We start from the raw sequence: 72,089 nt of genomic DNA on the forward strand, positions 1-72,089 counted from the left end.
TTGCCAAGTTTAGAAATGATCCATGTTCCTTTATGTGGGGATTTGGCACCAGGAAACTGTGAGAGCGCTGAAAAGATAGTTCACACAAAGGAAAGGAGCAGAAAAACCTGACACAACACAACCCTTCTATATACTGATATAGATCACCAAAAACTATACGTACTAAGGGAGAAAACACAGAGATGTGACTGTGTTTAGCACCGTTAATGACTCTTACGAGACTCAACTGTCATTAAAAAAAAAAAAAGTTTAGAATATAGCTGTAAAAGAGGCTGATTTAAAAGACACTTGAAGGTATGACGTTAAAATCCCTTGCAACATATTGTTTTTTGTTTTTTTTTCCATTTATAGAACAACTTACAAGTTAAATATTAAGGTTTATTGAATGGTGCTTGACTGATTCATTATATAATAAGAATAACCAACTATTACTGGGGTTGCGGTCACAGCTTCAGATAATTTTTAAGTCATTATTCATTCTCAAATTACTGATTTCCTTAGTAAGTTGTCATTGAAGAAGGATGATTATAACAAAATAAGCACTAACATGACAATGCAGGATCCTCAAAGGTGACCCCGAATGGGGGAGCTAACCCCCCTCTGTAGAACTGTGACACCCCCCCCCCCCCCTTCTAATTCCCTATTTTGTGGAGTTTAGCATTTTTGTTCCCCACCTTTTTTCACTTTTTCTGTATGTGTATATTTTACTGCAAGTAAATAAATAAATAAATAAATAAATAAATAAATAAATAAATAAAGGTGGCCTGTTATAATTGTAGTCCTTAAAAGGGTTTTTGTGGATCTTTTGTTGAATCCATTTTCATATTCTGCATACAGGGATTCCCACATACTGTCACCCCATACCATCCTGCAAAGACATAATTCTATTCTATTCTATTCTATTCTATTCTATTCTATTCTATTCTATTCTATCCTATTCTATTCCGTTCTGTTCTGTTCTGTTCTATTCTATTCTATTCTGTTCTGTGCTGTTCTATTCTGTTCTATTCTATTCTTTTCTACTGTTCTGTGCTGTTCTCTTCTCTTCTATTCTATCCTGTTCTGTTCTACTCTATTCTATTCTATTCCATTCTATTCTATTCTATTGGGGTTCCACATGTGGTAGTTTTTATGCTGTTGTGTATTGGTGCATGCTGTACCACATTTGTCCAGCAGTCACCGCTAAAGTGTCCTGGGTATAGTAATGTGATTGTAAGATTGTTGTATTCCAAAATTACTAATATCTCCCAAAATATTGGTCCTATCAACTTGCCGTTTTCATTAGTCGGTTCCTCAACCAAAAATACATAAATATGGCAAACTGCAGCCGTCAGCTCTGTCTGGATTTTGTGTGAATCCCCAGACACACACACACACACACACACACACACAGAGGCCACTTGTCTTTTCTAATATAGATTCTGTTTTATTCTACTCAAAATCACAGCTGCCATTTTCTCAAATATCATGTAACTTGTGTTAAACAAAGTAGATGATAGTGTCATTGATGTCACTGAACTCTGATATATTTATTTGCTTTGTGTGTTTCCTTTTTCTTCACTTTATCAGGAAAGTCTGACACACAAAGCCTCAGAGAATACCTTTACACACAAATAAAGCAAACGAGTTCTTGTTACATCTTTCCTGACCTTGAATGAAGAATGTAGCCCAACCAAAGTCATGTCACTTTACCCGCTTTGTTTTCTTTTTTTTACTTTTGAGTTGCCTGTGATCAGCCGCCTTCCTTCCTGCCTGAAGTTGACTGGTCTAAAGAAATTTATGCGCGGTATCAGAAACTATAGAGTACTGAAAAGGTTTTGGTGCAGAGTTGGGATTAACAGTCTCCTGCCCAGACGTAAAATTCATTTAAGTCTATGACACGGATGTCAGACGCCAGTCAGTACAGGAAAGACTCACAATGAGAAATGTAAAGTGTATGTCTGATTGTGTAAGAAAAGCGTCAGTTGAATGGGTAATAAAAGCATGCAGGCTCTAAAAACTTCACAGTTCCATTTGACTTGATCTGTTTGGTCATTTTTATGTAACATACTCCAGGGCATTTCATCTTTTACTTTAATAAAACAAGACAAACTACCACATACCACAGGAAATAGTATTTTCTGTTCCTCTGTGTCTGAATCTTTTATTAATTTATTAATTAGGACTACATAGAAAATAAACTCAACAAATAAATGCAGTGTTTCTACTTTTTTCCTTTTTAAGTCTGACCTACATCATATCATGTCATATCATGACATATCATATCATATCAATCATATCATATTATATCATATATCATATCATATTATATTGTTTCATATCACATCACATCGTATTGTTTCATATCATATCACATCATATCATATTGTTTCATATCAAATCATATCCTATCCTGTCATATCACATCATATTGTATCATATCATATCACATCATATCACATCATATCATATCACATCACATCATATTATTTCATATCACATCACATATCATATCATATCATATCATATACCATGTTACCCTGTCTCTGAAATTACACTCACATGTGACATACAAATCCCACAATAGTACAAAGTCTCAGACAAACTACTGTTTGTGCTGTTTATTATGACTTCTTCCTTGTGCCAGTATCCACATTTCCTGAAAATTTCATGAAAATCCGTCCATAACTTTTTGAGTTATCTTGCTAACAAACAAACAAACAAACACGCACGCACGAAAACACACAAAGCAAAGCGATCACAATACCTCAAGGTGGAAGTAATGATGCTCTGGTTTGTTTTAGTTCAAAGCAGTGTGGAAGAGGAGGTTCCAAAAAGTGCAATCAGAGTCTGGCTCCACCTGTGAGCCACATTATCTTTGAAACTGTATTGAACACCTCAACCCAAAAGCCACCGAGAGACAGGCAGCACAAAAACATGTGGGTGTGATTTGCTGGAGATTGGTTACATCGCACACAGCTAGAATTGACATCATTATAAATTAAGTCTGATAATAACACACTAAGGTTGACATTTTGAACTGTAGAGTATTTCTATGAGTACCCTATAAAGCAGGGGTGTCAAACCCATTTTAATTCAGGGGCCACATTCAGCTAAATTTGATCTGCAGTAGGCCGAACCAGTAAAATAATAACATAATAATATATAAATAAAGTCAACTCCGAACTTTTCTCTATATTTTACAGTGAAAAAAGTCAAATTAAACAATGAAAATGTTTACATCTACAAACCATCCTTTCAAACAATGCGAATAACTTGAACAAACTGAAAGAATAAGTGTAATTTTAACAATATTCTGCCTCAGTTTATCATTTCCACATGTTCATTATAACGTACAGATCACAGTGGATCTACAAATACACAAAACATTTAGTATCAGGCAGAATATTGTTAAAATTGCACTTATTTTTCTTAAGACATTTCAGGTTCTTCACATTTGTTCAAATTATTCACATTTTTTGTGAAATTGCACTTTGTTTTAGTGTGAATACATGAAAATATTTACATTTACAAACAGAAAAAATTGGAGTTGTGAGTATTTATAGATTATTATAATAGTATCTGACTGATCTGACCCACTGGAGATTGAATTGGTCTGCATGTGGAACCTGAACTAAAATAATTGTTAATTTCTTAATATCTATTTTTGCATTTCACAAATTCATCCCAAGGGCCGGACTGGACCCTTTGGTGGGCCGGATTTGGCCCCCGGGCCGCATGTTTGACACCTGTGCTATAAAGGGTTAACCATCAGTGATCTCAGCAGGTATAAAAACCCAACATAGCAATTTTATATACTGTCATATCCAAACTAGAGCTGAAGGAACTTTTCAGCACCAAATCTTTATGCCTTTACATTGAGTCCGGGAGGAGAACCAGCAGCACTCGAAACACTAATGGAGAAATACTGCATATTCTTCCATGAGCATTTCATTGTTCTGATGAAAGGAAACATAATGTAGGCTTTATAGAACTCTGACACAGTGTGACAAATTTGTCTCAAATTTTGTCTCATGTATAAACAATTGCTTTGAGCTCTGAACTGCTAAAAATGCTGTTCAAAATAAATAAATAAATAAATAAATAAACCCACCACCACTCTGTAATAAACGTCTGGTTGAAAGAAGAAGAAATATACAACTTCCCTCTGGTTGTTTCTGCCTCCTACGCATCACTCAACACATGCTTTCCTTCCTATTCAACCACGGGGTTTACCTTTAATTGAAAAAGAAATGAGCGAGTACATTACTGAAATGAGAATAATTGACATACTTGTGAAGAGCAGGCATAAGCCTTTAATTCAATAACATGGCAGATTATAGAGGCTTAGATTCCACCTTGTCTTGGAGTGTTCCCAGTGGGGAATGGATCCACTTGGCCTGGAAACATGTTGATGGGAGAAAAGAGCAGCGTCTAATGTTATCGCAGCAACCCCAGTGACTAGTTAGAGGATACACCAAATCATAAGTATCAGGCTATGATTGCTTTATTATTGGCCATGCATGGGCAGTTTCTTTTTAAAGATAAGAATAAGGCACTCTAAGGACGGCATTACTGTTTCTGTGAGACTTACAGGATTACTTCAGGCAATACTTTATATGAAACTGGAATCAAATAATTCACGACGTAAGCAGCTGTCCCATTCGCACACCGTATTTATTGATTAAAATGCTTCTTTCTAGTATTTATTATAAGTTGTCAATACATTACGGTAATGTGAGACGTACATGCATTGGATCATAAATCAGATTCAGTCATGTGTGATCGATCAATAGGTTATGATGGCAAAGACCTACTTTATACTGATTTTTTTATGTCTGTGAATAAAGCTGCAGTCTTGCTTTGTTGCCTTGTGTTGGTTTTGCTTAGTTTTATATGATATCGACACTAAACAGGTGTGTCGACAAACATTCATGGCTATAAGTGCGTGTGCTTGTATGATTATTGACATTATTGACGCTAACAGAACAATGTGTGGATGCCATGAAATCGGAATTTACCGCATCGTCATTTCATGCCATTTCAACATATATGTATACCAGGGGTGTCAAACTCATTTTAGTTCAGGGGCCACATTCAGCCTAATATGATATAAAGTGGGCCGGACCAGTAAAATAATTTATACAGAGGGATAAGAACTGTTGAGTGAAAAAAAGTTAAATTCCATAATGAAAATGTTTCCATCTACGAATTGTACTTGAACATAACATGAACAAATATGAACAACCTGAAAACTCTTTAGTAAAATAAGGACAATTTTAACAATATTAGCCTTAGTTCATCATTTATACATGTGAATCACAACTTACAGATCACAGTGGATCTACAAATACACAAAACATTTAATAACAGGCCAAATATTATTAAAATTCCACATACTTCTCTTAAAACATGTCAGTCACATTTTTGTTAAAGGTTAGTCTGTAAATGTAAACATATTTGTGTAATTTTACTTTTTTTACACTAAAACAAAGAGACAAATGTGCAGTTTTCATTATTTATAGGTTATTATGATAGTATTTTACTGGGCTGATCCACTTTAGACTGAATTGACTTAAAATGATTCTAATATCCTTGACTGTTAATATCTTCAGTGTAATTATTCCATTTCACAAATTCATCCCAGGGGCCAGATTGGACCCTTTGCCGGGCCGGATTTGGCCCCCGGGCCGCATGTTTGACACCTGTGATGTATACCAATGGAAAAAAGGCGATATATATAAGAGGTGGACAGAGGAACCATAACATCACCCATTAGTTTCTGCGCTGCTGTTTCAAAACCAGTTTGAGTTAAAGCTTACAGCATTTTCCTGCCGTTTAGAACGTCTGTCCCTACGTCGTAGTAGTAGTAGTAGTTTATTTCGAGCACATAGAATCATCAGACAGCAAAGAATCATACAACATGGTAAAATAAATAAATAAATACAATTTTTTTGCGCTCGAAAAGGAGTGGGAAGAAGTATAACTTATTGACTCCCACCCCCTTTTTATAAACTAATAATCAAACTAGATCTGCCTAGTTTGATTGATGAAACTCCAACAGCACTAATGGTAAAGGGCAGCACATACCAGCGATGGTAAGAACAATAGCAGATGGTAATGGATGACACAGGCCAACTAGATGAGGAACAACAAGCACACATTAACATTTAAGACAGAGTATTTATGGAACATCAGTATTAAGACCCTCCATCTTTTTACTGGGACCATACCATATGTTTATAAAACAGTTTAAATCGGTGGATATTTTGGCGTTGCTTGTGTTAGATGTCCAGACTGTTCCAAAGTTTCACTCCACATACAAACAAAAATGTTGACGAGTGGTTCGAAACTGGGGTAACGTGAAATCTCAAGTTGAAATATAATGCAGGATATAATACCTGAGAGGGCATATCTTGATTGACCCGATCATGTGACCGCGTACATTACATTACATTTATGTACAAGCTAGAACACTGAGGTCATCAAACACAGGGTTACTAGCGACTCCCAGAAATATTACAAAGAAAATGGGGGACACAGCCTTTACTAACTATGCACCAAAGTTATGGAATACAATTCCAAAAGACATTAGAGAAGCCAGTTCACTGAATATATTTAAAACCAAATTAAAAACATTTTTATTCTCATTAGCCTTTGAAAGGAAATAAAAATGGGGTCACAATTCAGGAACCAGGAATGTGTGCTGTTTTTATTTTTATTTCATTTTATTGTATTTCTGTTTTTATTTTTTATTTTATTGTATTTCAAATTTCATCTTATTTCTTGCACTTCAAAAATTCTATGCATAATCAAATATTTTAATGTGCACTGTTTTTATTTTTTATTTTATTGTATTTCTCTCAAATTTCATTTTATTTCTTGATGTATAATCAAATCTTAATGTATTTTAATATTGTATTTTTTCAATCAATGTGAAGCACTTTGGGCTACAATTTCTGTATGAAAGGTGCTATACAAATAAAGTTTATTATTATTATTATTATTATTATTATTATTATTATTATTATTATTATTATTATTACTACACTTCAACCTGCCCGGACACAGTGGCAGTCAGAAAACCAGACTGAACAGAGAAGAAAGATTTCTTTACTTGGCACCGCAAAGACATCTCCAAGAGAAAAATGTCTCTGTTTTGAATGTCTAGGGTCGCCAGAAATTTGTGATGTTGAAATGTGGGTCACAAGCCAAAAAAGGTCAGGAACCACTGGCATAATGTGCTAATGCTAATTGCTAATGCTAGGTACTATGTGTGCATATCCAGACAGGAAAATTGCAAAGCCTGAATTTCTCTAAGGAAACAATATACAGGGTTCCCACGGGGTCTTAAAAGTCGTGAATTTACAAATCTGCATTTAATACCTTAAAAAAGTCTATAAAGGGTATTAAATTGGATATGGTAGGTCTTAAGTTACGTTGCCACAAACATGTTCACTGTGTTGTGTTGAACCCTTTCATGCACGAATTATGAGAACCCTAATAAAAAAATTTTCCGGAGTGTTTTTATTCCTCTTTAGGCATGAAAAAAACAATGCGATTGAAAATTTTCTTCAATCGACTAAGTTCCACCCATTCCAACCTGACAATTTATACTGGGATTAGGAACCAATTATTGCTAACTTTGCAGCCCCCAGTGAGAAATGATTTTGAATCAAGGCATTGGAGTAAGTAAATACATTTTCCTAAATTCTAGGAGTCACTAATTTTTGCCAGTATGGCTGTGAAATGGGCATTAAACTCTGTTGTAAGTGTCTTAAAAAGGTCTTTAAAAGTCTTAAATTTGACTTGTTGAAACCTGTAGGAACCCTGAATAAAGCAAATTCACCTCTAACCTTTGTATTCTGCAAATGCACTGTCTCTCCATCCTGCACTTTGCAAACTAGCCTTCAAAGCAGAATAATAACAGACCTACCTCCAGCACTGACTCACCATCTATAAAGTGTGGACATGGGTCAGAGTTATGCAAGACCTTCACTTACAATTATTTTGCCTCTGCTCAGAGGCAGGAAGCGGTTATAAGTGCACAAAATCCAGCACTTGAAATTGGACTTCCAACTGCAGAGATTTTTTTTTTTAGATTTAAGCAATAAAAGCTCTTTGATTTTGGTTGAAAAAAGATGTGTTTTAGTTTAACCTTTGTATAATCCTTGGGTCCCCTTAACTCCATTCAATGTTTATCATTCAAAATAATAATAATAATAATAGTTGACTTTATTTTTATTTTTTTTTACTTCATATTTTGTGACCTTTCCTAATTTGATGGGGACAACTGATTAAGCATAAAATTGTCATGATGATATTTTTTCAATGTGCTGAACACATATTGTAGGCGTTGGTGTTCTTCTAGGATCCATTTGACCCCAAGCTGTTTTAGCTGTGCAAAACATGTCTGTCTGTAAGGCAGGTTTATTTATATAGCACATTTCATGTACAAGACAATTCAAAGTGCTTTACATAAAACATTAAAAGCATTACAGCAGAAGCAATAAAAAGTATAGGCATGAGGAACACAAACAAACAAAAACAAACAAAACAAAATCAGATAAATAGATAAAACAGATAAGCAGATAAAACCGATAAAAACTTTAAGCTTAAAAGAATAAACACTCTACTCAAATGCAGCTGAGAACAGGTGGGTCTTTAACCTGGATTTAAATAAACTGTAGCCACTTTTACACAGAAATCACGGAAAAAAGGTGAGATGGTGATCCCACCGTTGTGCCACCACTGACTGATTTCCACAGCCAAGCCAAAAGAGTAACAGAGGTGAGACAGGCTGGACTTTTACACAGCGGACCTGTGTTCAGGAATCAAAGGGGCGGTGACACAGTGCAGCGTGTAGTGTGACATGTAACTTGCGCGTCAGAAATACCCGGAGCATAGCGGTGTTGCTAACCTCTCCAGAGTCTTCCACCAGTTGTCTTTCGCCGTTCCACAAATGTTTGCGTGGACAGAACGTAACTGGTGGTGTCGGACTCTGCGTTGTGTTTTTTAAGGACGAGACCCGCATGTATAACTCTGGAGGCAGTCTCCGTTTATTGTTTTTCGGCTCCTGACAAAAGTGACATAAGACACAAAAACCTCCTAAAGCAAGCTCCCCTCCCATAGAGATCCGGAACGAAAGGGAAAATACAACCCCTTTAGCCCGATCGGCCCGCCCGCGGGCCTAAAAAATTATATTAATATTCATCTACTATAAAAATATAATAAATCAGGACAATGGATGTTTTTTTCAGCTTTTGCTCAAAGTTTAGACCCTAATGTTAATAAAAGTACATCAAAAGTGTATTTTAGTGCAAACTTTAATGTTCAAACATGATTTTTAATCTTTGTGGGGTGAAATATACGCTATTAAAAAATCTCCGACACGAACAATTAATTTATGCATATCATCGTCAATCCAGCCGAAAAAAAAAACAGGCGGGGATAAAAAATTCGAATTTCTCTTTTAGTTTGTTACAGTTTACTCAGGCATAGTAATAGATACAATATTATAGACAATAGGGATAGATTCTGTGAGGTCTCTAAATGTCCATAGACACCAAGAACATCCATATGAACCTTATTGTTGTGAAGTAATTCTTCATTTACTTTGGGTATGTCTTTTTAGGTGTTTTTTCCCCTGAAAATATGGACAGGGTTTAAAAGGTTAAAATATTAAAACAAAGAAAGATGGAAAAAGGAAGCCAATGTTGTGCTAAGAGAGGATTGGGAGCATATATGTGCAAACTCGTGGAAAACTACTGGAGGGAGTATGGATGGAAGAACATAATTAGGTTTTTCTTGACTCCTGCACAGAGAAAGTATGCAGATACCAAATGTTTGAGGTCTTGTGGTGCTCCAAAAGTGGATCACTTTCACATCTTTTGGGGGTGCCCCCTACTAAAGGAATATTGGAGGGAAATAAAAAAGGATACCCAGATAGCAAAGAGACACTGGGACGGATCTGGAACAGAAACGCTGACCGATTCGGCCCGAAACTGTTTGGCGGAACTGGCCCAGTGTCCAAACACACATCGGGCCAAAACAGGTACGGCTCCACGAAACGGATCTCCTACAGAAGCGGTCCAGCTCTGGCCCAGTTCCGTTCAATCACATCTAGAATATACACAAGAATCATGTTGGCCCAGATTTGTATTACGATTCTGGTCCAAATCAGTATTACTACTTTGAAAATCAGTCTTGGTTGTGTGATGGGAGACTGTTCTGGGCCGAATCCGTAAGCCAGCACAATTCTGGAACTCCTAGAGAGGTGAAAGACGGATCCAATGCAGATTTGGTCCAAAGTCAGAAAACGGATGTGAGCTATAAACGGATGTAAAGGCTTTAATGCGGATCCGGCCCAAAGGTAATTGCTATCTGGGTATAGACGAAGTAACAGGTATTGAAACCCCCTTAATATTTGAAATTTTGTACTTGGGAAACATTGATTCTGTAAATCTCTTGAGAAGGGATGACTACAAATTGATTAGAATAATGCTGCTGGCCAGTAAAAAGGCAATCACCAGGAGATGGGGAACAAGTCTGGCGCCAAACATACAGGAATGGGAGGATGTTATGCTCAATATTTATATAATGGAGAAAGTTACTGCATATGTTAGGTTGGAAGTCGATAATTTCAGAGACATATGGGAAGGATGTCTACATTATGTAAGACAACATAGATCAGATTTTATATAGGGGAAGAAATTTTACTGTTGTTTATGTAGGCTACTTTTCAGCAGGCATTAGTACCTACCAACATTTTACATGCACCTTGGTGAGAGACCAATTGAAGGAAATTGATTTTGTTTTTACACCCTGGTTTGATGCTACGAAGTTTGTGTTTTTTGTTGTTGTTTTATTTTTATTTATTTTATTTTGTTTATTATTTTTATTTCTAAATTTTATTTTACATGCTTGTTGGAATGATTAGGTCAGGTTACATGTATATGTGGAGGTATGTCCTTGATATGGAAACATCTGTATTGAAAAAGGTTATTTTCCAAATGTAAAGGAATTTCTTTTTTTGTAAAAGTGAAATAAAATACAAATTAAAAAAAAAAAATTATTAAAACAAAATACAGCATACCTGACAAAAGTGGCATGAGACACAAAAACCTCCGGTCAGTGACCCCCATAAAACAAGCTCCTACACAAACCAAATGATACAGAAATGTGTTTCAGCACATCATAAGCATCTCATACAATTTAAACTAGCCAGTTCATTTAAAAATTACATTAGCAGAGGCTAAACCAAAAATTTTCTCCAACTGCACGGCTGCTTACCTCTCCCATAGAGATCCGGAACAAAAGGGAAAGAGGTAAAGGCACGAAAACTCTAGTTATAATAATGGATTGGATTTATATAGCGCTTTTCTAGACACCCAAAGCGCTTTACATTATTGACACACTCACATTCACACTCTGGTGGTGGTAAACTACATCTGTATCCACAGCTGCCCTGGGGCAGACTGACAGAAGCGTGGCTGCCAATTTGCGCCTATGGCCCCTCCCACCACCACCAAACATTCATACACCAGTGTGGGTGGCACTGGAGGCCAGGAGGAAGTGTCTTGCCCAAGGACACAATGGACTGACAAGGACAGAGCTGGATTCGAACCGCCAACCCTTCGGTTATTGGACGACCCACTCTACCACCTGAGCCACAGCTGCCCCAGTATATTATAGCGATATATATATAGTCACACTGTAAATTACTCATTGGGGAACAGACTGAAATTAAAAATTTCACATACTGACTCAGAGGCCCATAATCTCAGGTATTAACCAAAAGAAATGAAAATAAAATGAACAGATTTTGTGTAATTATAACAAACAATACATAATATCATCTACATACCCACATTGCTGCAAAATAATTGACCCTGTTACAAGAATCCTCCACCCGAAGTGACAACAGCTCGTAGATCTCGGCGTCTCCCCAATTCAACATCATTCTGGTTGCACTGATACACTATATTGCCAAAAGTATTTGCTCACCTGCCTTGACTCGCATATGAATTTCAGTGACATCCCATTCCTAGTCTATGGGGTTCAATATGACGTCGGTCCACCCTTTGCAGCTATAACAGCTTCAACTCTTCTGGGAAGGCTGTCCACAAGGTTTAGGAGTGTGTTCATGGGAATTTTGGACCATTCTTCCAGAAGCGCATTTGTGAGGTCACACACTGATGTTGGACAGAAGGCCTGGCTCTCAGTCTGCGCTCTAATTCATCCCAAAGGTGTTCTATGGGGTTGAGGTCAGGACTGTGTGCAGGCCAGTCCAGTTCATCCACACCAGACTCTGTCATCCATGTCTTTATGGACCTTGTTTTGTGCACTGGTGCACAGTCATGTTGGAAGAGGAAGGGGCCAGCTCCAAACTGTTCCCACAAAGTTGGGAGCATGGAATTGTCCAAAATGTCTTGTTCTGCTGAAGCATTCCCAGTTCCTTTCACTGGAACTAAGGGGCCAAGCCCAGCTCCTGAAAAACAACCCCACACCATAATCCCCCCTCCACCAAACTTTACACTTGGCACAATGTCTGACAAGTATTGTTCTCCTGGCAACCACCAAACCCAGACCCGTCCATCAGATTGCCAGATGGAGAAGGGCGATTTGTCACTCCAGAGAAGGCGCCTCCACTGCTCTACAGTCCAGTGGCGTGCTTTACACCACTGCACCCGGCGCTTTGCATTGCACTTGGTGATGTATGGCTTGGATGCAGCTGTTCGGCCACGGAAACCCATTCCATGAAGCTCTCTGCACACTGTTCTGGAGCTAATCTGAAGGCCACATGAAGTTTGGAGGTCTGTAGCGATTGACTGCAGAAAGTTGGCGACCTCTTCGCACTATGTGCCTCAGTATCCGCTGACCCTGCTCCGTCAGTTTACGTGGCCTACCACTTCGTGGCTGAGTTGCTGTCGTTCCCAAACACTTCCACTTTCTTATAATACAGCTGACAGTTGACTGTGGAATATTTAGGAGCGAGGAAATTTCACGCCTGGATTTGTTGCACAGGTGGCATCCTATCACAGTTCCACGCTGGAATTCACTGAGCTCCTGAGAGCGACCCATTCTGTCACAAATGTTTGTAAAAGCAGTCTGCATGCCTAGGGGCTGGATTTTATACACCTGTGGACATGGAAGGGATTGGAACACCTGATTCTGATTATTTGGATGGGTGAGCCAATACTTTTGGCAATATAGTGTATATTTGTTTACTGTACATGGTCCCAGCTCATTTTTAAATCCCCCTGGCGGTCACACACGCAATACGTCATGAAAACAACACACCTTGGTTGCGGAACGAGAGGTGTTCCTTTTACATAGCATTCCAGAATCATGATTCCACCTTTATCACGGCTCTGTTACTACCTCCAGAGGTGTTACAGAGCTGCGATAAAGGTGGGACCAAATGATCCAAGCATTTCATTTACACAGATGTTGTTTTGGAATAAAGGCGAAATATTCCTGTAACAGAGGTGTCGTGTAAAAGGAGCTAATGTGTGACCTAACATTCCCACATCTGCAGGTACAGAGTTGATACTTTTGAGTTGATACATAACAGGGGGGTGGGGAAAACAACAATTTCCACCAGAGCTTTGATACTTCTCATGGTGTGGGCATGTGGGAAACAACTTGACTTGTAAACTCCTGCCAGAATGAGGAAGCCAGCGTAGGTCTGCAAGCTGATCACATTCAAGTCTTTCCAACCACACATTCCTCCCCTCTAAAATTATCATCTCAATAAATATGTTTATGAGAGGAAGGGGGGTGGGGGGCACCAACATCAATCAATATGGTTCATTCTGTGACAGTCACGAATGTCTACCCCAAATTACAAAAGATTTGGATAAAAGATTTTCCAGACACACTAACTCTAAAACTGAACATTTGACCTGATGGTGGCGCTACAGGAAAGGTCATATCATCACCACAATCAATAGGGTTCATACTCTTGTGGTCATTAATGTTGTCAGTAAATTTAAGAAGATTTGTATGAAAATGTTTCAAGGTATATTATTTCTAATTTAAAAGTTTGGCCTGATGGTGGCGCTAGAGGACAGTTCAACTCACTGATAGGTTTCATTATTAAAGGGTTATTTATGTACTCAATAAATAAAGTGCCTGAAACAAAAAGTTGGTCAAAAATTTAATGTTAATCATTTTCTGGAGGTAAATACCCCTGGGGTTAGACTGACCCAAGAGTAAAATGTGTTGGTAACATTTGAGGATAATAGGGGTAATTTTTGTAAAATCTTTGGAATGGAATGGAATTATGCATTTTCAAACATTTCCCTGTGGTCTACATAAACTGTAAATGCTCTGCTTGGGTCTGAATTCTTCATTAATTCAACTCCACAGGTCCATCTTCAACAATATTTCTGAGTAATGACACCAGAAAGGTCGTTTTGAGCACTGGCCCTTTAAATGCAAATGAGCCACTTCATGCTCCGCCCCCTCCAGGTTGTTGGCTGTGCTGCTCTGTCCCATTCAACCAACAACTGAACATTTTAGGTCATTGGTTCAAAGTTTGGACATATTTTCAGTATGGACTACAACCGCTGCTGCTGACAAACAATTATGTCGTACTCAGAGAAATGTTCGTCAGAAGTCTTGACCTTATATGTGCAAATGTCATGACGTAACTAGTTATAGACGTAACAAATTAAGCAAGAATTAAAACAGGTTGTAGAAATGTTTTGCCAAAATTAATATAAAGATAGCTTTGCTGCACCTAGAGGGTTCAAATTCAAGCTTCTTGAACTATTAGGGTCCAAATACACAAATAAATGAACCAAAGACGAATAAAAGTGGGTTTAGCAAAATATGACCCCTTTAAAATGAAACATCGGACTGTTTTTTAGTTATACAGTAGAAATACTGAAAAAACAGCTTTTAATGTTTTGTTTGGTGTTGTTTCTCCAGCATGTATTCCAATGGATGTCAAGTATCCTGTCATAAACTTCCGTCCATAGGCTGGACCTGTCTGTAACAGATATAGATTGGTTTTAGTGCGAAATTCCAAAACATTACTGCAAAAATCTAAATCTTACCAAGTGTATTTTTCTCATTTCAAAATATCACATCACACTTTTTTTTTTTGCTTAATTCAACATTTTTTGCTTAATTCAACTTTTTTTTTTTTGCTTAATTCAACATTTTTTCGCTTAATTCAACTTTTTTTTTTTTTTTTTTTTTTTTTTTTGTGCTTAATTCAACTTTTTTTGCTTAATTCAAGCACAAAAAAAAAGGCCAATTTTGAAATTTTGTGAATTTTTTTGCTTAATTTAACATTTTTTGCTTAATTCAACTATTTTTTTTTTTTTTTTGCTTAAGTCAACATTTTTTGCTTAATTCAACTTTTTTTTATTTGCTTAATTCAACTTTTTATTTTTTGCCTAATTCAACATTTTTTGCTTAATTCAACTATTTTTAACTTTTCAGTGAGATATAAGAAGTTATTTTTAGACAATAGATCTTGAAAATCTTATTTCAAGAAATCTTACCAAGATAATTTTCACTTGTTCCATTGGCAGATTTTTTTTTTTTTTTTTGCTTAATTCAATAGTACTATTAGGGTCCAAATACACAAATAAATTGAACCAAAGACGAATAAAAGTGGGATTAGCAAAATATGACCCCTTTAAACCAAGCTGCGGTGTCGTTCATCTAACCATAAAAACAACGTTGGTTCCTTTGAGACACAAGTATTCAGACAGTGATGCCAAGTTAGTAATTTTGCATCTGTTTTCCATCACATTGAATTAGAAAGGATGTGATTGAAGTGTGGATTTTCACTGTAATTCAAGGAGTTGAACAAAAATAGGAATTACTATTATTACAGACCACAGCAAAACACACAAACACAGAGATTATGTGTATCTGTGCTTTGTATAAAACACCGTTGGAAATTGGGTCGAACTACTTAAGTCTTGGTCTCTGCAGTAACACTGTTTAGGATAAAATACAGCTTCCTGACAAAGAACTGAAGGGTGTTTTAACGCATTAAAGCACAGGATAAAATAGAGGAGGTTTGTTATACCATGTGAGTCATCTTCACTGATCTGTTCCCGTTTTATTACTGTTCCCCACTGAATTATTTTCCTATCCAGATGGCTGAGTGAAATTACCGATGTACACAGGCGGAATCAAATGACGACCTTTCCAAATAAATCTAATAACATCCGGAGAGGACATATCACAAACCACTCACATGTCAACAAAAACACCCAACCTTTCCTATGGCAATTATCTCCGTGGTCCTCTAACACCCTTACTGTGCCGAGCACTTCAAAGCTGTCAGATATAAGGGAGACAGAAAATACCCATCTCCTCATTCAATTTCCATTTTTAGTTTTTAGTCGTCCCTCTTTTCTGCACATATACAGTAGAAACAGAGGTTTTTAACCCTTTCATGCACGAATTATGAGAACCTTAGTCAATATTTTTTTCTTGAGTGTTTTTGTTCCTCTTTAGACATGAAAAAAAACAATGCAATTGATTTTTTTTTTTTTTTTTTTTTTTTTTATGAACGTATTTTTCATAGAGTTACAAAAATGTCCACTCAGCTGGACACCATGCATTTAAGTTTTGAAGCAAAAAAACATTTATACAAAAATCATCAGAAAGCGATATACTGTGTGAAAACTATGAAATAAAAGCTTTTTTAATGCCACTAATTGCTAAATTGCTACTGTTTTCTCACATTTTGTCACACTCTAATATTAGTTATTACTCATTTCATGGAGATAATATCCTCCTGAGACCCAGGAAATGGACAGTTTTAACTTTTTTACATTAAAAAAATTATCTTGATTGGAAACTGCATAATGCAATAGTTTTTTTAGATACATTTTTAAAACTACATTTATTTTTGGATTGATTTTTTTTATGGCATGTCCTTTGTAATGGACAGCATTTTTAACCCTTTCATGCATGAATTATGAGAACCTTAATCAAGATTTTTTTCCCTGAGTGTTTTTATTCCTCTCTAGGCATGAAAAAAAAGTGATTGAATTTTTTTATGAACCTATTTTTCATGGAGTTACAAAAATGTCCACTCAGCTGGACACCATGCATTTAAGTTTTGAAGCAAAGAAACATTTATACAAAAATCATCAGAAAGCGATATACTGTGTGAAAACTATGAAATAAAAGCTTTTTTAATGCCACTAATTGCTAAATTGCTACTGTTTTCTCACATTTTGTCACACTCTAATATTAGTTATTACTCATTTCATGGAGATAATATCCTCCTGAGACCCAGGAAATGGACAGTTTTAACTTTTTTACATTAAAAAAATTATCTTGATTGGAAACTGCATAATGCAATAGTTTTTTTAGATACATTTTTAAAACTACATTTATTTATTGATTGATTTTTTTTTTTATGGAATGTCCTTTGTAATGGACAGCATTTTTAACCCTTTCATGCATGAATTATGAGAACCTTAATCAAGATTTTTTTCCCTGAGTGTTTTTATTCCTCTTTAGGCATGAAAAAAAAAGTGATTGAATTTTTTTATTAACCTATTTTTCATGGAGTTACAAAAATGTCCACTCAGCTGGATGGCATGCATTTAAGTTTTGAAGCAAAGAAACATTTATACAAAAATCATCATCAGAAAGTGATATACTGTGTGAAAACTGTGAAATAAAAGCTTTTTTAATGCCACTAATTGCTAAATTGCTACTGTTTTCTCACATTTTGTCACACTCTAATATTAGTTATTACTCATTTCATGGAGATAATATCCTCCTGAGACCCAGGAAATGGACAGTTTTAACTTTTTTACATTAAAAAAATTATCTTGATTGGAAACTGCATAATGCAATAGTTTTTTTAGATACATTTTTAAAACTACATTTATTTATTGATTGATTTTTTTTTTATGGAATGTCCTTTGTAATGGACAGCATTTTTAACCCTTTCATGCATGAATTATGAGAACCTTAATCAAGATTTTTTTCCCTGAGTGTTTTTATTCCTCTTTAGGCATGAAAAAAAAGTGATTGAATTTTTTTATTAACCTATTTTTCATGGAGTTACAAAAATGTCCACTCAGCTGGATGGCATGCATTTAAGTTTTGAAGCAAAGAAACATTTATACAAAAATCATCATCAGAAAGTGATATACTGTGTGAAAACTATGAAATAAAAGCATTTTTAATGCCACTAATTGCTAAATTGCTACTGTTTTCTCACATTTTGTCACACTCTAATATTAGTTATTACTCATTTCATGGAGATAATATCCTCCTGAGACCCAGGAAATGGACAGTTTTAACTTTTTTACATTAAAAAAATTATCTTGATTGGAAACTGCATAATGCAATAGTTTTTTTAGATACATTTTTAAAACTACTTTTATTTATAGATTGATTTTTTTTTTATGGCATGTCCTTTGTAATGGACAGCATTTTTAACCCTTTCATGCATGAATTATGAGAACCTTAATCAAGATTTTTTTTCCCTGAGTGTTTTTATTCCTCTTTAGGCATGAAAAAAAAGTGATTGAATTTTTTTATGAACCTATTTTTCATGGAGTTACAAAAATGTCCACTCAGCTGGACACCATGCATTTAAGTTTTGAAGCAAAGAAACATTTATACAAAAATCATCAGAAAGCGATATACTGTGTGAAAACTATGAAATAAAAGCTTTTTTAATGCCACTAATTGCTAAATTGCTACTGTTTTCTCACATTTTGTCACACTCTAATATTAGTTATTACTCATTTCATGGAGATAATATCCTCCTGAGACCCAGGAAATGGACAGTTTTAACTTTTTTACATTAAAAAAATTATCTTGATTGGAAACTGCATAATGCAACAGTTTTTTCAGATACATTTTTAAAACTACATTTATTTTTGGATTGATTTTTTTTTATGGAATGTCCTTTGTAATGGACAGCATTTTTAACCCTTTCATGCATGAATTATGAGAATCTTAATCAAGATTTTTTTTTCCCTGAGTGTTTTTATTCCTCTTTAGGCATGAAAAAAAAGTGATTGAATTTTTTTATGAACCTATTTTTCATGGAGTTACTAAAATGTCCACTCAGCTGGATGGCATGCATTTAAGTTTTGAAGCAAAGTAACATTTATACAAAAATCATCAGAAAGTGATATACTGTGTGAAAACTATGAAATAAAAGCATTTTTAATGCCACTAATTGCTAAATTGCTACTGTTTTCTCACATTTTGTCACACTCTAATATTAGTTATTACTCATTTCATGGAGATAATATCCTCCTGAGACCCAGGAAATGGACAGTTTTAACTTTTTTACATTAAAAAATTATCTTGATTGGAAACTGCATAATGCAACAGTTTTTTCAGATACATTTTTAAAACCACTTTTATTTATAGATTGATTTTTTTTTTTATGGCATGTCCTTTGTAATGGACAGCATTTTTAACCCTTTCATGCATGAATTATGAGAACCTTGATCAAGATTTTTTTCCCTGAGTGTTTTTATTCCTCTTTAGGCATGAAAAAAAAGTGATTGAATTTTTTTATGAACCTATTTTTCATGGAGTTACAAAAATGTCCACTCAGCTGGATGGCATGCATTTAAGTTTTGAAGCAAAGAAACATTTATACAAAAATCATCATCAGAAAGTGATATACTGTGTGAAAACTGTGAAATAAAAGCTTTTTTAATGCCACTAATTGCTAAATTGCTACTGTTTTCTCACATTTTGTCACACTCTAATATTAGTTATTACTCATTTCATGGAGATAATATCCTCCTGAGACCCAGGAAATGGACAGTTTTAACTTTTTTACATTAAAAAATTATCTTGATTGGAAACTGCATGATGCAACAGTTTTTTCAGATACATTTTTAAAACTACATTTATTTTTGGATTGATTTTTTTTATGGAATGTCCTTTGTAATGGACAGCATTTTTAACCCTTTCATGCATGAATTATGAGAACCTTAATCAAGATTTTTTTCCCTGAGTGTTTTTATTCCTCTCTAGGCATGAAAAAAAAGTGATTGAATTTTTTTATGAACCTATTTTTCATGGAGTTACAAAAATGTCCACTCAGCTGGACACCATGCATTTAAGTTTTGAAGCAAAGAAACATTTATACAAAAATCATCATCAGAAAGTGATATACTGTGTGAAAACTGTGAAATAAAAGCTTTTTTAATGCCACTAATTGCTAAATTGCTACTGTTTTCTCACATTTTGTCACACTCTAATATTAGTTATTACTCATTTCATGGAGATAATATCCTCCTGAGACCCAGGAAATGGACAGTTTTAACTTTTTTACATTAAAAAATTATCTTGATTGGAAACTGCATGATGCAACAGTTTTTTCAGATACATTTTTAAAACTACATTTATTTTTGGATTGATTTTTTTTTATGGAATGTCCTTTGTAATGGACAGCATTTTTAACCCTTTCATGCATGAATTATGAGAACCTTAATCAAGATTTTTTTTCCCTGAGTGTTTTTTATTCCTCTTTAGGCATGAAAAAAAAGTGATTGAATTTTTTTATTAACCTATTTTTCATGGAGTTACTAAAATGTCCACTCAGCTGGATGGCATGCATTTAAGTTTTGAAGCAAAGAAACATTTATACAAAAATCATCATCAGAAAGTGATATACTGTGTGAAAACTGTGAAATAAAAGCTTTTTTAATGCCACTAATTGCTAAATTGCTACTGTTTTCTCACATTTTGTCACACTCTAATATTAGTTATTACTCATTTCATGGAGATAATATCCTCCTGAGACCCAGGAAATGGACAGTTTTAACTTTTTTACATTAAAAAAATTATCTTGATTGGAAACTGCATAATGCAACAGTTTTTTCAGATACATTTTTAAAACTACTTTTATTTATTGATTGATTTTTTTTATGGAATGCCCTTTGTAATGGACAGCATTTTTAACCCTTTCATGCATGAATTATGAGAACCTTAATCAAGATTTTTTTCCCTGAGTGTTTTTATTCCTCTTTAGGCATGAAAAAAAAGTGATTGAATTTTTTTATGAACCTATTTTTCATGGAGTTACAAAAATGTCCACTCAGCTGGATGGCATGCATTTAAGTTTTGAAGCAAAGTAACATTTATACAAAAATCATCAGAAAGTGATATACTGTGTGAAAACTATGAAATAAAAGCATTTTTAATGCCACTAATTGCTAAATTGCTACTGTTTTCTCACATTTTGTCACACTCTAATATTAGTTATTACTCATTTCATGGAGACAATATCCTCCTGAGACCCAGGAAATGGACAGTTTTAACTTTTTTACATTAAAAAAATTATCTTGATTGGAAACTGCATAATGCAACAGTTTTTTCAGATACATTTTTAAAACTACATTTATTTTTGGATTGATTTTTTTTTATGGAATGTCCTTTGTAATGGACAGCATTTTTAACCCTTTCATGCATGAATTATGAGAACCTTAATCAAGATTTTTTTTTCCCTGAGTGTTTTTATTCCTCTTTAGGCATGAAAAAAAAGTGATTGAATTTTTTTATGAACCTATTTTTCATGGAGTTACAAAAATGTCCACTCAGCTGGACACCATGCATTTAAGTTTTGAAGCAAAGAAACATTTATACAAAAATCATCATCAGAAAGTGATATACTGTGTGAAAACTGTGAAATAAAAGCTTTTTTAATGCCACTAATTGCTAAATTGCTACTGTTTTCTCACATTTTGTCACACTCTAATATTAGTTATTACTCATTTCATGGAGATAATATCCTCCTGAGACCCAGGAAATGGACAGTTTTAACTTTTTTACATTAAAAAAATTATCTTGATTGGAAACTGCATAATGCAACAGTTTTTTCAGATACATTTTTAAAACTACATTTATTTTTGGATTGATTTTTTTTTTATGGAATGTCCTTTGTAATGGACAGCATTTTTAACCCTTTCATGCATGAATTATGAGAACCTTAATCAAGATTTTTTTCCCTGAGTGTTTTTATTCCTCTTTAGGCATGAAAAAAAAGTGATTGAATTTTTTTATGAACCTATTTTTCATGGAGTTACAAAAATGTCCACTCAGCTGGATGGCATGCATTTAAGTTTTGAAGCAAAGTAACATTTATACAAAAATCATCAGAAAGTGATATACTGTGTGAAAACTATGAAATAAAAGCATTTTTAATGCCACTAATTGCTAAATTGCTACTGTTTTCTCACATTTTGTCACACTCTAATATTAGTTATTACTCATTTCATGGAGATAATATCCTCCTGAGACCCAGGAAATGGACAGTTTTAACTTTTTTACATTAAAAAATTATCTTGATTGGAAACTGCATAATGCAACAGTTTTTTCAGATACATTTTTAAAACCACTTTTATTTATAGATTGATTTTTTTTTTATGGCATGTCCTTTGTAATGGACAGCATTTTTAACCCTTTCATGCATGAATTATGAGAACCTTGATCAAGATTTTTTTCCCTGAGTGTTTTTATTCCTCTTTAGGCATGAAAAAAAAGTGATTGAATTTTTTTATGAACCTATTTTTCATGGAGTTACTAAAATGTCCACTCAGCTGGATGGCATGCGTTAAATTTTTGAAGCGAAGACACATATATTTAAAACCCATCATCATAAAGTGATATACTGTGTGAAAACTATGAAATAAAAACATTTTTAATGCTGCTAATCTGATGTTTTCTCACATTTTGTCTTCTTCTAATACTAGTTATGGAGATAACACGCAAAAAAAAAAAACTTTTTGCTTCAGAAAATTAGCAGTTGATTTACATTCAAAAATGTTAGTGCAGATCAGGTTTATCAAGAACAGCAAAGTTCCATTAATGTTCTGAATGTCAGTGTAGATGATGCATGAACATCCTCTGTGTTGGTTGATATCCTCTTGAGATCCAGTAAAGTGAAAATCTTTAGCTTTTTTACATTAAACAGTCATCTCGATTGGAAACTGCATAATGCAACAGTTTTTTTCAGATAGATTTGTAAAATTATTTTCATTTATTTATTTTTTTAATGGAATGTCCTTCGCAATGAACAGCATTTTTTTTTTTTAAATTAAACTGTCAAACTTTAGTACCCTACACTCAAAAAAATAATTAGGCCAAAAATGTTGACTTTATGTATTTTAATTACATGTAAATTTTCCATCTAATTTTATTACATAAGTTTAATGTAAAGAGTTGCATTTAATACAATGTTTTTTCTATCATATTGAGTCCATATGAATAAATTAAATACCTTCAGTCAGATTTGCTTTAGTTATTGCAAACTTTTACATAAACTGTTTTTGACTGTGACGCTCAGCCTTTTTATGTGATCTAGTAAATAAAGTTTACTTTATTTGTTTAGATTCACTTCATACTAAGCATATTCACATTATGTTTGACTTTTTCAGATAAATAAACTTTAAATTTCATATATTTCAGTTATATTTTACTTTAAAATATTACTTCATGTTTATTAGAGCCAAGAATTATTTTTTTGAGTGTACAGAGGACAAAAATGCACTGCCGGGTCTCAGGAGGATATGGAACTAAAACAACTAAACCTATGAATATATAAGAGAACAGCTGGAGAATATCTGTCCACTGGAGTGACCACTGTGCATGAAAGGGTTAAAGTAAAACTGTCAAACTTTTGTCCCCTACAGAGGACAAAATGCATTGCTGGGTCTCAGGAGGATATGCAAAAAAAATTAAAAAAAAAATTGTTAATTACAGTCTAATACCAATTAGCAATTGATTTACACTAAAACATGTTTCTGCAGATCAGGTTTATCAAGAACAGCAAAGTTACAGTAATTGTATGATTTGCAGTGTTTTGGATGGTGCATAAGAGTCCTGATATGGAACTAAAACAACAAAACCCATGAATAAACAACAGAACAGCCGTAGAATAACTGTCCACTGGAGTGACCACTATGCATGAAAGGGTTAAAATAATCATGTTTCTATGTGCAATATGCAATGGATGTGTTGACTTTTAGGCCATTTAACACCAAATTCTTGAAATTCTCCTCACCGCTTCTCATTTCCTTGTCTGCAACACTGACAGTTTTCATATATTATTTCAGCAAGTCACACAAAGACTTCACTGTTACAATATGATAAGTGTGTGTGTGACAGAGACGAAGGCATTTGTCCACAAGTCTGTCGTCTGCAGGGCCTGGGCAAACACAGATAAAGTCACCAGTGAAGTATTCTCAAAAGCACACGCCGCCTCTCTGCCACAGTGCAACGTGGTAAAATAACCAGACAGAAAAGGAATGGGCAGGTGGAATTCATAAACACTGAAGTGGCATGTCCAGACCATTTTACTGGACTTAAAGCTTCCCCCTGAATTCCCCGGAGCTCTAATTCATGCTGCTTTGTCTGGCTGATTTTTCACATAGGAGAAAAAAAAAAAAAAAAAAACTGCATTAAAAATCAGGTGCTAGAATTGACTGATTTAGTCAGAAACATCACTCTTTTCAAGTGTCCTTCCCATCATACGGAGCTTTTCTTGGTTAAAAAATAGGCTCCGAAAAAGGTGATGCTAACGTACTTATATAGCACCGTCGAGACAGAGGGGAAGTAATCTTTACAGAAGCAGAACTCCATGTAAAATAAGACGTTGAAAACTCTTGAATTAAAAGTAAGTAAGGTCGGTCAGTCGTCTTTTGAACTGATTTATTCTCAAGAGGGTCGGGGGGGTGGGGGGGCTCGAGCCTATCCCAGCTAGCTATGGGCAAAGGCAGGGTTCAAATTAATGTTAGTGTGCCTGACATAGAATCGAACAACCGATCACTGTCTCATTCAGACCTATTAGCATTTTTTTTTTTTTTTGTAATTTTAGCTTGATTTATTTTTTGGTTTGGTTTATTTTAATTTCCAATATCAATATTTAAAACAAAAACAACATATTCTAAAAGGAGTGGGATAACGTGCAACTTCTATAGTCCCGTCCTCTTATCCCGTCATTTTCGAATGCCCATAAATTGCCATGCAAGCTCCACAAAATAACTCCAAAAATATTGCATAAATCAAAAATAAACTCTGTCCAAGCCTCCAGACAAAATGTACATTATACATGTCTACATACAATCTACAATAAGACCATAATTACATACGTACAATACAACACACTCCCCACATATCTATCATATCATATTTCATAACAGCGTTCTTAAAGCTCTCCATTACTCACCATCTACAGGGGTTGGACAAAATAATGGAAACACCTAACATTGTGGCATCATAGAAGGTGTTTCCATTATTTTGTCCAACCCCTGTATATCATAATACTGGAAGGTCTCGGAGCGTCTGTGTGTTTCTGACAAATTCAGGTGTTTTTAAGTGGCCAATTTGATTCCTGCAGTTGAGGAATAGTCCCGCCTCCCCATTAAATATACCGGCGAGTTGATAGAACCAATATTTTCGGCGATATTAGTCATTTTGGAATACAATTGCCTTACAATCATGGAAGCGCAGTCCCATGCTGCATGACAGGAAATGAAGTTAAAAACAGGAACGCCACATTTACAAGCTACAGTCCCGACATGTCGGTATTAGAGCCAGTTCCGGAGAGGGTAAGAGGGGGCAGTACCCCCTTAAACACATGTCCTGCCCCCTTAAAAGAAAGTTTGTGAAGTTTCAGGAAGTAGGGAAAAGATAAATGAGCATCACAACTAGGGATGTAACAATATGAAAATTTCATATCACAGTTACTGTGACCAAAATTATCACGGTTATCATTATTATCACGGTATTGTTGAAATTGTGCTCAAAATGTTTAAAAAGTACCAATACACACACTGAAAAAATTTAAACAAGTTGAATTTTGAAAAAAAACAAACAAAAAAACAAAAAAAAAAAAACAAATACAATAATTAGTACAATGCACTTTCTGTTAGCAGAAAAATTCAAATATTAATCTTTAGTGGTCTCAGCCTATTTTGTCCATTTTTCAGTCCTTTTGATTTTGCCTTTATATACGATATAATCAAATGTTTACTATACCCATATTTGGTATCTTTTTTTTCAGCACAACTTCATTTATATCAACTGCCTATTATTTTTTTTCACTTTCACCTTCTATATCAACATAAAAGGCCAGAAAACACACACACACACACACACACACACACAAAAAATATAAAATCCGATTTGAAAAATGTTTATAATTTATTGCATAAATAACACAAAGATGCTAAACGAACTTTTTCAAAGACTTTAAAAGTGAATATTGGTTCCAAATATTAGGTATATACAAATAAAATTGTAATAAAACTATACTCAAATATTTGACATAAAAGCAGATCTTTACATAGGTGTTTTCTCCAGAAAAGTGCGGTAACCAAACACGGTTATCATGATAATTAGAATTTAAACAGTAATACTAACCGTTGGCAATTTTACCGCAGTTTATCGTTATACTGGTAATCGTTACATCCCTATTCACAACAGTGGGAGACGCAGGAATTAGTAACGCCTGTTAAGTTTTACTTTCACTTCTACACACACTCATTGTGAGGTATGCCTGGCATGCCAACCCCCCCCCCCCAATGCCAAATTGGGTTTATGGATTGCCAGTGATCCAGAACAGATATGGTCACATTTTGGTAAAAGTAGGTCACAGTTCAAATTTTTTATGAATTTTTAAATTCTTTTTCTTCTCCCATTTACTTATAATGGGCGAAATTTCAATTGTCTATAAAAACATCAATTTTGTTTCAATTTACTTCAAACTTGGCATATATATAGAGGCAATTGATATGCTGACATCAGCACAGGCATAGACATGATGACATCAGCTGGATCGATGCCAAAATAAGCTACAATACATGCAAGGGGTGGGGTTTGTTGTGCCTGGCACCACTTGTTTGATTTAGTTTCTTTAACCAGTTAGTGCATGTGTTTGGATGGTGGGCGGACGCTGGAGTACCCAGAGGAACCCTGGACCTTCTTGCTTTGAAGTGACAGTGTTAACCACTGCACCACCAAGTTAGTAAGGAGTTAAAGTTACAATAATTAGTGACTTATGCCACGTTTCCACTATATGGTATCGGCTCGACTCAACTCGGCCTTTTTGCGTTTCCATTATGAAAAAGGACCTGGAGTCTGGTACCTGGTGCTAGTTCTTTGGTATCACCTCCGCTGAGGTTCCAGGACTGGGGACCAGATATTAAAACATGACGTGTAAACACTGCAGACCACTGATTGGTCAGAGAGTCGTCTCTGTGACCCGCCGCTTTGCAAAAAACAGATGCAGAAGTTTACAATAAATATAGTCGTAGGTTAATCCACATGATGACAGCCTGCAAAACTCCACCATGGTTTGTCCAGGAGGTTCAGACGTAAAAATTCAGTGTGAGCTTGACGAGACAACACGCAACGAGTGAGTTTATCAACAACTCTCTGAGCAGACGACACAGAAGTAATGACGTCCAGGTACTGTAAAGTCAGTAGTATCCTGTAATGGAAACAGTCTCCAGGAATAGGACCTGGTACCTGGGTCGAGTCGAGCCAAGCTGACTTGAGCCGGTTCCACATAGTGGAAACGCAGTATTGGCTCACTGTGTGCATGTATGGATCTAATACTTTTCAATGTTTCCTGCTGAAATAGTGCGTTTTAAAGAATGTGTTGGTCAGGACTTCCTTCAGAGATAAGAGTCTTTCTGGGCCAGACAGTGTCGTGTGACCTACAGCTCCATCTCCAGCCACTAATGCCACATTCACTACAAAGCCTAGAGCTGTTCCTGGGGGCCCGGCCACAGCTCGCTGCAGACTGTCATGCAAGGTGTGGAATGTGTGTGTGTGTGTGTTTGTGTGTTTGTAGGCCAACGGGGAAGCAACAGTGTTTCCCACAACAGTAAAGAAAATGTTTTTCTTCACAGCATGTCAGGAGGAAATGGTGAGACTTCAGAGGAGGAACAAAACATCAGATACAATCAACATAGGAACATTTCGGAAATAAATCAAGATTCTGAGTTCATTGTTTTTAAAGTAAGCTGTAAAAGAACCATGGGGGCATAATTGATGAGCATTCTTGAGATTATTGTGTTAATTATAACAATAAATATGTTGTTAAATGAAATGAAATGGAATTAAATCATAATGAACCAAGCTTTTAAAATAAATTAATCTATGTGTTTTGAAGTCACGTAAACAACTAATTCTCCAGCATTAATAACACACTGATGAAAACTGTGGCACAATCCCTTTCTTCTTGTTTTCCCGAGAGTTTGTGTCCCACCCTGTCATGGAAAACAACAAAGAAAGAGGCAAACTCATACATGTCAAACATGCACTGTATGTTCCTGAAGATTTACAATATGCAGGACATGTCAAAAAAAAAAAAAAAAAGAAGCAGTGTTAAGTTGTCTCCTGAAGTAAAAGTATGGACCATCTGATCTGAGCTGTGTCTGGACACTCACAGATGGATAAAGCCACCGATGGGAAGGGTCTGTTCATCTGGGAGTTAGTGTAAGGCCACAGATGTTCCAGCTATTAAAGATTCAACAGCTCCTGTGTAGAAGTCTGTGTATTTGTGTATGAGGGGGTAGCTCAGAAAGATGTTGAGGGAAGAGGACAAGGAAAGTTTCCTGCAATAAAACTACTGTGTGTCAGCGTTCCTGTGTGTGTTATTGACTGTGCCTGTGCAACGGTGTATAGTTATGCCGTTATGTCTTCATGTAACAGGGTCAGCAATGTGGGTATGTATATGGTATTGTGTGTTGTTATAATTACCGTACTTTCCGGACTATAAGCAGCTACTTTTTTCTCGTTTTGAACCCCGCGGCTTATACAGCGATGCAGCTCAAGTATAGATTTATATGGGCTAGTAGTTATGTTATGTAGTTATTGTTACCATTATAATTGTCTCCATGGTTGTTGCTGTTTGTATTGTTGGTGCTTTCTTGTGAGGGTCTTCGCCACCTTCTTCTCTCTTGTTCTCTCCCCTTCTTCTAGACCAGTGGTTCTTAACCTGGGTTCGATGGAACCCTAGGGGTTCGGTGAGTCAGTCTCAGGGGTTCGGCGGAGGTCAAGACACACACTCGATTCATTAGTCGGGTGTGTGTGTCAGGCTAGGTCCGTGTATGTAAACAAACGGCTTCGGAGACTCTTTCTCTGATTGACATCCAATATACGCGGTGTATTGTTGTTGCTTATAGCACTACAACACATCCGGAAGTGTTTATAATCTCTTCCACTCGTCTGACGATGAATTATTTGAGTATTTTCCACTTCGTTGTTATGACTTTTGCTACTTCCTGTTAACCACGGAGGCAGCCATGTGTAGCGTTTGTTTACATTTTTCGGTCACCGCACTGGTCAGTTGCAATCATGTGACGACCAACGCACCGTCGCAGATGGAGAAATCATATTACGCTAAAGCCGAGCTAGTGCCATAATAAAACAACGATCACAAAAATACTGACGGAGTATAACGAGAACTTGTTTTTTGATACACTACATGCGATTATCTTTTTTTTTTATGTCAGAATTGCGTGGTTCGGAAAGTTCGGAGCGAGATGAAACGAAAACCGGGTTGACCTGACGGCCCTCACATACATATACACAACAGCAGAAGTCACACTGATTTGCAGTAAATATTCATTATTATTTTAGCCTGATGGAAATTAGGTGATGGATGTGTGTTAAAATGTTAAAAATGATAAATAGCATAAATACAATAAGTTCATTATTGGAATACATAAGGTTAAAAATTAAAACCATTTTAGTGTGGTAGTATTAAAAAAGGTCATGTCTTTGTGAAAAGGTATGGAATTTGTTGTGAGTTCATGCACTGTATTGGTTTTGTTCTTTGAACACAGTGATGTTAATGCACGGTTCATTTTGTGCACCAGTAAAACATATGCCTGTGTCTTGAATTTGAAAAAAATCATATTATATTTTTTAATAAAGAAGGGTTCGGTGAATGCGCATATGAAACTGGTGGGGTTCAGTACCGCCAACAAGGTTAAGAACCACTGTTCTAGACACAGTAGAATATCAAAGGGCGCTTCATATACTTTAAGAAGATAGATAGATAGATAGATAGATAGATAGATAGATAGATAGATAGATAGATAGATAGATAGATAGATAGATAGATAGATAGATAGATAGATAGATAGATAGATAGATAGATAGATAGATAGACAGACAGACAGACAGACAGACAGACAGACAGACAGATACTTTATTGATCCTTTGCAGGAAATTGCTTTGTTACAACAGCAGCAGTACAAGAAGAAAAACACCCTTGGCAAAGCAAATTTGTTCAGCACCAGAAGGAGCCACACTACCATTCTGCTGTTAGGACACTGGACAAGACAAGTAGGAAAAAAAAAACAAACAAAAAAAAGTAGTGTGAGATACTCCCTGGTAAAATGTCCAAATAAAAGAGGATACACAAGCAAAGGTGTTAGAAAAATGGGCAATGATGACTGGGAGTACAGTTGGTGTTGGCTGCTGCCTTATCGGTACAGACAGCTGCCTGTCAGCCAGCTGAGCCCATAAAGAAAGAAAAAAAAAAAAAAAAAGATTTATATGGGCTAACGGCCTCCAGGGGGCGCTCTAGCAGGAAGCGCAAAAGTGAGAGACGGGTGGAAGAGGTGATGAAGAGAAGTTTGAATCTTAACTTTGAACAATCATTTTGCGTGTCATGCACAAACACTCATCATGGAAAACACACGAAGAAATGCATACCATACCATACCATACCAACTTTATTTATAAAGCACTTTAAGAACTTTACAGCTGGCCAAAGTGCCGTACACCAAACATAAAACAAGGGATTAAATAAGTAAATAAAACTAGTGATAACACAGGGTGTTAAGTGGGCTAAGAACAACAAAATACAAACATCATAAAAACAAAGACAAATTAAAATCTGTTAAAAACAGCATAAAAAAAACAGACATGTCACTCATCGATTAAAAGCCAATGAGAAAAAGTGCGTTTTTAGATGTGATTTAAAGACAGGTACAGACTGAGCCTGTCTAACAACTAAGGGCAACTGGTTCCACAACTTTGGGGCGACAACAGAAAAGGCACGGTCCCCACGAAGCTTCTTTTTAGTTTTTGGAACCACAAGCTGCAGCTGATCTGCTGACCTGAGGGGGGGCATAGGGGTGGATCAGGTCAGACAGGTAGGAGGGGGCAAGGCCATTCAAATATTTAAAAACAAATAGAAGAATTTTAAAATCAACTCTAAAACGCACTGGCAACCAATGGAGTGAAGCTAAAACCGGTGAAATATGTTGATGTTTCCGTGTCCCTGTTAAAAGCCGAGCTGCAGCATTTTGGACCAGCTGCTGTCGGGAAAGTGCATTTTCACTCAGCCTGGCATAAAGTGCATTACAATAGTCAAGTGTAGTAGTTACAAAAGCATGGATCACAGTTTCAAACAGATCCCTGGGCAGAACTGATTTTACTTTTACAAGCTGTCTTAAGGCGGCCTTACACTGTGCGAGTTTAGAGACGATTTCTCACTCGTGCGACTATTTCTGGGATCGGGCCAGATGTGCCTCTAATCGTGTGTCGTGCTTCGTGCAGTGTACATGGGGTAAAGAGAAGCGATTAGCACCTCACGACCACCTCATGACCAGCAATCGTGTGTTCGCAAGGAAAACGGAGCTGTTTGAAATCCTGCTCGCTCCTCGTGAGTGTATCGTACTGTCAAAGCAGTGACACGAACCGAATTCTCACACTGTGCATGCGCGAACACAGACGCGTACAGTAGCGTACAAGCTAACAGTAGCTGGCTATTGTCCTAGTGCAGTTTAGCTTTTGCAGCTTACCTCTAGTTCTCTTTGCTGTAGGATGACAGCCTATACTGTCCACGTCTGGACAACCAATGCCTGCACCAAACACATCGTTGTCTTTTCTTCTTTTTTGATTCCTCACAGATAATGGCACATATTACCAAAGCGGCTCATTGGTTTTTGTTTAGCACTACCATTTTGTGACTCACGCCAATGCATAATCGTCTATGCACTTTTACGGATTCCTTGGTATTTTAACGTTGTATTTCCGGATACAACACTCAAACGTGTCTTGCGTCCTGTGGTGTGTGGTCCTACAGTGTGAGCAGTCAGGTCGCATACGAGCATCAGTCCGTGCAGTGTGAGAACATGAATCGTGAGCCTGACTGTACGACTGATTTGCACAGTTTGAGATGGAGCTGCGTGCAACGATCGAAATAATCGCACAGTGTATGGCCGCCTTTAAGTGAAAGAAACTGGACTTGACCACACCACTAATTTTTTGGTCGAGTTTAAGATTGGAGTCCATTTTAACACCCAAATTTGACATGACCGGTTTAACCAAATGAGATAAGGAACCCAGGTCAACAAGAGCTGTGTGATTTGAAACACTGGGGCCAAAAACCATCACTTCTGATTTGTCCTGGTTTAGATTCAGAAAATTCAATGACGTCCAAGATTCAATGTCATCAATACAGTCATACAGAATATTTTGCAGCTTTTAAGTTAAAAGCAATCGATGTGTCTGTCTAAGAAGGAAATAGAGCTGCTGCACGGAAGTGCCATTGAGCAACAACAGAGGAGAGACTGAGAAGGAGTGTGACGGAGAATTTGAGGATGTTCAACTCCGACACTGAAGAAGATGACTGCAGTGGTTTAATGAGCAGAAGGAAGATGAAGATAGCGATTAATGACTTTTCTGGGTTTTTGAACCAGCCTGTTCCTGTCGTGTTACAGGTACTGTTTGGAAAAAAGCAGTTAAGGTATGGAAATAAATATTTAAATAATCTTTCTGTGTAAATATCTCATGTCACAACGTGGACACCTGCAGCTTATAGCCCGGAAAGTACGGTACACAAAATCTGTTCATTTTATTTTCATTTCTTTTGGTTGGTACCTGACATTGACAACTTTTGGTTTTGGTCTGTTCCCCAGCGAGCAATTTACAGTGTGACACTGCGCGCCATAACTGGAGTTTTCGCGCCTTTGCCTCTTCTCTTTTGTTCCGGATTTCCATGGGAGAGGTAAGCAGACGTGCAGATCGTGAAAATTTTTGGTTTAGCCTCTGTGAATTTAATTTTTTTTCATGAACCGGCTAGTTTAGGCTGTATCAGGTGTGTATAATGTGCTTAACCCTTTCATACATAGTGGTCACTACAGTGGACAGCTGTTCAAAGGTGTTGCTCTCTTGTATATTTATAGATTTTGTTGGTTTATTTCCATATCAGCCAACAGTGGACACTTATGCATCATCCCATACACTGTAATTCACACCATTACTGTAAATTTGTTGTTGTAGATAAACCTGATCTGCAGAAACATGTTTGAATGTAAAAAAAAATTGTAGTTGTTATTAGACTGTAATTAACTGTTTGTTTGTTTGTTTGTTTGTTTAACAAAAAGGTTGTTTGTTTGTTTTTTTGGCAAATTATCTCCATGCAGGTATGTTAAAATGTGAGAAAACATCAGATTAGCAGTATTAATGTTTTTATTTCATAGTTTTTATGCAATATATCAGTAAATACATGTTTCTTTGCTTCTAAAATTAAACGCATGGTGTCCAGCTGAGTAGATATTTTTGTAACGCCATGAAAAACAGGTTCATAAAAAAATTCAATCTCATCGTTTGTTTGTTTTTTCATGCCTAAAGAGGTATTAAAAACATCAAGGAAAAAAAAAATCTTGATTAAGCTTCTCATAATTAATGTATGAAAGGGTTAAACACATTTCTGTGTCATTTTGGTTTGTGTAGGAGGTTGTTTAACGGGGGATACTGACCGGAGGTTTTTATGTTTTCTGTCACTTGTCAGGTATGCTATATTTTGTTTTAATAATTTAATGTATTTGCCCTTTTGTTCCGGATTTCCATGGGAGAGGAGGTTGTTTAACGGGGGATACTGACCAGAGGTTTTTATGTTTTCTGTCACTTGTCAGAACAATAAACTTGTTCATTGGCGGATTTTTTTTTTTTTTTTTTTTTTTTGCTTAATTCAACATTTTTTGCTTAATTCAAGCAAAAAAAAAAGAAATCTGCCAATGAAACAAGTGAAGACTATCTTGGTAAGGTTTCTTGAAATAAGATTCTCAAGCTCTATTGTCTAAAAAATAAGTGCTTATATCTCACTGAAAACTTACTCTTTAAGTGATTATGTCTTATTTTAAGTGTGATGAGATATTTTGACTAGAAATGAGAAAAATACACTTGGTAAGATTTGGATCTTTGCAGTGATCATTTGTGTAGTAATAAGCTTTACAGGTGTAGCTTCATATTACTGCACGTACCTGATAAATCGAACAGATCCCTGTCACTGCATGGTTTGGTTGTCTGTGGTTGTGGTACGAGCAGATCCTCCTTAGTGTCATTAAAGAACACCGTGCTGCTCCCTGGTGATATAAAGCATGGCTGAGTTCTGCATGGGTCGCCTCATTTGTAAACAGCTCATAACAAAATCTGCAAAAGGCTCGAGTGCACCCATCGCAGATAAAACCAGAGATACTTTAAACGACTTCGATAAAACTCATCACCGCACACTACCACGTCACACTTCCAGTGTCGCAGTAATAATAAAAACCAAAATAATAACTTCATATTTTAGTTTTGAATGTCAAACAATCACAGCAAAATTACACACAGGTATGTGAGAAAAAATAGACAATACTGTTTTTCTACCAAGTTTAGAAAAGGTAAAAATAAAACCAAATTGTTTTTTTTTCCTGATTTTATTTTGAAACAAATGAATGAACCATACATGGATTCTACAGGATTTTGTATTGAATTTGAATTTGAATTACAGGAAGTGGAATTGAATTAATTCTAATTCAAAGATGTTTATTGTTATCACATATCATTTCTTTATTTTGATTTTTAGTCTTTTGTACACATAGTCTTAGGAGCAAGAGATATTTTTCTGTCTTGTATATTTGCATTTGTATTATTGTGCTTTGTGTGTTTAGTGTGTGTACTGCTGCTGGATGCTTGAATTTCCCTCAGGATCAATAAAGTATCTCTAATCTAACTAATCAGTGAGAATATGATACTTTTAATATACATTTTTCTTCCAAATACAGAAGTACAGACACTAACATGAAGCAATTATTTTCTTTAATGTTGAATAATTAACAATATCTTCATTTCAAAGTAATCAAATGAAACAATGTTTTGGTAAATGCAATTATCATTTATTAAAGTGGGTGTCAAATGGGACAGCAGTTGTTTGAGTCTCCATGTAGGAAAAGAGTCTGGGGCATTTCCAACAATTTGAAAGTTATTAATACAATTCAGTTTTATTTGTACAGCCCTATATCCCAACAGGGCTGGCTCACAGGGCTTTACAGAAGGAGCTGGAAATGAAAACACACAGCAGTCAATAAACAGTAGATAAAGGAAATGGACTTTATTATTATTATTATTATTATTATTATTATTATTATTATTATTATTATTATTATTATTATTATTATTTATTACTTTATTTATTTATGATCTGTTTTGTAGAGTATGTTTTTAAAGTTAATTTGTCTTAATAAATAAATAAATTAAATTAAAAAAGGCCTATTTACTCTAATAAAGTATTGTGTACATAAAGTCCATACACAAATATCTGTATGAAATTCATATTGTAATCATATGTAATATATATACTGTAAAGCTTCATTGTTAACTACACCTTAGTTATATATCCTGAATTTGTTTGAATTTCATGGAATTCCAATTCTAAATTTCGTGCAATTTGAATTTGAATTTCAATTCCACATCTTGTTTGCAATCTCAATTCAAATTCATATTCAAGAATTGAATTGGAATTTAGGGGTCATTCTCAATTCAGTTCTGAATTTCTGGAAGAACCAGACGACGACTACTTCTTCCTCTTCCTCCTCTTCCTCTTCTTCCTCTGCGATGAACTGGTGACATGTCCAGGGTGTACCCCGCCTTTGCCCATAAGTAGCTGGGATGGGTTCCAGCGACCCCCGTGACCCTAGAGAAGATAAAGCAGGTTCAGAAAATGAATGAATGAATGAATGTTTTATGTGTTTGGTTTCTGTTTTTATCTGCTGTATGTAAAGTGTCTTTGAGTACCACGAAAAGTGTTATACAAAAAAAAAATGTAAAAGATAGTGTACGATAAAAGGTAGTGTGTGGAGTGATGGGTTTTAGTTAAAAATAAAAATATAATCCAGAGCAGCCACAGCGACTGCAGCTAATAGGTCAATAGTCATGAAAAAGCCATGAAACAGACTTTCCAGTCTCGGGAGATGGAGATGGTTTTATTGATGCCACAAAATTATTTTGAGTGTCCTGACTATGTACATATTGAATATATTGAGATAACTTTTGGCACTATATAAATAAAACTTGATTTGATTTGATTGATTTGTTCTTATCTATCTCTCCTTTATGTGAAGCACTTTGTAAAATGTTGTTTTAAAAAGTGCTATATAAATAAAGCTTTACTTACTTACTTACCCGAACTGGCATTGGTGGAATACACGGTATCTTGGCTGGTTCCGTAATGGAAACGGTTTGATGCAAATTTGCGACAGTCGACATTAACCCTTTTATGCATACTGGTCACTACATTGGACAGCTATTCTATAGCTGTTCTCTTGTATATTCATGGATTTTGAGTTCTTTTCATTGTTTTTTTGTTTTTGTTTTTGTTTTTTGTTGTTTTTTTTCCACATATCTTTATTAACCCTTTCATGCATAGTGGTCACTCCAGTGGACAGCTGTTCTGTCATACGTATATTCATGGGTTTTGTTGTTTTTTTGTTGTTTTAGTTCCAACACAGTGGACGCTTATGCACCATCACATACACTGTAATTTATACCATTACTATAACTTTGCTGTTCTTGATAAACCTGATCTGCACTAACATGTTTGAGTGTAAATCAGTTGCTTAATATTCTTATTATACTGTAATTAACATGTTTTTTTTAAACAAAAAGCTTTTTGTTTGTTTGTTTGTTTGTTTTTGCATATCTCCATGAAATGAGTAGTGACTAGTACTGGAATATGTTAAAATGTGAGAAAAAAATCAGATTAGCAGCATTAACAATGTTTTTATTTTATAGTTTTCACACAATGTATCAGTAAATACATATTTCTTTGTTTCAGAAATTAAATGCATGGTGCCCAGCTGAGTGAACATTTTTGGAACTCAGCTGGAGTTCTTAAAATGTGGAAAAATAGGTTCATAAGAAAAATTTCAATCGCATTGTTTTTTTTAATGCTTAAAGACTAATAAAAACCCTCAGGAAAAAAAATCTTGATTAAGGTTCTCATAATTTATGCATGGAAGAGTTAAAGTTGTAAGACGCTACATATCTTTTCTGACATGAATTGGTCACATTATGTAGATCTCTCCTGAGCATAAACCCCCAGAATCACAAGCCCTCCCCATAGTTTTCACACAATTTATCACTAAATTCATGTTTCTGTGCGTCAAAAATGAAACATGTGGTGTCCAGCTGAGTGGACATTTTTGCAACTTCATGAAAAATAGGTTCATAAGAATTTTTTTGTTTTCATGATTATTATTTTTTTAATGTATTTTTGAATTTTTTAAATTATTATTTTTATTGATTTATTTATTTATTTATTTTTCTCAGAAGAAATTTTTCAATCGCATTGTTTTTTTCATGCCTAAAGAGGAATAAAAACTCTCAGGAAAATTTTTTGATTAAGGTTCTCATTATTTGTGCATGAAAGGGTTAAGGGGTTTTAGTCATAGTGCATCAGGTCATTCTCTATCAATGGCAGGTTGATATTCCTCTTCACATCATTGTACTGATTGCACCATTTTTTTTTGTTTTTTTCGCTATAATTATCCATTAAAGAAAACAACTTCTGGACATTTTTTTTTTTTTTTTTTCAATTTAGCAGATGACTTTTTTCCATTAGCAGATATGTCGTATGCCTGCTATCCTCAATTGGCTGATACAAAAGCCCTCCAGCACTATTCTGTTTCCATATCGGGGTTGAGGTTAGGGATACACAGATTCCAGTTAGGATAATGCCCTCTGTCTATCTGAAGCCCCTCTTGTCATTTCCTCTTGACACCTGTTATCTGACGCCGCCATGCAAGCAGACAACTCTTACTCCCAACACTCACACCTTGTGGCAGCTGAGACTGTATTCGCCGCAGTTTTAACAGCAGAGTACACACACCAGAAAATGCATGCAGAGAAAATACTGCACTTTTCTACAAACCTGTGAATTACCACTTGATGTCTTTCTTCCCTCACCTGATGCATTTCCAGATTGATTTTTGCTTCATATGGCAGTGTATTAAAAGAAAGAACAATTTAGTTGGGTTTGTGTGACAAATGTAAAATGTAAATAGCTTCTCATTAAAACATACTTTCTTGTTAAAATGAGAAAAAGTTTTAACAAGAATGTAGTGATGCCAGTAGTGTTTTTGCAGACACACATTTGCCACCCACTCAGATAAGTAAGGGTCTAGGATATAGAATAAATAACTGTGCTGTTAAATAGGTAAGTGTTCGGAAAGTTTAGCAGCTACATGAATAATGCTGCAAGTCATTATTTAGTTTGAGATTTCTCTTTTGTTAATGTGGCTTGTTTTCACAGCCATCCACCTCAACCTCCATTAAAAACTTACAAGAAAAATACAATCTGATCATTTGTCCTGCTAAACCACATATGTTACTATGGTTTGTAATAATTAGGTGGTTCTAATGGTCAGTGTGCATATTTTCAATGGGAGAACAGGCTCCGTTCATCACTGGAGTTTTATTTATTATCGACAGATCTCAACACACCATGAAAGAATCAGCTACAACTAGAAGCACTCTGAGAGCGCAGACCTCCGCCAAGGCTGATCAGTGGCCCCCCCCCGTGGGCCCCCCCACCCCCGATCACCACCAAAATTTAAATCATTTCTTCCTTATCCCATTTCCAACAAACCCTGAAAATTTCATCCAAATCTGTCCATAACTTTTGAGTTATGTCGCACACTAACGGACAGACAAACAAACAAACAGACAGACAAACAAACCCTGGCAAAAACATAACCTCCTTGGCGGAGGTAATTACCTCCGCCAAGGAGGTTATGTTTTTGCCAGGGTTTGTTTGTCTGTCCGTTAGTGTGCAACATAACTCAAAAAGTTATGGACAGATTTTGATGGAATTTTCAGGGTTTGTTGGAAATGGGATAAGGAAGAAATGATTAACTTTTGGGGGTGATCCGGAAGAAATCCTGGATTCTGGATCACTTTGAAATTTTCGTTAACATTGTGGTAAATAGGGCCAAAATTTTCATTTCCCAATATCTCGCTTAATTATTGACCAAAACTCATGAAATTTAACTCAGGAATTGACAATGGGGTCCTCTATCACATTTCAAAGGCTGATCCGGATCTGATCCAGAAGGCGGATTTTATCTCAATTTATATAAAAAATGGGGGTGCCCTTACTTTTTGGCCTACTGTGCCTTTAATTTGGATAAAAAATTCAGGCATTCCGACAACCCGATCCCCGGACACGGAGTCTAGCTCTTGGGACATGGAATGTCACTTCGCTGGGGGGGAAGGAGCCAGAGCTTGTGAGGGAGGTTGAGAGATACCGTCTAGATATAGTCGGGCTCACCTCCACACATAGCTTGGGCTCTGGAACCCAACCCCTCGAAAGGGGCTGGACTCTCCACTTCTCTGGCGTTGCCCGCGGTGAGAGGCGGCGGGCTGGTGTGGGCTTACTCATAGCCCCTCAGCTCAGCCGCCATGTGTTGGAGTTCACCCCGGTGAACGAGAGGGTCGCGTCCCTACGCCTTCGGGTTGGGGACAGGTGCCTCACTGTTGTTTCGGCCTACGGGCCGAACAGCAGTGCAGAGTACCCGGCCTTCTTGGAGTCTCTGGGAGGGGTGCTGGATGGTGCTCCGACTGGGGACTCCATTGTTCTCCTGGGCGACTTCAATGCCCACGTGGGCAACGACAGTGAGACCTGGAGGGGGGTGATGGGGAGGAACGGCCTCCCTGATCTGAACCCGAGTGGTGTTCTGTTACTGGACTTCTGTGCTAGTCACAGTTTGTCCATAACAAACACCATGTTCCAACACAGGGATGTCCATAAGTGCACTTGGCACCAGGACACCCTAGGCCGGAGGTCGATGATCGACTTCATTGTCGTATCATCAGACCTCCGGCCGCGTGTTTTGGACACTCGGGTGAAGAGAGGGGCAGAGCTGTCAACCGATCACCACCTGGTGGTGAGTTGGATCCGCTGGCGAAGGAGGAAACCGGACCGACTCGGCAGGCCCAAACGTGTTGTGAGGGTCTGTTGGGAACGTCTGGCGGAACCCGATGTCAGTGTGGTCTTCAACTCCCACCTCCGGGAGAGCTTCTCCCAGATCCCGGGGGAGGTTGGGGACATTGAGTCCGAGTGGACCATGTTCTCCACCTCCATTGTCGAAGCGGCTGCTCGGAGCTGTGGTCGCAAGGTCTCCGGTGCCTGTCGTGGCGGCAATCCCCGAACCCGGTGGTGGACCCCGGAAGTAAGGGATGCCGTCAAGCTGAAGAAGGAGTCTTATCGGGCCTTGTTGGCCCGTGGGACTCCCGAGGCAGCTGATGGGTACCGGAAGGCCAAGCGTGCTGCAGCCCAGGCGGTTGTGGAGGCAAAAACTCGGGTCTGGGTGGAGTTTGGGGAGGCCATGGAGGAGGACTATCGGTCGGCCTCGAGGAAATTCTGGCAAACCATCCGGCGCCTCAGGAGGGGAAAGCAGTGCGCCACCAACACTGTTTACAGTGGAAGTGGGGAGCTGCTGACCTCGACTGGGGATGTTGTCGGGCGGTGGAAGGAATACTTCGAGGATCTCCTCAATCCCACTGCCACGTCTTCCATAGAAGAAGTAGAGGCTGAGGTCTCAGAGGTGGACTCGTCCATCACCCAAGCTGAAGTCACCGAGGTGGTTGGCAAGCTCCTCGGTGGCAGGGCACCGGGGGTGGATGAGATTCGCCCTGAGTACCTTAAGTCTCTGGATGTGCAGGGACTGTCTTGGTTGACACGTCTCTGTAACATTGCGTGGCGGTCGGGGACAGTACCTCTGGATTGGCAGACCGGGGTGGTGGTTCCCCTTTTTAAGAAAGGGGACCGGAGGATGTGCTCCAACTATAGGGGGATCACACTCCTCAGCCTCCCGGGGAAAGTCTATTCCAGGGTACTGGAGAGGAGGATCCGACCGATAGTCGAACCTCGGATCCAGGAGGAACAATGCGGTTTTCGTCCTGGTCGTGGAACGCTGGACCAGCTCTATACTCTCCATCGGGTGCTCGAGGGTTCATGGGAGTTCGCCCAACCAGTCCACATGTGTTTTGTGGATCTGGAGAAGGCGTTCGACCGTGTCCCTCGTGGTATCTTGTGGGGGGTGCTTCGGGAGTATGGGGTCCGGGGCCCTTTGCTAAGGGCAGTCCGGTCCTTGTATGACCGAAGCAGGAGCCTGGTTCGCATTGCCGGCAGTAAGTCAGACCTGTTCCAGGTGCATGTTGGACTCCGGCAGGGCTGCCCTTTGTCACCGGTTCTGTTCATAATTTTTATGGACAGAATTTCTAGGCGCAGCCAAGGGCCGGAGGGGGTCCGGTTTGGGGACCACAGGATTTCATCTCTGCTTTTTGCAGATGATGTTGTCCTGTTGGTCTCATCGAACCTGGACCTTCAGCGTGCACTGGGGCGGTTTGCAGCCGAGTGTGAAGCGAGCGGGATGAGGATCAGCACCTCCAAATCCGAGGCCATGGTTCTCGACCGGAAAAAGGTGGTTTGCCCTCTCCGGGTCGGTGGGGAGTCTTTGCCCCAAGTGGAGGAGTTTAAGTATCTCGGGGTCTTGTTCACGAGTGAGGGAAGGATGGAGCGTGAGATTGACAGACGGATTGGTGCAGCGTCTGCAGTGATGCAGTCGCTGTACCGGTCGGTTGTGGTAAAGAAGGAGCTGAGCCGAGAGGCGAAGCTCTCGATTTACCGGTCAATCTACGTTCCTACCCTCACCTATGGTCATGAGCTTTGGGTCATGACCGAAAGGACAAGATCCCGGATACAAGCGGTCGAAATGAGTTTCCTCCGTCGGGTGGCTGGGCGCACCCTTAGGGATAGGGTGAGGAGCTCAGTCACCAGGGAGGAGCTCGGAGTAGAGCCGCTGCTCCTCCGCGTCGAGAGGGGCCAGCTGAGGTGGCTCGGGCATCTGTTTCGGATGCCTCCTGGACGCCTCCCTGGGGAGGTGTTCCGGGCATGTCCCACCGGGAGGAGACCTCGGGGAAGACCCAGGACACGTTGGAGAGACTATGTCTCTCGGCTGGCCTGGGAACGCCTCGGGATCCCCCCGGAAGAGCTGGAGGAGGTGTCTGGGGAGAGGGAAGTCTGGGCATCCCTGCTTAGACTGTTACCCCCGCGACCCGGCCCCGGATAAGCGGAAGAGAATGGATGGATGGATGGAAAAAATTCAGGAAATGTTGATACTGGCACAAGGAACAAATGATTAAATTTTGGTGGTGATCGGGGGTGGGGGGGCCCATTGGGGGGCCCACTGATCAGCCTTGGCGGAGGTCTGCGCTCTCCGAGTGCTTCTAGTTATAGCTGCGTTTCATAACGGTGTTGAGTCTAATGCTGTGTGGTACCGGCTCAACTCAACTCGACTCGGCCTTTTTGCATTTGCATTACAAAAAAGGACCTGGAATCTGGTTCCTGGTACTAGTTTTTTGGTATCACCTTCGCTGAGGTTCCAAGACTGGGGACCAGATACTAAAATGTGACGTGTAAAAACTGCAGACCACTGATTGCTCAGAGAGTCGTCTGTATGACCCGCCGTTTTACAAAAAACAGATGCAGAAGTTTACAGTAAATATAGCGCTAGGTCAATCCACATGATGACAGCCCCAAAAATTACACCATGGTCGGTCAAGGAGATTAGGTGGCCAATGTAAAAATTCAGCATGAGCTTGATGAGACAACATGCAACGAGCGAGTTTATCAGCAACTCTGTAAGCATACGACACAGAAGTAATGCACTGCATTGCTATAACGCCCAGGTACTGTAAAGTCAGTAGTATCCTGTAATGCACAGGTGTCAAACATGCGGCCCGGGGGCCAAATCCGGCCCACCAAAGGGTTCAGTCCGGCCCTTGGGATGAAGTTGTGAAATGCAAAATTACACTAAGATATTAACAATCCTTTTAGTTCAGGTTCCACATTTAGACCAATTCAATCTCAGGTGGGTCGGACTGGTAAAATACTCTCATAATAATCTATAAATACTCACAACTCCAAATTTCTCTCTGTAAATGTGAATATTTTCATGTATTTACACTAAAACAAAGCATAATTTCCCCAAAAAATGTGAATAACCTGAACAAATAAGAACAGCCTGAAATATTTTATGAGAGGTAAGAACAATTTTAACAATAATCCGCCTGATATTAAATATTTTGTGTATTTGTAGACCCGCTGTGATCTGTAAGTTATAATGAACATGTCAAAATGATAAAGTGAAGCATAATATTGTTAAAATTACACTTGTTTATTTCAGTTTGTTCACGTTATTCACATTGTTTGAAAGGATAGTTTGTAGATGTAAACATTTTCATTGTTTAATTTTACTTATTCTAATACATAGAGAAAATTTGGGAGTTGACATTATTTATATATTATTATGTTATTATTTTACTGGTTCGGCCCACTGCAGATCAAATTTAGCTGAATGTGGCCCTTGAACTAAAATGAGTTTGACACCCCTGCTGTAATGGAAACGGTCTCCAGGAATAGGACCTGGTACCTGAGTTGAGTTCAGTCCCTTGAGATAAAATCTCTTTTTTGAGGGAGACCTGACCAAGAGGCACATCAGTACAATCCAAATGAAGTAACAGAGTATAAAACTACATACAATTAAGACAACATAAAATGACTACAAACATAAAAGCTAAAAACCAGTTTAAGAACAGCAGTTACACACGTCTGTTAAAGCTATACCGTATGATGTGGCATTTTTACACTTTTCTTTTGTCATCTTAAAATGCTCCTAATAAGTGTGTGTCAAACTAAAATGTAAAAGAAATCCACCAGGTATTGAAACTCAAAAATGTTTAATTCTCATATATTTCTGATAAAAGTCTGACCAATCATTTTAGTCGGTCCGAATGAAATAATTGGCCGAACCTGACTGAGCCTCCTGTCAATCATCCATTACGGCCGTCCAGCATCCGATCCATTATCTCCGTCTCACATCCCATATGTGTCCCTCTGAATCTGACGCTTCACTGGCGCTGCTCCTCCTGTCACTGACCACAGTCTACTGTCTAGGATGTGTTTGGATAGAACTGACATGCACATGTGGAAGGAATAAACGGATTTATGAACAGAAACAACAACTGAGGGGAACAAACAGGAGTCTGATGAATGAAGGATGGAGATAAAAGTCCGGAAGTCAGCTGTACTGGACTGAACAGGTCTGCATAAAGCTCAGCTTTTATGACGGTGGGACTCATACAGGTACATTTACATGGTGTCACACATGTAAGATGATGTAGGATGATAATTGTATGGACTATGAAACCTCAAATGTCCACGGAAAATTTGCGGAGGCCACACGTTCACAGTGCTCGCGCCCATCCCCTGGGCACTGCAGTGAAGACCCTGACCCAGTACTGCACAGACCAGGTCTACTGATGGAACAGGAGCCGCGGGCCCCCGGCAGGTGGATGATGCATCTGATTACTGAGGGAGGGGTCCGCGGACACGCCAAAACGGACTGGACCTCCACCTCTGCTTCCTCCTCTGTTTCCATCGCGCATCAGGGGAGGAGGAGGAGCCTCAGAGCTCAGGCAGAGGGAAGGGGGCGGGGCTTTGGAGGGAGGTGGGTTGTTCATGTTCAAACTTTTACTAAGTGCTGTGAGAAATGCCACATCGGTAGGTAGAGCTTTAAACAGTTTGATTGAAGAGATTTGAATTCACTCAAGGTAATGAAATGCTGAAGCTGAAGTGAGTTTTGCAATTTGTTCCATGAGCAAGGTCCATCATAGGAAAAAGCTGTTTTACCAAGTTCAGAGTGAACTCTGGGGACTCTAAGGAGGAGCCGATGTGATGAACGGGAGTTGTATCCACTGGAAAATGGAGACAGGAGGCGACAGATATGGGGGTAGTTTGCCCAATACAGCCTTGTAGATAAATACAAGCCAGTACCGCTATATATGGGCAAAAATTGAGAGTAAAGCCACTTCTCCAGGGACCACTACACCACTGCATGGGGCCCATAATTGGTAGCGGTGCCCCTGTACACAAAATAGTAGCCATATCATGAAACCTTATTTCTAAAAAAGAAAGAAATCAAATGATGAATCAAATAAAAAACCTACAAGTTTATGGTATAGAAAAGCACTGTAGTCAGTTTAGTTACTGCTGCAGATATAAACTATAGTGCATCTCGTAGTAAATGCCCTATAACACTAAATGACACCAGAGGATTGTGAAGACGCCTGCAGGGAAAAACAGGGCTGAGACCTTCTAGAAAACATGTGACCTACTTGGCTTAACCTTCCTTTGTTCAAGTTTGGTCTCAGAGCCAGCTGTGACACGTCTGCTGCTGTCAGCTGGAATCATGGGATATAGGGCAGATGGATGAAGAGGAGACAGTCTGCATATATGTGTGTGTGTTTCTGCGCTTTGTCTGCGTAGGTGAAGACGGCAGCTTTAAGTGCTGCATGTCTGTGCGCAGCGTCGGCCGCCTGGGAACACACTGACCATATGCAGCGTAATGTTAGCAGACAGGCTATGCCACCAGCAGTAAAAAGGCCGTTCGACTCGGCTCGCTTTGGTCTGGCTTTGGCTGACAGCACCTGAAGACAGTAAGTACAGTATCCACATGTACAGTGCGCTAATGAAAATATATAGTGGTTCGGAGAAGTCTCATTTTCTCCACTGCATTCTCTTATTTAGCTGTACTGTCAATTAAAACCCCACTCAGACTGTTCCTTCTTGAGTGATTTTAGCATCACTCGTATCCCACAGAAGTTTTTCCCATGTGCAAACTTGATGGGTGAAAAGAAATAGATCAGATCCTCCAATGCATTCAAAGCCCACAAATTCCTTCCTTCATCCATGTGAACAGAGTACATTTAAATCCCCATATGACTAAGAAAATTGAGCCTTTAGGGATTTAGCACTGTAATGCTGTTGTAAGCCAAGAGCATTATGTTACTTCAGTCCTCTGTAAATTGCTTTTGTGCATTGAAAATATTCATCAATTCCATGTCAGGAAGTGTTTTTTTTTGCTGCCCCTCGAGTCTCTCTCCAATCACGGGCTGGGTGTTTTTACAGTAATACCGTGTTCCTTATCTGTCGTGACTTTTCAAGATACTGGAAGTGCTTGGGTAAATGAGCCGAGTTTCTTCTCGCCAGCAAGACAAAGCTTCCTGCTTTAATTGGGGCTCCATTTATGGGGAATAAAGCAATTGGCAGTGACTGTGCCTTTATTCACGGCAGACAACTTGCATGGATTTTATTTCATTAAAAAAAAAAAAACAGAGGCGTAATTTCTCCTTCTCTGCACGTCACTTTTAAATAATGTTTAAACAGGGAGTTGACAACTCTTCTGAATTAAAACAGTAATAGGAAGCAGGAACACCGGAAGCATCTAAACCAAAACTAAGTCTGATAAAGGCAGAAAAAAAAAACACTGAATATGATGTGAGGCTGAATTCTGATTGATTTTTATTTATTGTGAATGAGCAAAGGTTTTATTAGTTCCAGAATAATATCATGTTTGCACAGACGACGATAGATGACAAGAAAAATCAACAGGAAGTGCACAGTGTCTACTTACATATGATATTCCCACATTTAGTGTTTCCACAATTAGAGCAGATCTGTCTATAAAAGTGGTCTGTACTCTGTAGGAAATGCTTGAAGTGAAATAACACACCTACTGAAATGTAAAATGTAATCTATTAGATTACTCAGTGACTATTGTTATCTCGCCCCCCGAACTGGAGGCAAGGGCTATTGTTTTTGGTTCAGTTTGTTTGTTAACACTTTAACAGCAAAACTATTGGTTCAATTCATACCAAATAGGGTTTATAGATTGCCAGTGACACAGAAGTGTTCTGAATTAACCCTTTCATGCATGATTTATGAGAGCCTTAAGATTTTTTTCCAGAGTGTTTTAATTCCTCTTTAGGCATTAAAAAAACAATGCAATTAAAAAAAAAAAAAAAAAAAATATATATATATATATATATATATATATATATATATATATATATATATATATATATACAGGGTGGGGAAGCAAAATTTACAATATTTTGAGGCAGGGATTGAAAGACAGTGTATGACCAATTAGTTTATTGAAAATCATGAGAATTTAAATCTTCAAATCATATTTTACTGCATTTCTAACGGTCTTGTTGTCTACCTTCAGTTCAATTGCCATTTTTCTCCTGGATTTGGTTGGATCCTTTAGGATTTTGGATTTGAGAGCTTTAATAAAAGCTTTGGTACGTTTTTTGTTGCTTCCTCCACTTCCAGACTTTCTCGTAACAGTTTTGCTCATAGTGTTTTAATTCCTCTTTAGGCTTTAAAAAAAACATTGCAATTAAAAAAAAATTATATATATATATATATATATATATATATATATATATATACAGGGTGGGGAAGCAAAATTTACAATATTTTGAGGCAGGGATTGAAAGACAGTGTATGACCAATTTTAGGATTTTGGATTTGAGAGCTTTAATAAAAGCTTTGGTACGTTTTTTGTTGCTTCCTCCACTTCCAGACTTTCTCCTAATAGTTTTGCTCATAGTCATTCTCTTCTTTCCATTATTAACAGTCTTTATGGACACTCCAACTATTTTTGAAATCTCCTTTGGTGTGACGAGTGCATTCAGCAAATCACACACTCTTTGACGTTTGCTTTCTTGATTACTCATATGGGCAAAAGTTTCTGAAAAGGTATGGATAATAGTGTTAGGTATGATTATGACATCAATATATGTTTGGTTTCAAAACAATTGACGTAGTGCCTGCTGAGAAAAAACAACTAAATATTCATTGTAAATTTTGCTTCCCCACCCTGTATATATGAACAAATTTTTCATGGAGTTGCAAAAATGTCCACTCAGCTGGACACCATGTGAGTAATTTCTGAAGCAAAGAAACATGTATTTACTGATATACTGTGTGAAAACTATGTAATAAAAACATGTTTAATGCAGCTAATCTGATGTTTTCTTACATTTTAACATACTGTAATACTAGTTATTACTCACTTCATGGAGATAATACGCAAAAAAACAAAAAAACACCTTTTAAAAAAAAAACAAACAAACAAAAAAAAAACTGTTAATCACAGTCTAATAATGATATCAAGCCAATTTTTTTACATTTAAACATATCACTGCAGATTAGGAGTATGAAGAACAGCAAATTTACAATAATGGTATGAATGTCAGTGTATAGGATGGTGCATAAGTGTCCACTGTGTTGGCTGATATGGAACTAAAACAACAAAAGCCATGAATATACAAGAGAACAGCTGGAGAAGAACTGTCCACTGGAGTGACCACTGTGCATGAAAGGGTTAAAACAGTAATAGGAAGCAGGAACACCGGAAGCAACTAAACCAAAACCAAGTCTGATAAAGGCAGAAAAAAAACACACTGAATATGATGTGAGGCTGAATTCTGACTGATTTTTATTTATTGTGAATGAACAGAGGTTTTATTAGTTCCAGAATGATATCATGTTTGTACAGACGGCAATAGATGACAAGAAAAATCAACAGGAAGTGCACAGTGCCTACTTACGTATTTGTTTTGCATCTTGTGACATATTTATTTACTTATTTTAGTCTGGTGTCATAATGGTTTTGCATCATTTCATCAGGTATATATTTACCTGTGTTTTGTACTTCCTGGACATGTAGCTTTGCACTTGGTTTTGTATTCATTTTGTATTATCTTTGGATGTATTTTGTTTGGTTTGTCTGACTTTATACAGTATGATTTTATAGCTAGTTGTGTATCCTTAACCATTAAGGCTATTATTATTTAGAAGGGGGCAGGAAATATAAGATTCTTCTTCATCCTGCTCCTTTTTGAGCATGGGTATGTGTATGTTTGTTCACTTGATGATTATTGAAGTCTGCTGATGAAATGCAAAACCATGAACGAAATAAATGAAATGAAATGAAATATTCCCACATTTACTGTTTTGACAATTATAGTATTATAAAAGTGGTCTGTGCTCTGTAGGAAACAGTTGAAGTGAAATAACACACATCCTGAAATGTAAAATGTAATGAATTCAATTACTCGGTGACCATTATTACTCCACCCCCCGAACGGGAGGCAAGGGCTATTATTTTTGGTTCCGTTTGTTTCTTTGTTTGTTAACACTTCAGCAGCAAAACTATTGGTTGAATTCATACTAAATTGGGTTTATAGATTGGCAGTGACCCAGAATAGATGTCATTACAGTTGGGGAAAGGTAGGTCAAAGTTCAAGTTTTTAATGATTTAAAAAAAAAAAAATCTTCTTATCTATATTATAAAAGCCAAGTGACCTCTGTGTGCGTGTATGTGTTTCAGCTTTATAATTAATATAAACTGGACAGAGCTAGCCTGTGCCTTTTGGAGTATTTTTGTATTTTGGGTCAAGGTTTACAGAGGCGAAAAGTGCATATTGTTAAGACCAATACTTTTCGAGTTAATAGTTTTAAAATTACAATGGGTTTACAGGCGGCCTGCAGATGAGTTCATTTACACATGCAAATGGGGGGGGCAGATCAACAGAAACACCAGGACATGACGGGAAAACCAGATCCAGCTGTCATCACACACTGAAGGGCCGTTTACACGGCGTAGGATTCAGTCGACTCCGGGAAGATTTCATCGCGGATTAGCCTTCTGTTAACATGGAAACGGTGCCTAGAGTGCCTGAATCCGGAAACTTTTGATACCAGGGTCCAGGGTGGAATGTTATCGATACGCTCCGCATTTCAGCTCCGTGTTAACGCGAATCGAAGCATTCCGGGGTAAAATATGACGTCACCGCATGCGTGCGCAGCCAAGAACCGCCAGTTAACCCACTCCAGGCCAGTTGGTGGCGGTAATGCGCCTCCAAGCTGGTTTGCCAGCCTCTGACACAATAAAGCTGCAGAAAAAGAAGGAACAACCACAACAACAGTGGCCGGTTTCAGAACAACATACGTGCTGCTAACTGTGCTCAGCTCATCTGTCCAGACAAAGAAGTCCTGCGTCTTTGTACGACCACTCACCATTGTTGTTTGTAAATAGCATTGTCCGCCTCGTCTTCTTCTTCTTCTTTTCATTTAAAGGCTGTCTAAACCGGAAATCGTTTGTGCGCAGGCGCGTGTTTTACCGCCACTGTTTCACTATAGCTCTACATCGCCAGCTACTGGTCTGGCATGGACACTACAGCGTATTCAGCCGTCCTCGCGGACTCATGTTAACGCAGATCGTTATCATAGCGGCTTCGTCTTAACGCGGAATGATTTTATAACGCAAAGGAGAAATCTTTGCGGAGTGTTGCCGTGTAAACGTACCCTAAGAAGGTCAGTCTGGTTCTTACTGTGGCCCTAGCCCATTAACACCCCCCCACCCCCCAAAAAAAAAACAAAAAAACAAAACAAAGTCTCCGTTTTGAATGTCTGGGGTTGCCAGAAATTTGTGATGTTAAAATGGGGTGACGAGACAAAACAGGTTGGGAACCAGTGGATTCATATAACAAAACATAAATAATCTAATGGTCACCCTGCACTGTTAATATTTGTGCACCTATACAACAATGTACGATTAAAATAAACAAATACAAAATTAACTAAACTTTGTATGACTGACTGTAACTAAAGACCATGTGCTGCTAACTAAACTTATACAGGGTGGGGAAGCAAAATTTACAATGAACATTTAGTTGTTTTTTCTCAGCAGGCACTACGTCAATTGTTTGAAAACCAAACATATATTGATGTCATAATCATACCTAACACTATTATCCATACCTTTTCAGAAACTTTTGCCCATATGAGTAATCAGGAAAGCAAACATGAAAGAGTGTGTGATTTGCTGAATGCACTCGTCATACCGAAGGAGATTTTGCGATAAATCTGTCATTTCTGCGGTTCAGAACAGCATCGACAGTGAAGATCTTTTTATCTGAAAAGATCATTACAATGGAGGACTTTTTCTTGAACCATGTAATAATTTTCTTGCACCTTTCCAATCTCTTTTCCTTCATAGCTGTTGTCAACAAGTGTTTTGGTGTTCTTGTGTAAGATTTTAACTTCAAATCATATTTTACTGCATTTCTAACGGTCTTGTTGTCTCCCTCAAGTTCAATTGCCATTTTTCTCATGGATTTGGTTGGATCCTTTAGGATTTTGGATTCGAGAGCTTTAATAAAAGCTTCAGTACGTTTTTTGTTGCTTCCTCCACTTCCAGACTTTCTCCTAATAGTTTTGCTCATAGTCATTCTCTTCTTTCCATTATAAACAGTCTTTATGGACACTCCAACTATGTTTGAAATCTCCTTTGGTGTGACGAGTGCATTCAGCAAATCACACACTCTTTGACGTTTGCTTTCCTGATTACTCATATGGGCAAAAGTTTCTGAAAAGGTATGGATAATAGTGTTAGGTATGATTATGACATCAATATATGTTTGGTTTCAAAACAATTGACGTAGTGCCTGCTGAGAAAAAACAACTAAATGTTCATTGTAAATTTTGCTTCCCCACCCTGTAGAACTAGAGACATAAAAACTAATCAGGTGATAGTATGTTTGTAGAGATGTTACCATGTGTGGCTGCGTCCATCACACTATTTCTTCCTAATCTGTGTATTTATTATACCAGTAAGCTTAGCTCAGCTCCCCATTTTATCAACTCTTCTGCTTCTAGAACCTGTGGATTCCCATGATTCAGTGCACTAGTTTACTTGTAATGGGTGAAATACAGTATGTGTGAGGGGTGGGCTTTGTTGTGCCTGGCACCACTTGTATTTTAATGTTTTGGATTACTTGTTCCTGTAACAGGGTCTGAAGCTAAGCTACTGTGAATTGATAGTAACAACAGATGTAGACATGTAAACTGCAAATACAAGTACATGGAAACACAAAAGCGGTGTGAATAAACTGTGAGTTTACAGTTTCAACCAAAAACGCTTTCACTGCATATATAACCTTAAATGGTGCAGATGTGATTTAGCAAATCATGTAGACTGTTAGTGTAAGTACCCTCTAAAAACAAACTACTGATCGTACAAAGGTAACAGCGTTCTGACTGTCACCTATTTAGGTCTTGTCTTGTATATGTATGTGTATATCTATGTGTGTGTGTATATGTATATGTATTTGTACATGTGTATATATGTATATGTGTGTGTATTTATACATGTGTGTATTTGTATTTGTACATGTGTGTATATGTATTTGTACATGTGTGTATATGTATGTATTTGTACATGTGTGTATATGTATTTGTACATGTGTATATGTATTTGTACATGTGTGTGTATGTATTTGTACATGTGTATATGTATTTGTACGTGTGTGTATGTATTTGTATTTGTACATATGTGTATATGTATTTGTACATGTGTGTATTTGTGTATGTATTTGTACATGTGTGTATATGTATTTGTACATGTGTATATGTATTTGTACATGTGTGTATGTATTTTTACATGTGTATATGTATTTGTACATGTATATATGTATTTGTACATGTGTATATGTATTTGTACATATGTATATGTATTTGTACGTGTGTATATGTATTTGTACATGTGTATATGTATTTGTACATGTGTGTATATGTATTTGTACATGTGTATATGTATTTGTATGTGTGTATTTTTGTATGTATTTGTACATGTGTGTATATGTATTTGTATGTGTGTATTTGTGTATGTATTTGTACGTGTGTATATGTATTTCTACATGTGTGTATATGTATTTGTACATGTGTGTATATGTATTTGTACATGTGTATATGTATTTGTACATGTGTGTATATGTATTTGTACATGTGTATATGTATTTGTACATGTGTGTATATGTATTTGTACATGTGTATATGTATTTGTACATGTGTGTATATGTATTTGTACATGTGTATATGTATTTGTACATGTGTGTATATGTATTTGTACATGTGTGTATATGTATTTGTACATGTGTGTATATGTATTTGTACATATGTGTATATGTATTTGTACATGTGTATATGTATTTGTACATGTGTGTATATGTATTTGTACATGTGTGTGTATATGTATTTGTACATGTGTATATGTATTTGTACATGTGTGTATATGTATTTGTACATGTGTGTGTATGTATTTGTACATGTGTGTATATGTATTTGTACATGTGTGTATATGTATTTGTACATGTGTGTGTATGTATTTGTACATGTGTGTATATGTATTTGTACATGTGTGTATATGTATTTGTACATGTGTATATGTATTTGTACATGTGTGTATATGTATTTGTACATGTGTATATGTATTTGTACATGTGTGTGTATATGTATTTGTACATGTGTATATGTATTTGTACATGTGTGTATATGTATTTGTACATGTGTATATGTATTTGTACATGTGTGTGTATATGTATTTGTACATGTGTATATGTATTTGTACATGTGTGTATATGTATTTGTACATGTGTGTATATGTATTTGTACATGTGTATATGTATTTGTACATGTGTGTATATGTATTTGTACATGTGTATATGTATTTGTACATGTGTGTGTATATGTATTTGTACATGTGTATATGTATTTGTACATGTGTGTATATGTATTTGTACATGTGTATATGTATTTGTACATGTGTGTGTATATGTATTTGTACATGTGTATATGTATTTGTACATGTGTGTATATGTATTTGTACATGTGTGTATATGTATTTGTACATGTGTATATGTATTTGTACATGTGTGTATATGTATTTGTACATGTGTATATGTATTTGTACATGTGTGTATATGTATTTGTACATGTGTATATGTATTTGTACATGTGTGTGTATATGTATTTGTACATGTGTATATGTATTTGTACATGTCTGTATATGTATTTGTACATGTGTATATGTATTTGTACATGTGTGTATATGTATTTGTACATGTGTGTATATGTATTTGTACATATGTGTATATGTATTTGTACATGTGTATATGTATTTGTACATGTGTGTATATGTATTTGTACATGTGTGTGTATATGTATTTGTACATGTGTATATGTATTTGTACATGTGTGTATATGTATTTGTACGTGTGTGTATATGTATTTGTACGTGTGTGTATATGTATTTGTACATGTGTATATGTATTTGTACATGTGTATATGTATTTGTACATGTGTGTATATGTATTTGTACATGTGTATATGTATTTGTACATGTGTGTATATGTATTTGTACATGTGTATATGTATTTGTACATGTGTGTGTATATGTATTTGTACATGTGTGTATATGTATTTGTACATGTGTATATGTATTTGTACATGTGTGTATATGTATTTGTACATGTGTGTATATGTATTTGTACATGTGTATATGTATTTGTACATGTGTGTATATGTATTTGTACATGTGTGTGTATATGTATTTGTACATGTGTATATGTATTTGTACATGTGTGTATATGTATTTGTACGTGTGTGTATGTATCATATATGACAGTTTGTAGCTGAACTTGTTGCTTATCGTTGTCAGACTAAAGTCTCTGTCTGCTCCGTCCAGTCTGATCCATGGATTTGAATCAGATCCAGTTCTGTATCGGAGCACTTTGACAGTGTCGTGTCGTGTCGTGTCGTGTCGAGGTTTTCTGCAAACTGAAGGTTGTGTGGACACAACGGTTGAAGAAAATATTTGTTTAGGGAAATAACCACGCTAGTGCGAACAGGGCATTAGACTGTAACTGTATCTGAACACAGTGTGTGTTCTCTGTTAAATCTGGCTGCTAACATCTTGAGGAAGGAGGGGTGGTGGTACTCGGCCCTGTTCGCACCTTCAGTGAACATCCGTCCTGAGATCTGAACACAAGAGTCCAGCTGTAGGTGCGTCTGTTCACCACCGATGTTAGAAAACATCACCAGACGTGTTTTGAGGAACCGTTTCCGATCAGATCTGACCGTCCTTCTAAATATGCAAATAAAGAAGCACATCTATCATCTATCTATACATGGCCTTAAACGCAGCACACATGTATTTCAGTTGGAACACACTGGCTTTGTAATGTTCCTCTGCAGATTTAATTCAGCGTGCTGTGTGAAGGCTACCGGTGTCAGCTGTTCAGGTGGAGGAGTTTCTGCGTATTACAACATTAATCAATCTTTTTTAACCGATGATGCACCGTAGTGTATTTATTTTTACGGTTTCATCTTTTTAATGTTTGTTCCGGAAGGAAAGAAAAATATACCCCGTCAATGAAGAACCCTTTTCAAAGTTTTCCATATTTTATATTCCAGAAACACTCGTTGAATGAAAGAAAAAAACAGCAAAACAAATATCAGATCCTATTCAGTCAAAGAAGTATGTGAGTAAAGTACTTGGATGTTGTTTTCCTGTTATTTACTGCAGCCACTCAGTGACACACCATTCATTTAAGCAACTAATAACAACTCCTCATCTCCACCTCACAACATAGAAACTGCACTCACATATACCTTATTAAACATAGAAATTGTAAAAACTCCCACACATGCTCAGATTACGTATGTTTAATGAAATCATAGTAATAGAGCTGTGAATTAGCCACAGAATGTTATGTCACTGACAGATTTGTGTCTGTTCCTTATTACTGAAGCATTTATGATGAAACACAAACACTGTAATATGATCAAAGGTGGGAAATAAAGTATAAGTACTTTGTTACTGTACTTAAGTAGATTTTTTAGGTATCTATACTTCACTTGAGTGTTTATTTTCCTGGTAACTTTTTACTTTTACTTCCTACATTTTTGCATAAATATCTGTACTTTATACTCCTTACTTTCTCTGAATGGGCTCGTTACTTTTTCAAACTAAACAGATGTGACAGAACGGAAAATATGCCTCAGAGTAAAAACCAGTGAAGGAGAGAAGAGCACAGGCTGTGACCAGGGTCAGTACCAGATCCAGTACAGGGTCAGTACCAGAGTCCTGTATGGGGTCAGTACCAGAGTCCAGTGCGGGGTCAGTACCAGATCCAGTACGGGGTCGGTACCAGAGTCCAGTACGGGGTCAGTACCAGATCCAGTACGGGTCAGTACCAGAGTCCAGTACAGGGTCGGTACCAGATCCAGTACAGGGTCGGTACCAGAGTCCAGTACGGGGTCAGTACCAGATCCAGTACGGGGTCAGTACCAGAGTCCAGTACGGGGTCAGTACCAGATCCAGTACGGGGTCAGTACCAGAGTCCTGCACAGGGTCGGTACCAGAGTCCTGTACGGGGTCGATACCAGATCCAGTACGGGGTCAGTGCCAGAGTCCTGTACGGGGTCAGTACCAGATCCAGTACGGGGTCGATACCAGATCCAGTACGGGGTCAGTACCAGAGTCCTGTACGGGGTCGGTACCAGATCCAGTACGGGGTCGATACCAGATCCAGTACGGGGTCAGTACCAGAGTCCTGTACGGGGTCGGTACCAGATCCAGTACGGGGTCGGTACCAGATCCAGTACGGGGTCGGTACCAGATCCAGTACGGGGTCGGTACCAGAGTTCGGTACCAGAGTCCAGTACGGGGTCGGTACCAGAGTCCAGTACGGGGTCAGTAAAAAAAAATGGAGTAATGAGTATTTCTAAGTTCTTGGGTCGTATTTTACTGATCTGACCCATTTGAGACTGAACTGGTTCGATTGTGGAACTTGAACTAAAATGATTGTTAATATTTTCGTGTAATTTTAGCATTTCACACGTTCATCCCAAGGGCCGGACTGGACCCTTTGGCGGGCCGGATTTGACCCCCGAGCCGCATGTTTGACACCTGTGGACTAATGACAACGACAATAAAGCACACTTACAAAAGGAACTAAGAACTGTAATGGTATTATTAAGTACTCATATCGGCAAGTACTCCAATGACAGTACTTGTACTCGGTCTGGTTCAGAGTGGTGTGAGTGCATCCCTAGTTTTAGATGTTTTTCAGTGATTCACTATTATTCACATCTTGTTGGAAAATGTTGTGCTTTCTGTTACTAATATACAGTAGGTTTAGATTTTAGCTACAAGGTACAAGTGGATCAAAGGGCTGCAGCTTTAGATGAAATGATCAAATGAAATTCAGACGCCGTCTTCTTTATCTGGTGAACGCTGAAAGTTTCAGAAGACGCCTGTGGTAGTACCAAGCTCGAGACGGACTCTACGGCGCCGCGATTTCAAACGAGTGGGAGACAGGCGGTTCCCAGAGCAAAGCTATAGAGCTGATGCAGACGCTCGAACCCCCGCGCCCCAAATCACACAGCGGCGCTATCTGCCAGAGGATACAATCAGGGAAACACATCAAAGTTGACTCTCTGGAGCTGCTGTGTTCACATGTATGCCTTCACATGCGCATCCGTTGAATCGCTAATTGCACATGAATGCTCTGTAGTGCGACTCATAATGAAGGAGCAATTAGACCTCTGTGGTACTGGCTTTGTACCAAACACACTTTTGACTTTTACACAGCCACGTCGCTTTCAGCATCTGTAGTCGAGCCACATGTTGAGCTGCCTGACCTGCCCGTGAGGCCTCTTGGAGGATGGTCGGGCTCGCTGCCCACTGAATGTCACCCCCTTCCTCCTCCTTTTCCCCCTTTTGTCATCTTTTCATACTCATTTACACCACCAGCTCCTATTAGTTAGGTAGCCATGTGTGACCTTGGTTGGGACATTTTCCCACGTCTGGGCCCGGGTCCAGAACCGATGCCTGTGCATTTTTGCCCCTCAATGAATTTTCACAAGTGTGTCTGATGATATGATGCGTGTTATCTCTGGTAATAATGTTGTGGGAGTTCAGATAGTGCTGCAACGACACACCTCAGCCAACCTTGGCCCGACACTCTGAAAAGGGAGTCCGGTTTGTCCCACATCTTGTTGACACGAGACTCCAGGCGAGCTTGACATATGTTTACATATTAATGAAGCCATGATGTCATTTATTCACCAGCTGATTTGCATTGCAGAGAAGAGCGGGGTCTTAAATCAAAGGGATTTCAGACCACTTTTACACGATTTGCAAATTAGATGAGACAAGCTGTTTATTTCTCCCGCATGTCGTAGCTTTTGGCCCTAAACTTCATTTTAATCTTAATTCCTTCATTAGGCAAATATAGCAGCGGCTCCTTCAATACTAATGCAATTTGCTAAACACGTCTATAAAAAAATTAAATATTGTATGTATGCATGTGAGCGCATGCATTAAGTATAGCCTCCAAGCACATAAACGCGCTCATAAGCATGTAAGCGCACACAGTCGCACCAATACAACAATATGGAGCTCCTTTTATTAATCTTTTTCCTGGGACCCACTAAACCGTTGTCGACTTGTCTTGTTGTCTCAGGTCTCGGGGGAGGGATGTGCATGTGGCAGAGCGGAGAAGGTAGAACAGACTCGGGATTTGTATGCAACGGGAGGCACCTTTAGGAAGAGAGTGTCTGGTCTGGCTGACGCTCGGTGGTTCTTTGTGGGGAGGGAGCGAAAACCCACTCGGCTGGAAGAAAAGACTTATGAGTTTTATTGATTACGGGGTCGTATAGAGAGAGGAGGGTCTCCTTGTGCATAAAACAGAGCTTTTATTGACATCAAGAAAGCAACAGGTAAAGTCACAGGAGAATTTGTCGAGGGTAAGAAACTTAAAAGCTTAACAGAGCTTAGATTTTACTAATACCGAATATAGAAAATGGATTCTGTTTTTAAAGCTCTGGGGCGGCAGAGGCGTAGCGCTCTGGATATTTCCAATCCACCCAAGGAAGATTACGGTGTCAATACCAAAGGATGTCAGCGCTGCCAGATGATCATTATATGTTCACATCACAAGAGGAAGAAGAAAAAAATAACATACGTGCCGGACTGCACGCAATGTATGAAGATCATATGATGTGGCCCTGAACCACTGGAGCGTGACAGGATTAGCTTTGTGTTAGGAGGGATGACAGATCTGTCTATAATGATGTCCAGAACCCAGTCGCTGCAAAAATGTCACCTTTATACGTTTCGGGAAAACACGGGTGTCTATAATCTGTATTTCTGAACTAAATATACAGTATGATCCACATCAACTGTTGCAGACACGTGTATGTTTATATAACACAGGCTGTAAGTCCATGGTTTCATCACAGCTTTGAAGACTTTTTCTGTATTAACCCATAAAGGCCCAGTGTTACATTTATGGCAGTTCCCGAGTGAATTTTTCTCTCTATTTAACCTTTCTGATGTGATTTATCACCATTTATTACAATATTATCCTCTGAATTTTGCTTTTTTTCAGCGTAAATAAGATATTTTTCCCTATAGAGCAGGGGTGGGCAGTTAATTATCCTTTGGGGCCACATGAGAAACTTTGACAGTTATTAAAGGCCGGATCAATTCACTTGCAGCTCTGCTCAATATATATTTCTATAAAAACAGTAAATGAAACAGTACAATGATACAATGGAAATGTGGAGCGCAGAATACAACTATCTAATGAATATTTACAAAAACATTTTCAAAAATGTGCAAAACCAGCTCCATGTTAATTTTACATGAAAAACCTTAAATGCAGCTTTGTTTGTTTGCATATCTCAGTTCCTTTTCTGACTTCAGTGAAGAAATACTTAGAACTCCATGTCTTGTTAAAATCTTTGCATTCTTAATCGATCTTTCTTTCTTTTTTTGGCATTAGCTGACATCTTAATGGGCTGAAACTGACCAACAAACCAAGAAGCTTTATTATAACCATAAGCTTTATGCTGAGAATGGAAAGTATGTGCGAAAACACGCTAATTTAGCAGATCCTACTAAATAAAAGCTGTGCCGTTGCATTTATTACCCTAATTAACCCTTTCATGCACGAATTATGAGAACCTTAGTTAAGATTTTTTTCCTCAGTGTTTAGCCATGAAAAAAAACAATGCGATTGAGGTTTTTTTTTTCTATGGAGTTACAAAAATATCCATGCATTTAATTTTTGAAGTAAAGAAACATGTGTTTAAAACCCAATATCAGAAAGTGATATGAAAACAATGAAATAAAAACATTTTTAATGCTGCTAATCTGATGTCTTCTCACATTTTAACATATTCTAATGCTAGTAATTACTCACTTCATGGAGATAATATGCAAAAAAAAAAAAAACCCTCTCGTCTGACAAATAACAATTGATTTACACTCAGACATGTTAGTGCAGATCAGGTTTATCAAGAACAGCAAAGTTACAGTAATGATCTGAATTACAGTGTATGGGATGGTGCATAAGCATCCACTATGTTGGCTGATATGGAACTAAAACAACAAAACACATTAATATACAAGAGAACAGCTGGAGAAGAACTGTCGACAGGAGTGGACAGTGCATGAAAGGGTTAATATTTGCATTGACTTTTAATTTGCCAGTGACTTCATGTCAGGGTCAGCATGTGGCCCGCAGGCCTTACTTTGCCCAGATCTGCTATAGAGGGTAAAGAGTGGCAAAAACCAACCTGTTCAACATGACGGAGTATAGCAGTACACACAGCCAGAGCGGGAAAACGTGAAATATGAAATTAAATTAAGGATAACTGGACTGACCATGGATCTGTATGAGCTACCAAAGAACAAGTGGTCCATGAACACTGACATGTGGACACAAATGGAGGATCCTGACCTGATCCAGGGTGGAGGGGATCAGCGCTATTTTGACCTGAAACAAACATACATGGTTTCATCAGGACAGACAACCAGGGTCCAAAACTAGGGCCCAGAACCAGCTGATCCAAAGTGACAGTAGACCGTGGACTGACCCCAGTGAATATATGCATGATCTACTGCACAGGTGTCAAACATGCGGCCCGGGGGCCAAATCCGGCCCGCCAAAGGGTCCAGTCTGGCCCCTGGGATGAATTTGTGAAATGCAAAAATTACACTGAAGATATGAATCATTTTAGTTCAGGTTCCACAAGCAGACCAATTTAATCTGCAGTGGGTTGGATCAGTAAAATACTATCATAATAAACTATAACAACCCTAAAGAACAACCTAAAGGCGGCCATACACTGTGCGATTATTTCGATCGTTGCACGCAGCTCCATCTCAAACTGTGCGAATCAGTCGTACAGTCAGGCTCATGATTCCTGTTCTCACACTGTACGGACCGACGCTCGTATGCGACCTGACTGCTCACACTGTAGGACCATACACCACAGGACGCACGACACGTTTGAGTGTTGTATCCGGAAATACAACGTTAAAATACCAAGGAATCCGTAAAAGTGCATAGACAATTGTGTATTGGCGTGAGTCACGAAATGGTAGTGCTAAACAAAAACCAACGAGCTGCTTTGGTAATATGTGCCATTATCTGCAGGGAATCAAAAAAGAAGAAAAGACAGCGATGTGTTTGGTGCAGGCATTGGTTGGCCAGACGTGGACAGTATGGGCTGTCAGTCCTACAGCAGGAACTAGAGGTAAGCTGCAACAGCTAAACTGCACTAGGACAATAGCCAGCTACTGTTAGCTTGTACGCTACTGTACGCGTCTGTGTTCGCGCATGCACAGTGTGAGAATTTGAGGCACATCGGTTCGTGTCACTGCTTTGACAGTACGATACACTCACGAGGAGCGAGCAGGATTTCAAACAGCTCCGTTTTCCTTGCGAACACACGATTGCTGGTCGTGAGGTGCTAATCGCTTCTCTTTACCCCATGTACACTGCACGAAGCACGACACACGATTAGAGGCACATCTGGCCCGATCCCAGAAATAGTCGCACGAGTGAGAAATCGTCTCTAAACTCGCACAGTGTAAGGCCGCCTTAAAACAAACTAACTTTTCACAAAAACACAAATAACCTCAACAAATATCAATATTTTGAAATGTCTTAAGTGTAATTTTAACAATATTCTGCCTGTTATTAGATGTTTTGTGTATTTTTAGATCCACTGTGATCTGTGCGTTGTAATTTACATGTGTAAATGATAAACGGAGACATAATATTGTTAAAATTATACTTGGTTTTCTTAAGAAATTTCTGTTTGTTCATGTTATTCACATTGTTTTAAAGGATAGTTGGTAAATGTAAACATTTTCATTGCATACTTTTACTTTTTTTTTTTGCTCTAAAACATCGAGGAAAGTTTGGAGTTGACATTATTTATATATTATTATGTTATTTTTTTCACTGGTCTGGCCCACTGCAGATCAAATTTGGCTTAATGTGGCCCCTGAACTAACGTGAGTTTGACACCCCTGATCTACTGGGACTGAGGAGATTTACTGAGTCTAGTTCAGATCCAGTACTTTATACAACTCACATACTACTGCTGTGGACCAGCAGGGCACCACTGAATTCTGGGAAATTAGGATATTTTTCCCACCTGTTTTTAAATATTAAATATTATGGCTTTATTGTCAGAATATGACGACTTTAATCTCATAAATGAATGACATTTTTGTTAAATTATGATTTTTTTTTTTTTATATAACTACGACTTTATTCTCATAACATTGTGATTCTTTTTGTATTCGACTTTATTCTCATAAAATTACGGGTTTTATATCGATATTTTATGACTTTATACTCATAGTGACAAACGTTTTCATTTTCTTCTGTGGTCCTAATACTCCGTCGTAGCTTTATTCTCCAGTTCCCCCATATTTGAAAAACTGGGTTAGCCTCAGTTTCAGTTAGTTTACTAATCATGTAGGAGCACAAGGTTCAGAATCACATAAATGAAGACAAAAACCATGAAAGATCTGATCATGAAACCAAGAGCTTTATTAAGAAGTAACGTTAGCCAAAACAATACGTCATTTCAGGTCTGATTTGACCCAAAAATTCAGCATAAATGAATGTTAGCTGACACCAAACAGGATCCACAGATCTACACTGAACAAAAATATAAACGCACCACTTTTGTTTTTGCTCCCATTTTTCATGAGCTGAACTCAAAGATCTAAAACTTTTTCTGTGTACACACAAGGTTTATTTCTCTCAAATATTGTTCACAAATCTGTCTACATTTGTGTTAGGGAACACTTCTTCTTTGCTGAGATAATCCATCCACCTCACAGGTGTGGCATATCAAGATGCTGATTAGACAGCAGGATTTTTGCACAGGTGTGCCTTAGGCTGGCCACAATAAAAGGCCACTCTAAAATGTGCAGTTTTATCACACAGCACAATACCACAGATGTCACAAGTTTTGAGGGAATATGCAGTCGGCATGCTGACTTCAGGAATCTCCACCAGAGCTTTTGCCTGTGAATTAAATGTTCATTTCTCTACCATAAGCCATCTCCAAAGCTGTTTCACAGAATTCATGAAGAAGACTGTGCGAGGAAAATGGTGGTCACACCAAATACTGACTGGTTTTCTGACCCCCCTGGACCACCCAATACAGTAAAAGTGCACATTTTAGAGTGGCCTTTTATTGTGGCCAGCCTAAGTCACACCTGTGCAATAATCCTGCTGTCTAATCAGCATGTTGATATGCCACACCTGTGAGGTGGATGGATTATCTCAGCAAAGGACAAAGGAGAAGTGCTCACTAACACAGATTTAGACAAATTTATGAACAATATTTGAGAGAAATAGGCCTTTTGTGTACATCGAAAAAGTTTTAGATCTTGGAGTTCAGCTCATGAAAAATGGGAGCAAAAACAAAAGTGGTGCGTTTATGTTTTTGTTCAGTGTAGGTTTGGTTTCCTGGGTTTGTGGATCCATCTACTTCTCTTTTCTTTGTCTTTCGGTGTCTGTAAAACAATAGCTCCCACTGCTTTTCAAACCTGTTCATACGATCAATCTCACAACAGCTCTTCCCCATTTTTTATTAAATATTGTTCTTCAGTTTAGACAGTATTGAAGCCAACGCTGTCACTCAGTGGGCGTAACCATGGTGACTTCCGCTAGCGGCGACGTCACGTGCATACCCTCTATATTTAATTTGCTGATTATGTAGATGTTCGTAAAAGCTCAGATTTAAGTAGATGGTTATTATATCAGAAACAGATCATAACCTGCTGCACACTTTTAATCCAAATATAGTGTAAGATTCTGTTGAAGGTTACTGCCCTATCTTTAATTAAGTTTATCAGAGTGTTTTTTTTTAAGTGAGTATATGAGCTCCGTCTGGCTATGTTTATTCTAAGCGAACCCGATCATCTTTTGGAGGATTATGTACATCCACTGTGATTACCTGAGTGCAATTGCTGTTAAATTTAAGATATTGAAGGAGAACGGTCACTACAATGACGAACAAACTTTGTTCCACGATTTGAGGCTTTTTGATTTTTGGGCTCGTTTGCCTTATGGGCTGGTGAAGTGCAGCTCCCGGACTCAACAAAAACTGGAATGACATTTGTGTTTTTGTTTTTTTGTTTTTTTTGCCAATGTCGATATGCTGGGAATTTACATGTTCATTCCAAATAAAGATACACTTTTATTAAAAAAAAAAAAAAAAAAAAAAAAAAAAAGAAAGTTACTGCCCTGTAATTTAGATTAGATGGTCTTTGTGTCAAACCTATTATAGACGTATTTATATTTTAAAGTAATCACATAAACTGGAATAACATTTGTTTTTTTTTACCACTGCCGATATGCTGGTGAATATAAATGTTCATTCCAAATAAAGACACAATTAAAAAAAAAAAAAAAAAAAAAAAAAAGAAAGTTACTGCCCTACAATTTAGATTAGAATGTCTTTGTGTAAAACCTATAACATACATATTTACATTTTAAAGTAATCAAATAAACTGGAATGACATTTGCTTGTTTGTTTGTTTTTTAACCAATGCCAATATGCTGGTGAATTTACATGTTCGTTCCAAATAAAGATACAATTAAAAAAAAAAAAAGAAAGAAAGAAAGAAAGATACTGCCCTATAATTTAGATTAGAATGTCTTTGTGAAAAACCTATTACATACATATTTATATTTTAAAGTAGTCAGATAAACTGGAATTACTTTTTTTTTTTTTTACCAATGTCAATATGTTGGTGAATTTACATGTCACTCCAAATAAAGATAAAAAAAAAAAAAAAAAAAAAAAAGTTACTGCCCTATAATTTAGATTAGAATGTCTTTGTGTCAAACCTATTACATACATATTTACATTTTAAAGTAATCAGATAAACTGGAATGACATTTGCTTTGTTTTTTTTTTAACCAATGCCGATATGCTGGTGAATTTACATGTTCATTCCAAATAAAGATACAATTTTTTAAAAATTTTTTAAAAAAAACAAAGAAAGAAAGAAAGTTACTGCCCTATAATTTAGATTAGAATGTTTTTGTGAAAAAAACTATTACATACATATTTACATTTTAAAGTAGTCAGATAAACTGGAATGACATTTGCTTTGTTTTTTTTTTAACCAATGCCGATATGCTGGTGACTTTACATGTTCATTCTAAATAAAGATACAATTAAAAAAAAAAAAAAAAAGAAAAGAAAGAAAGATACTGCCCTATAATTTAGATTAGAATGTCTTTGTGAAAAAACTATTACATACATGTTTATATTTTAAAGTAATCAGATAAACTGGAATGACTTTTTTTTTTTTTTTTTTACCAATGTCGATATGCTGGTGAATTTATATGTTCATTCTAAATAAAGATACAATTAAAATAAAATTTAAAAAAAAAAAAAAAGAAAGAAAGTTACTGCCCTATAATTTAGATTAGAATGTCTTTGTGAAAAAACTATTACATACATATTTACATTTTAAAGTAGTCAGATAAACTGGAATGATATTTGCTTTTTTTTTTAACCAATGTCGATATGCTAGTGAATATAAATGTTCATTCCAAATAAAGATACAATTAAAAAAAAAAAAAGAAAGAAAAAAGAAAGTTACTGCCCTATAATTTAGACTAGATTGTCTTTGTATCAAACCTATTACATACATATTTATATTTTAAAGGTGCCGAATGTAGGATTGTGGCCGAAACTGGTACTGCAATCACATTCAAAATACTGTAGAGCGTTGTATCCTCTCCTCCTCCCCCCAGTCTAGGGGTTGTCAGATCCAGCAAGAGCATCTACGACTAGTGTTTCCACTAATCCTTGCCACCACACCATAAATTTCATACAAAAAAATCATCACCAGACTTAGTCTACGAAAGTATAATAAATAATAGAACAGGACAAATGTCCCGCCCACTCAAATGAAAGTTTCACTATTACTTCCACGAAGTACAAGCTACACAGATTTTCTTTCTCACTTTGTCACGACGTATTTGGGAATAATAAGAGGCCTTTTAGGTTTATTAACGTCAGACATTTATGATCGGAAATGTTCCAGCTGCAGCTCAGTGGGAACTGGCAACCTGGATGCTGAAAGGCTGCTGACTCTGTGATTGGCAGACAAGTGATGGGCGGAGCCTCAGACCAAAACACACAATGTGAACATAAACATCATTTCGGGGCTGACACTAAGCTTTTCAAATGCAAATATTCTGGCTGGACTACTACTGTTAGTGATATCAGTATTTGAAATGAACATGATTCCTTAATGTCTGGTGACAGTCAAGACCATTTTATAATTACTGGGAACAGAATTCCTACATACTGCACCTTTAACCCTTTCATGCATAGTGGTCACTACAGTGGACAGCTATTCTACAGCTGTCCTCTTGTATATTCATGTTTTTTGTTTTAGTTCCAAATCAGCCAACACAGCACCATCCCATACACTGCAATTCATACCATTACTATAACTTTGCTGTTCTTGGTAAACCTGATCTGCACTAACATGTTTGCTAATTGTTTTTAGACTGTAATTAACAGTTTTCTTAAACAAAAAAGTGTTTTTTGTTTTTTTTTTTTGCATATTATCTCCATGAAGTGAGTAACAACTAGCATTAGAGTATGTTAAAGTGTGAGAAAGCATCAGATTAGCTGCAATAAAAATGTTTTTATTTCATAGTTTTCACACAGTATATCACTTTCTGATATTGTGATTTAAATATATGTTTCTTTGCTTCAAAAATTAACCATATGGTGTCCAGGTGAGTGGATATTTTTGTAACACCACAAAAAATAGGTCCATTAAAAGATATTCAATCACATTTTTTTTTCATGCCTAAAGAGGAATAAAAGCAATCAGGAAAAAAAAAAATCTTGACTAAGATTCTTATAATTCTTATAATTCATGCATGAAAGGGTTAAAGTAATCAGACAAACTGGAAGGACATTTGTTTTGCTTTTTTTTTTTTTTTTTTTAACCAATGTTGATATGCTGGTGAATTTACATGTTCATTCCAAACAAAGATGCAATTAAAAAAAAAAAAAAAAGTTACTGCCCTATAATTTAGATTGGATTGTCTTTGTGTAAAACTTATTATATACATATTTATATTTTAAATTACTCAAATATTATAACTGCACAAGGCTGTTTGACCTTGAAAAAACAGGTCAAGGTCATCTACGTTCAATAGGATTCTGCTCCATGACAAGATCCACCCAGGGCATGAGTTTGGTGCAGATATCTCAGTGCATTCTTCAGATAATGCGATTATGTTGTTGAATGGACAGACAGACAGATGAATAAAATATTGTGCGACATTTTTTTTTTCTTTTTTGACTGGTGTTTTTTTTTTTTTTTTTTTTTTTCATACACATCCAATTATTTTTCAGTTTCCACCTAATTGTGCACAGACACTGAACAAGCCTAGAATCCTGCAGACATGAACTGTTCCGAGGTCAGGTAATGTTACTGTCGGACTGAAAGTACAATGGTAAGCAAGTAATGAGTCATGTATAGCTTTAGACACACTGTTATAAAAGCAGCGGCGTCGTATTCGACTTGACAACCTCGCAAACTTAATAATGGGAACAGATGGGTGGTTATGTTTGGTATTTTGAAATAAATGATTCACAGGCTGAAAGAATAAAATTAAAAGTGTTGACAGAAAGACAATAGTTCTTTCTAGATCTAACAGTTCATGTGGGTAACATTTGATTAGCTTTGAAAAATAGAAAATCCGCTCTGTAACATCATGTGTCACTTCTTAACCCATATTATTTTATTATCCCAAATTATTTTTTCTCTCTACTTGACATTTCTTGAGCGATTTATCACCATTTATTTTAAAATCTTCCTCTCTATTTTGCATTTTTTCAGTGAAAATCACATATTTTCCTGTATTTAATTCACTGATCATGCACCTTAACCCTTTCATGCATAGTGGTCACTACAGTGGACAGTTATTCTACAATTGTTCTCTTGTATATTCATAGGTTTTGTTGTTTTAGTTCCATATCATCCAACACAGTGGACGCTATGCACCATCCCATACACTGCAATTCATACAATTACTGTAATGTTGCTGTTTTTGATAAACCTGATCTGCAGTAACATGTTTAGTGTAAATCAGTTTCTAATTGCAAATAGACTATAAGAAAAACAGTTTTCTTAAACTTTTTTTTTTCTTGGCATATTATCTCCATGAAGTGAGTAACAACCAGTCACATCAGATTAGCTGCATTGAAAATGTTTTATTTTATAACTGTCACACAGTACATCACTTTGATATATTTCTTTGTTTCATGGTTTTTCTAACGCCACGAAAAATACGTTCATTAAAAAAATGTGAGTCGCATTTTTTTTTTCATGCCCAAAGAGGAATAAAAACAATCAGGTAAAAAAATCTTGACGAACGTTCTCATAATTCATGCATGAAAGAGTTAATCAACGTGAGGAGGAGAAAACCAAAGAAAAAGTGACTTTTTCAACAAAATATACCAACAATGAACATAAACCAAGTGTGTCCATCCACTGTCATTGATCCAACTCTGTGGGTTTTACTGGCGTTCTACTGGTGTCAGTTCTTGATTGGTTTGCATCCTACTTAAAGGACAGGGATTATTTTGTGTCAATAGGTAACTTTAAATCTGAGCAGATCAAAATTACATCTGGAGTCCCCCAAGGCTCCATCCTGGGGCCCCTTCTGTTCAACATCTACATGCTTCCACTGGCTCAGATCATAGAAAAAAACAACATAGATTACCATAACTATGCAGATGACACACAGCTCTACATTTCAATGTCCCCAGGTGACCATAGCCCCATACAAGCACTGGGTAAATGCATGGAGCAAATATCTGAATGGATGGGCCATAATTTTCTTCAGTTAAACAGAAAAAACTGAGGTACTGTAGTCGTTTTTGGACCCAAGGAGGAGCGTCTTAAAATCAGTATGCAGCTCCAGTCACTTCAGTTAAAAACCTCACACCAGGCCAGGAATTTGGGTGTCGTCATGGATTCAGACCAGAGTTTTAAAAACCACATACAAACAATTACAAAGTCAGCTTACTATCACCTCAAGAACATTTCTAGGATTAAAGGACTGATGTCGCAGCAGGACCTTGAAAAACTTGTCCATGCATTTATCTTTAGTCGAGTTGACTACTGTAACAGTATCTTCTCTGGTCTGCCTAAAAAGTCTATCCGACGACTGCAACTGATCCAGAATGCTGCTGCTCGAGTCCTCACTAAAGGCGGCCTTACACTGTGCGAGTTTAGAGATGATTTCTCACTCGTGCGACTCTTTCTGGGATCGGGCCCGATGTGCCTCTAATCGTGTGTCGTGCTTCGTGCAGTGTACATGGGGTAAAGAGAAGCGATTAGCACCTCACGACCACCTCACGACCAGCAATCGTGTGTTCGCAAGGAAAACGGAGCTGTTTGAAATCCTGCTCGCTCCTCGTGAGTGTATCGTACTGTCAAAGCAGTGACACGAACCGATGTGCCTCAAATTCTCACACTGTGCATGCGCGAACACAGACGCGTACAGTAGCGTACAAGCTAACAGTAGCTAGCTGTTGTCCTAGGGCAGTTTAGCTTTTGCAGCTTACCTCTAGTTCCTGCTGTAGGATGACAGCCTATACTGTCCACGTCTGGACAACCAATTCCTGCACCAAACACATTGTTGTCTTGTCTTCTTTTTTGATTCCCCGCAGATAATGGCACATATTACCAAAGCAGCTCGTTGGTTTTTGTTTAGCACTACCATTTCGTGACTCACGCCAATACACAATCGTCTATGCACTTTTACGGATTCCTTGGTATTTTAACGTTGTATTTCCAGATACAACACTCAAACGTGTCGTGCGTCCTGTGGTGTATGGTCCTACAGTGTGAGCAGTCAGGTCGCATACGAGCGTCGGTCCGTGCAGTGTGAGAACAGGAATCGTGAGTCTGACTGTACGACTGATTCGCACAGTTTGAGATGGAGCTGCGTGCAACAATCGAAATAATCGCACAGTGTATGGCCGCCTTAAGACCTAGAGAGTGGACCACATCAGTCCAGTTCTCAGGTCTCTACACTGGCTCCCTGTCTCTCAGAGAATAGACTTTAAAATTCTCTTACTAGCATATAAAGCACTGAATGGTTTAGGCCCAAAATACATTAGAGACCTTCTAGTCCAGTATGAACCATCCAGACCACTTAGGTCATCTGGTGCAGGTCTGTTCTGTGTTCCCAAAGTCAGAACTAAACATGGAGAATCAGCGTTCAGTTTCTATGCTCCGTATATCTGGAACAAACTACCAGAAAATATCAGGTCTGAGATCTGAGAGTCTGAGTTCTTTTAAGTCCAGGTTAAAGACTCACTTGTTCACTGCTGCCTTTGACTAAAAGGCTTTTGACTTTTTAAATTTTATATTCTCTTTGAAACTCTGCACTGCAACTCTTTTACTTTAATATGTGTTTTTATTTTTATTTTATGTTTTTTTATTTTATGTGTTGTTTTCTTACTTGCTGTTTTTAATCACCTTTTACATGTTTCTTTTATAATGTTTTAAATGTGTTCTTTTTGTTTCTTTTATTTCAATGTCCTGTGTGAAGCACCTTGAATTGCCTTGTTGCTGAAATGTGCTATACAAATAAACTTGCCTTGCCTTGGTGTATCAATGTTGTAGAAGATGACGGTGTTTCCACATTCACTATGGAGTCATATCTGATGACCATGAAAAGATGACAAACTGACACATTTTACACTGGGATGGAAATACTATAAGACTGATAAAAGCTTGTACAATATATAGATTTCGGTTCATAAATATTGAGATGATACATATCTGTGCAGAAATGTAAAATAGGTATGTTACAGCAATGTTTTTTGGTTGGTTTTGCCAAAAAATAATTGAAAATAGGTTGTAAATGTGGTCAAACGGTTCTAACAGTCTTATGGAGATGGTATTTTAACACGTTGTGAAGCAGTAATAAATTAATACTGTGGCACTGAACATGTGGAAGCCTGTGTTGAATGAACTTTGCAGAATGGTTTTATAACTTGCTGTGAATGCCATTGGACAAAGGACTGAACACTGAGGCCAGGAGGTGAGGACAGTGATGTTTTTTTCTTTTTTCTTTCTTGTTTTTTTGTCGTCTGCAAGTGCTGTGACCTAGAAAACAGATGTATTTGATTGGGTAGACAGGATTTCATAGAGGTTGCTGTGGCAGCTGTGTAGCCTCAGAAGCTGCTCCAGAAAAGCACAGTCTCTCACCATTTCTTCGCCAACATCCTGTGTGTTGAGTGTGCGCTCTGGCTGATTTTGTACGGCCTGTGGCTTGCCGAGCTGCATGCTCATCAACTGTGTGACAAAGTTCAATAAGCCAGACTCCCCACACCATTTACCTGTCTACCGGAGCCTTACTAGACGGCAGTTATATTCCTGCTGTCCACTGCGGTTGGAGACTAAGCTCTCTAAAATGAAACTATTTCTCCTCAACTCACAGGGGGTGCATGAGTAAGCACAGAAATTAATGCCAGCAGTCTAATCTGCAGACACTCGGTTGTCACTTCTTATTTGGGGAGCCTGCTGGTTTAGGTTGGGGGAAGTTAACTGTGTCCTAGGCCACTGTTGTTGGCAGTTTACCACAGCACTTGTTCTGGCAGCAGTTGACGCTTAGTGCCTGACCCCCTGTCGAAAGCACACATG

General features: G+C 37.5%; 1 long non-coding RNA gene across 1 annotated transcript; it reads right to left on the reverse strand.

Moving 5' to 3' along the window:
• Positions 1-35,695: 35,695 nt before the first annotated feature.
• On the reverse strand, positions 35,696-43,702 carry LOC115438034 (uncharacterized). Its single transcript, XR_003938016.1, has 3 exons — positions 43,692-43,702; positions 41,015-41,019; positions 35,696-35,798 (listed from the first exon to the last, which is right to left on the reverse strand). It is a non-coding gene; the product is annotated as an uncharacterized LOC115438034 (long non-coding RNA).
• Between the last annotated feature and the right edge of the window lie 28,387 nt (positions 43,703-72,089).

The sequence above is a fragment of the Sphaeramia orbicularis genome, chromosome 3 (genome assembly GCF_902148855.1).
Source record: "Sphaeramia orbicularis chromosome 3, fSphaOr1.1, whole genome shotgun sequence".
Classification (NCBI taxonomy): domain Eukaryota; kingdom Metazoa; phylum Chordata; class Actinopteri; order Kurtiformes; family Apogonidae; genus Sphaeramia; species Sphaeramia orbicularis.